Source organism: Malus domestica, chromosome 02, assembly GCF_042453785.1.
Source record: "Malus domestica chromosome 02, GDT2T_hap1".
Taxonomy (NCBI): Eukaryota; Viridiplantae; Streptophyta; class Magnoliopsida; order Rosales; family Rosaceae; genus Malus; species Malus domestica.
In genome coordinates this window covers 21619393-21691481 of record NC_091662.1, presented here as the reverse complement: position 1 = coordinate 21691481, position 72089 = coordinate 21619393, and the positions used below count along the sequence as shown (strand labels likewise).

General features: G+C 36.5%; 2 protein-coding genes and 2 long non-coding RNA genes across 7 annotated transcripts; 1 reads left to right on the top strand and 3 right to left on the bottom strand.

The window, feature by feature from the left end:
• Window positions 1-25309: 25309 nt before the first annotated feature.
• Window positions 25310-30284, bottom strand: LOC139193623 (uncharacterized). Its single transcript, XM_070817033.1, has 4 exons — window positions 30039-30284; window positions 28209-28257; window positions 26204-26562; window positions 25310-26106 (listed from the first exon to the last, which is right to left on the bottom strand). Exons 3-4 carry the CDS (start codon window positions 26558-26560, stop codon window positions 25570-25572), a joined length of 894 nt encoding a protein of 297 aa, XP_070673134.1. The 5' UTR covers window positions 26561-26562; window positions 28209-28257; window positions 30039-30284; the 3' UTR covers window positions 25310-25569.
• Window positions 26707-28118, bottom strand: LOC139193619 (protein ANTAGONIST OF LIKE HETEROCHROMATIN PROTEIN 1-like). Its single transcript, XM_070817027.1, has 3 exons — window positions 27613-28118; window positions 27293-27518; window positions 26707-27198 (listed from the first exon to the last, which is right to left on the bottom strand). Exons 1-3 carry the CDS (start codon window positions 28081-28083, stop codon window positions 26741-26743), a joined length of 1155 nt encoding a protein of 384 aa, XP_070673128.1. The 5' UTR covers window positions 28084-28118; the 3' UTR covers window positions 26707-26740.
• Window positions 30285-48976: 18692 nt separating the features above from the next.
• LOC139190501 (uncharacterized) lies at window positions 48977-53050 on the top strand. 2 transcript variants are annotated; one of them, XR_011574754.1, is made up of 5 exons: window positions 48983-49206; window positions 49294-49410; window positions 49992-50057; window positions 50908-50974; window positions 52475-53050. It is a non-coding gene; the product is annotated as an uncharacterized lncRNA (long non-coding RNA). The 2 variants fall into 2 exon arrangements; XR_011574752.1 differs by lacking the exon at window positions 49294-49410 and having other exon boundaries at window positions 48977-49206.
• A 50-nt stretch (window positions 53051-53100) lies between these two features.
• Window positions 53101-57123, bottom strand: LOC139190499 (uncharacterized). 3 transcript variants are annotated; one of them, XR_011574750.1, is made up of 5 exons: window positions 57005-57123; window positions 56820-56910; window positions 56258-56339; window positions 53305-53431; window positions 53101-53211 (listed from the first exon to the last, which is right to left on the bottom strand). It is a non-coding gene; the product is annotated as an uncharacterized lncRNA (long non-coding RNA). The 3 variants fall into 3 exon arrangements; XR_011574751.1 differs by having other exon boundaries at window positions 56258-56324; XR_011574748.1 differs by lacking the exon at window positions 56258-56339.
• Between the last annotated feature and the right edge of the window lie 14966 nt (window positions 57124-72089).

Genomic DNA, 72089 nt, shown 5'->3' with positions numbered 1-72089 from the left:
AATAGCTCAAACGCATCACGAAGTAACGGTCAACGAAAGTCAATAATCAAGCCTCTAGGGCATTTTAGTCAATTCACATTTTTATAATTAATAAAATCGTAAAAGTTGGGAGGGGTTATCACATAAAATTTTTAGCCCAAAAAATTTAGGTTTTAACCCAGAAATAACTTTACTGCTCCAACTTTTGTGGCAAAAAATTTTAGCCCCCAGATTATTAAAGAATGATTTTAGGCTAAGTTTTTTTAAAATTAGTTTTTAAAAAAATATATATATATATATGTGCACCACCCTAAATTAATTTTATGAACAATTTAACCTAAAAATATTTAAATTTCGATAAGTATTAAAAAATCACTAAATCGACAAAGGAAATGTCCAATTACGACCTCTAATATGATCTTTTGTCATCTTAAAAAAAATGGAAATGGGAAGAAATGGTTTTGGAAGGTGGTAGAAAGAAAAATTGGAAGAATTGTAGGAGAAAAATGAGTTTTGTGTGGATGTTTGAACAAATACATAAGTATTTATAAATTGTTTGGGTGAATTTTGGGTTAAATAATTTTTTTTAATTATTTTAGCCATTGGTTTAAATTTGGGCCGTTAGATTTGATTATATTAGATCTCAACCATTGGATTCAATAAATATATAAATATAAAACTAAAAAAAAATTAAATGTGGACCGTTGGATTAACCAACGACCCATGTAATTGTGGCTACACGATTAGAAGAGAGCTGTTGGGCTCATAATCCAAGGAAACAAGTGGGGAGACAACCCCACGTGGGTGGGCCAGATAGCATAAGCCAGCCTAGCGCATGCAGCTCGTGGCGCGCATCTGGGCCGGCGAGTCCACTTGAATCCCCTTTGTTTGGGCTAAATTTTGGCTGCTATTTGGATTTTTGTTTTTTTTAGATTCTAACACTTGACCCAATTTTAGAATAAGGGTTAGAAACAAATGGAGGGAGGGAGGGAATATAAGTGAAATTTTAGGACTTACTCCAAAGATTGGAGTTGGTCTTAAAGGCTATATATATATATATATGACATTAACGCCATGCTATACATACATACATATATATATGGTGTCACATCCCGGCCCGGGCCCCCACCACATCTCTGGCTCAACTCCACCGTAGTACGATATTGTCCGCTTGGGTCCCGACCATGCCCTCACTGTTTTGTTTCTAGGAACTCACACGAGAACTTCCCAGTGGGTCACCCATCATGGGATTGCTTTCGAGCGAACTCGCTTAACTTCGAAGTTCCAATGGAACCCGAAGCCAGTGAGCTCTCAAAATGCCTCGTGCTAGGTAGAGATGAGAATATACATATAAGGCTTACAAGATCCACTCCCTTGAGCAATGTGGGATGTTACATATGGTGACACACCCCGCCCTGAATGGGACGGGGTGTGTCATATGGGGGATTGGATAAAGAGACAAATATCTTTACAAATATTTTTACACTTCTTTGTAGCCTTTAGATTTTATAGCATCTAAGGGTTATTATTTATTCATTAAATAATATGGATGCTTATGTGGATTTTAACTAATATTAATGATGAAAATTGAAAATTAAAAAACATAAAATCTGAAAAATTAAAAATAAATTTTAAAAACGGAAAAAACCCTAACTAGTTGTAATCGTGAAAACAAACTACCTGCAAACTTTGAGCCAATAACAAAAACAATGAAATCTCTTCTTAATTTGCCGATGGGGTCTGCAATGCTTGGAAGAGATTGTTGCCAAAAGTCTCCCTAATATCTACAGAAAAATCACCATTAGGTAAGCAAAACACAATCTTATATTCTTTATTATTGTTCATATATGTAGGGAGATTAATCAGGTTTTTGTAATTTTTTTTCTTTTCATTTTGTCAGTTCATGAGTTTGATGATTTTTCTACCCATTTGGTGCCCTTGTATCTTTGTTGGCCTATGAATTATGTCAATCTGTTCTAATTCTTGACCAAAACAAGTTCTATAAACTTCATATGCAAACTCCAATCCATCACTCATTTCGTAATTGAGCCGTCTGCTTGTAGCGAATTATTAATATCTAAGAAGAATCACATTGTCTATATTTTTCTATTAAACCTTTAATGTTTCTAGCAATCTTACTTTGGAAATGGGAGCATCAAGCTTTGCACTTTGCAAGGTGAGTGAAATCGGTTCAGAGTAATTGATTAAGGAAAAATGATGTTTGTATTTTATTTTTAAGTAACACGATGATATTATTTTCAGGTTTATTTTTCTAGCCTTAATGGATCCTCAGCTCGATGATGTCGAACTAGCACCAGTTGAAGAAATATCCAGTGACTCAAGCATGAGTATGACTAGTCTCAAGTCATTTAGTGTTGGACACTGAGACAAACACATAGGTGCTCAAAAGGTAATTGAGTACAATGAACAACAATCAAAAAGGAGTTCGAACATACATTGCATGTAAGAACTCTTAAGTTGCAATATGCAAAGTAGTCCTTTGACCTGAGGCATCATAAATGTCTAATGGTTGGGTCCTTGATCTTTGATCATGTTAAAGGCATTCCAGTGTGAGTGTCCACGACATTGTTCTATCTAGTCATGTAGGCATATATTTACAACAAGGGATCTCTAACCGTCCATGGTGGAGGGAGAATACTCTAAGATATGATTCAGGAGTCTTTGGCCAAATATCACTTAGGAAGTTTGATCCAAATCATATTCAATTGAATCATATAGAGAAGTATCACATTGAATAGTAGACATGAAACAAACTATCACTCAAACAATGTGATTAAGAGTATTGTATTAGAGAATGACTGTATTGCATTATAATTCTAACTGGATAGGTTCTCCAACCACTTATACTTAGCTTGGGTAGCCATGACATACTGCTAGGTGTCACTCATGGTTTGTGGAAGCCCTGAAGATTAGCAAACAATAATCTTCATCAAAGGGAGAATTGAAATGTGGTTTCAATTCACAATTGATCATTAAGAGGAACAATCACCCACTACCTCGCTAATTGGAACATAATGGATCGTACACCGAGTAAGGATGAAAGTGAATAAATATATATGAGATGGATAAGCAATTAAATAGTTTAATTGAGAATGGTCAAGATTAATTAATTAGTTAATTAATCTTACAAAAGGTTCATATTGGGCTTTTAAGTTGGTTTTGGGTTTCGGGGCCCAAAAGGGTTTTTGGTCCACAAGGCCCATTGAGTTTAGGTTGTGTGACAACTAAAACTAAATGGAAATTAACCCAAAAGCAAAGTCAAAACCATCCAAAGGTTAATGGTAGCAAACATGGGTTAATTGTAAGTTTGCCACTCACATGAGAGATGGTATAAAGGCAACTTTATAACCATTCTCTCAATAGGGTTTTCTTGAGGCAAAGAAGAGAAACTTTTCTCTCTTTTTCTCCATAGAGGCCGACCACTTAGGGGAAGGATAGCTAGCAATCTTTCTTCCTCTAAGTCATCCATTTCATCTTCACACCTTATCCTTGGTGTGGAGACTTAGAGACACTAAATCTTTGGTGTTCTTGGAGATCTTTTCCTCACATCCTTAAGGAGCAAAGGAGTATCAAAAGGAAGAAAAACACAAGGAAGATCTAAGGATCTAGGAGGTGACTTGAAGGCCCTCCACTTGGGTGAATCCTTTGTGTAAACAAGGATGAGCTTCAAGGGTAATGAATCTCAAAATCCTTTCTTCTCTTTAATATTGTTAAAGAGTCTTGTGGTTCACCATTCACTAGGCTTTGAAAGTCGTGGGTTTTAGAATTGTTTTGAATGCATGTCTACTTTAAAGTGTTATTAGTTTGCTTATGTGTTCAAATGTTCTCACATGTTCTTAGCTAGGACAAAATGTTTCCTTCACCAAACTGAAAGCCTCCAAAGCCCGAAACCGAAATATATGCTTACTATTAGTGACAAATCTGCTACCTGAGATAGGATCAGAAGAAGTAAGGTCATCAGAGGGCCTTCAGTTGTTAGGGTCCATCCCCTCATACAACTTATATTCACCATATAGCCAGCATACGAGTCAGCATCAGCCAAACTAAAAACTATCTTCTTACGTATTTGTTTTTTGTGATTCTCGAGCTCAGCGGTGTTCACGAATTTTACCTGGTCCAATTCTCATTTCACGCAGTTCACTTCAGATGTCACATCATCACGAGCTCTCTTAAATTTTGAGATCTTCTCCTCGTACTTGTGAAGTTTAACACCTGTTGCTAAGGCTAAGGGACTCCATCCTGGCGGATAGTCTATCTAATTTTTTCTTTTGGAGTGTAGGAATTTGTAAAACAACAATAAGGTTAAGGTTTACATGAATGGTAAGAAAAGTCGAGAGTGGGAGAATAGCTTTAGGAAACAACAAGATTCGTAGGAATTAACACGTCATCAAGCATGACCTCAAAATTATCAGCATCGTTAAGATGAGTCAAACCCTCGCCACAGCAGCAACAACACTTGTATTGTCCCATAGACCATCGCCAAAGGTTACAAAACTTTCATCTTTTTTCGTGAACTCAAGTATCCAAGCATGAAAGAAATTGTTAGAACGATTGCCATTAGCCAAGCCAAAGGTAAGAGGAGGTAATTGACATTGCATGGGCACAAAGATATACCAAAGGTATTTGGTGAATCATGCCTAGATTTTTTGGGTTTATCCATCGCAGGTCGTTTTTCTGACCTGCCCATAAACATGGGCACTAGTAGGCAAAGAAGAAGCAATACAACAAAGCTAGACATTGGCAAGTCACAAGGCGGCGAAGCCACAGCGGGAGAATAATCTAAGTTAAAGTCCGCTTCTGTTTGCTCTATCTCGTTGTCTTCCTCTCTTTCGTTTTCTTCTTCTTAGCCTTTTGTTCAGGAGTCAATCCCAAGGAGGGAAGAGTTTGAGGTGTATCAAAGCTTAATATCAAAAGTGAAGAGAGATTTAAGTATGGCGTCAGGAGACAACGATTGTTCGACCAAAAGTGTCAGCAACTTCTCTCGACCTTCATACCTTCCTCATCACGAACCTCTTTAGCTAGCATTACTGGTCTCTTAGGATGATCTGTCCTAGGGCATCCGATAAAGCTGCAAAAAAAGCTTATGATCAGTTATTTCTACATAGTTATGAAAGGATTAACAACGACAGAAAATTTATATAGCAGGTTTGGGACCAAAAGCAAAAGTGATAGATAGTTGAGACAACTCAGGAGTCATTCAATTTCCTGAAACATAAGGGGGCATTTCTTCCATTCTCTAGCTCTTATGGGCTCCAAAGACAAGAATTTCTTGCGGTATCTAGGTTTAAAATTAAAGAAACTAGTCTCTTTTTTAAAAGCGGTCAAGTCGAAAAGATAAAGAAAATCCCTAAAACCTAAAGACACACCTAGCTTCAAACCCAAGGATAGGAAAGTCGACATAACCGAGTATGAGTTCAAATTTAGCTGCATAAGATGAATGTTTATGAAAAATAAGACGAGATGTATCATGGGGTGGAGCAGGAAGCGAATGGCTCCTAAGTGGTCTAGAGATAAAAATGTGGGCCCAAGAGGAATGTCGAAACCTGAATACATATTAGCTTCGACAAGAACTGGACTAAGGAGCATGTCATTCGGTACATGAAATTTGTCACGATTCTTGACGACCTCGAAGTGCGGTGGAATCTTGCCATGATTAGGCTAGTGCGTGTGGCTCGACATGTGAAAAAAGGCGAGGTTTGCGACTAAAATCAAGTTGAGGAAATTGGAAGAGGAACTTGGATCACTTAAAAAATAAGTAGTGTTGGAAGTTTTGAGACTCTTGTCCCACATTGGGGAAAACAAGATTCCCAAGGGCCTTTATATAGATTTAATGTTTTAGTCTAGTAATTACAACATGGACCATTTGGAAATGGATTGAAGGCTTGGGCCTTATGGTTGTGTGAATTAGGCTTGTATAATGTAGCCTAAATACAATTTTTGGATTAAGTTTTTAATTAATTTATTAATTAAAAACATTTTGATTAAAAGACACAGCGCTTAGAAAGAGTTGTGTACCTTCAAATACACTGAACAGGTATTTGAAAGGGTGTGAAACAACCTATATATCTGCAATCACAGTTTCCAAATGGATCATCTCTTCGTGCTCTTTCCTTCTGTACGAATTTTCTAGAGAGTAAACACACAAAAAGCAAATTCGCTAGAGTTCTAGAATCCGGTGCGGATTGTAGAATTAGGTAGTTGAATCCTGGTCGAGCAGATGTTATAGAACCACAAGCACAGGAGTGGGATGGAAATACTGTTTGAATGACATAGCTTTTACGCTAGCCTCTACCTTCTGTAATCAAGTTAGTAACATTAATTTCTGTATTTATTGTGTAATTTTCATTTTGTATAGCAACTATATTTTGGTTAATAAAATATTAGAATTTATGTTATTTTTGTTTATTTCTGAATTGTTCTCCAACAATCTTCTAACAGTATGGAACAATCAGAAACTAAACCTCATTCTGAGAAGCCTGAGAAATTTAAGGGCAGAGATTTCAAAAGATGGCAGCAGAAGATGCTGTTTTATTTGACAACACTGAACTTGGCTAATGTTCTGTGTGAAACTGAGCCTACTGCAAATGGAGAAAATATATTTTATGCAGAAACTTTAACGGCCATTGATGCCTGGAAACATAATGATTTCCTCTGCAAAAACTATATTATCAACGCATTAGATGATTCGTTGTATGATGTCTATGTGGCATTCAAAAAAGCCTGGGAACTTTGGGAATCACTTGAGAAAAAATATAAAACCGAGGATGCGGGTTCAAAGAAATTTGTCGTGGGCAAATTTTTGGACTACAAAATGGTGGATTCCAAGTTTGTTGTCTCTCAAACTAAAGATCTCCAGAAAATCATCCATGACATTCATGTTGAAGGGATGGTAATCAATGAGTCTTTCCAAGTGGCGTCCATTATAGAAAAACTACCACCTTCTTGGAAAGAGTTCAAGAGTTATCTCAAGCACAAATGTAAGGAGATGACCCTTGAGGATCTCATTGTAAGGCTGAGAATTAGGAAGATAACAGAAAGAATAAGAAAGGTCTGGTTTCAAGTATGGAAGCCAAGGCGAATGTTGTTGAAGGAAGTTCATCAAAGCAAAGGCCGAAATTCCAGAAAACTAAGAAGAAGGAAAGCCATTTTATCCCTGGTACGAAAGGCAAAGACTTCAAGAAAATCAAGGGAAGTTGTTGGGTTTGTGGAAAGCAAGGCCATAGGGCTCAAGAATGTCGCCATCGAAGGGATCAAGGTCTTGGAAATCAAGGCAACAACAACCTCGCAAACCTGATTGAAAACAATGTGGATGCACTGGCTGCAATGATTTCTGAAATCAACCTTGTATCTGACCACGCTGATTGGTGGATAGATACCGGTGCAACTCCCCATGTATGTGGTCACAGAAATATGTTCTCTTCGTACCAGAAAATTAAAGGAAACGAGCAGTTGTTTATGGGAAATGCATCCACATCTGTTGTGGCTGGAATAGGGAAGTGTGTTCTGAAATTCACTTCTGGAAAGGAATTAACCCTTCTTAACTGCTGCATATCCCCGATATAAGGAAGAATCTTGTTTCTGGTCCCATCCTTAGTAATAAGGGATTCAAACTAGTTTTTGAGTCCAATAAGTTTGTACTAACTAAAGAGGGAATGTTTGTAGGGAAGGGTTACCTTGCTGATGGATTATTCAAACTAAATGTACTTGCTAATGCTATGAATGAAATAAATAATGCTTCTGCTTATATTGTTGAATCGTCTAATTTATGGCACTCTAGGTTAGGACATGTAAATTTTCGTTCTCTTTTTAGAATGCATAATTTAGGTTTGTTGCCCAAAATTGATTATCTAGATAATGTTAAATGTGAAACTTGTACAGAATCGAAATTTGCAAGTCAAAGCTTTAAATCAGTGCATCAAAAATCCAATGATTTGTTAGATTTAATTCATAGTGACTTGTGTGATTTTAGATCATATCCAACTCGTGGTGGAAAGAACTATTATGTAACATTTATAGATGATTTCAATAAGTATTGTTATGTTTATTTACTTCATAGCAAAGATGAGACCTTGGATATGTTTAAGACATATAAGGCAGAAGTTGAAAATCAACTTAACAAGAAGATTAAGGTCTTAAGGTCCGATAGGGGAGGAGAATATGAGTCTCATGCATTTGTTGAATTTTGTGCCACACATGGCATAATTCATCAAACAACAGCCCCTTATACACCACAACAAAACGGTGTTGCCGAACGGAAAAATAGGACCTTTAAAGACATGATCAATTCCAATAGCTCTGGGCTTCCACACAATATGTGGGGCGAAGCTTTACTTACTACAAATAAAATTTTGAATCGAATTCCACCTAAAACGAGAAAGGAGTCACCATATGAATTATGGAAAGGAAGAACTCCAACGTTTAAATTGCTTAAAGTGTGGGGTTGCCTTGCAAAAGTACAAGATCCATTGCCAAAAAGAACAAAATTAGGGCCTAAAACTATAGATTGTGTTTTTATTGGTTTTGCATCTAATAGTTCAGCTTATAAATTCTTAGTTTTTCATTCCAAAGTAAGTGATATACATGTCAATACTATTACAGAATCTATAAATGCAATATTTTTTTAGGATATTTTTCCATACAAAATAGGCAAGTCTAATTTATTGAACGAGAGATTACATGATGATGTATCTGAGGTTACTAACGAACCTAGAGAACATGATGATGGTTCAACCTTGTCTAGAGTTCAAGAAGAAGAAGAACTTGAACCTAGAAGAAGTAAAAGGTCAAAAATTCAAAAGGACTTTGGGCCTGATTTTGTGACCTTATTAACTGAGACAGAACCTCAATCATTCAAGGAGGCCATGTCCACTCCTGAAGCTCCATTTTGGAAGGATGCAGTCAACAGTGAGATAGATTCCATTATGCAAAATCATACATGGGAATTAGTCGATTTGCCCCCTGGAAATAAGCCAATTGGGTACAAATGGATCTTTTAAGAAGAAATTAAAACCAGATGGTACAATTGACAAATATAAGGCTTGTTTGGTAGCTAAAGGATACCGTCAAAAACATGGTTTGGATTTCTTTGATACATACTCACCTGTAACGAGAATTACTTCAATAAGACTATTGATTGCTATAGCTGCACTCCATAACATGGAAATACATCAAATGGATGTAAAAACTGCGTTCTTAAATGGAGACTTAGATGAGGAAATATATATGGAACAACCCGAGGGGTTTGTAGTTAAAGATAAAGAACACAAAGTGTGTAAACTTGTGAAATCGCTATATGGGCTTAAACAAGCTCCAAAGCAATGGCATGAAAAATTTGACCATGTTATGATCACATACGGTTTTAAGATAAATGAGTGTGATAAGTGTGTCTACACAAAAACTCAAAATAATGCTTGCATTATGTTGTGTTTATATGTAGATGATATGCTTATAATGGGAACTAACAAAGAGATAATAAATTGGACCAAGAAGATATTGAAATCAAATTTCGATATGAAAGATCTTGGACTAGCTGATATGATTCTTGGTGTAAAAATAAAAAGAAACCAAGAAGGATATATTCTTACTCAGTCCCATTATATAGAAGCTACACTTAGGAAATATGGTCATTTGGAAAGTAAAGATGCAATTACTCCTTTTGATGCCAATAGCAAACTTAAGAAAAATAAAGGTTATGTTATATCTCAACGTGAGTACTCACAAGTTATTGGAAGCCTTATATACATTATGAACTGTACAAGGCCTAATATAGCATACTCCGTGAGTAGACTGAGTAGATATACATGCAATCCTGGGCATGATCATTGGGAAGCTTTAATTCGAGTTTTGAGATACTTAAAGCATACAATGAATTATGGATTGCATTATACAAGGTATCCTCCTGTGCTTGAAGGATTTACTGATGCAAATTGGATATCGGATAGTACTGATACGAAATCCACAAGTGGATATGTGTTTACTTTGGGAGGAGCAGCAATATCTTGGAAATCTTCCAAACAAACATGCATAGCCTGATCAACTATGGAATCGGAATTTATAGCTCTCGATATGGCTGAAGGAAAAGTTGAGTGGCTAAGAGATTTTTTGGAAGATGTTCCCATATGGCCTAAACCTGTAACGACAATATGTATACACTGTGATAGTTTAGCTGCACAATATCGAGCTAAAAATACAATGGGAAGTCTAGACAAATTAGACGAAGGCATAATACAATAAAGCAATGGCTCTCTAGTGGTGTAATTTCTATTGACTATGTCAAGTCAAAAGATAATATTGCGGATCCGTTTACTAAAGGCTTATCTAGAGAGCAAGTTAAGCATACATCGAGGGGAATGGGTTTAAGGCCAATAGAGTAAAATGAAACTGCTAAACGGAAACCTAACTTAGTTGATTGGAGATCCCATGGTCTAGGTTCAATAGGCAAACTGGTTTGGCTAGATTCAAGAAGAAACACACTTACATACCCATTCCTATGATGGAAGAAGTGTGGTGACTGATGATGGTATAGGATACATTAGTTTAATGATATTGGTACTTCTAAATCAAGTGGAATAGTAGCAGTCTATTCATAATCAATATCACATATATGAGAGTAAATGTGGGGTCGCATTTATGAGAATTACATGGCTACATTCTCTAAAGCTCTCATGAATCCAGGATTTGTTCAGGACCAAAATGAACACACACGTATGAATTTGCGATGTGTTGGTGTGACATATGTTTTTCTTATTGTCTTTATTTACTGCGGATATGAACAGTTCAAGATTTTATATTCACTGCATCATATAGTAAATCCGATAAGTATATACTAAGGTAGGTTCAAGTCCAAAAGACACATCTCCTGATGTATGTCACATCCATTGTTTACTCTCGTGTCTCAGTTTCTCTAGGACCAAATAGTCGCCTCAAAATGTGGGGTATTGTTGGAAGTTTTGAGACTCTTGTCCCACATTGGGGAAAACAAGATTCCCAAGGGCCTTTATATAGATTTAATGCTTTAGTCTAGTACTTACAACATGGGCCATTTGGAAAAGGATTGAAGGCTTGGGCTTTATGGTTGTGTGAATTAGGCTTGTATAATATAGCCTAAATACAATTAATATTAATTAATCAAGACAAGGGCCTTGGGCCTTGGAATTTAAAATTAATCTGATTCATTAATTTTAATTTTCGGATTAAGTTTTTAATTAATTTATTAATTAAAAACGTTTTGATTAAAAGACATAGCTCTTAGAAAGAGTTGTGTACCTTCAAATACACTGAACATGTATTTGAAAGGGTGTGAAACAACCTATATATTTGCAATCACAGTTTCCAAATGGATCATCTCTTCTTGCTCTTTCCTTCTATACGAATTTTCTAGAGAGTAAACACACAAAAAGCAAATTCGCTAGAGTTCTAGAATCCAGTGCGGATTGTAGAATTAGGTTGTTGAATCCTGGTCGAGCAGACATTATAGAACCATAAGCACATGAGTGGGACGAAAATACTGTTTGAAGGACATAGCTTTTACGCTAGCCTCTACCTTCTGTAATCAAGTTAGTAACATTAATTTCTGTATTTATTGTGTAATTTTCGTTTAGTATAGCAAGTATATTTTGGTTAATAAAATATTACAATTTCTGTTATTTTTGTTTATTTCTGAATTGTTCTTCAACAAGTAGAAGTTTGAAATAGTTGACAGTCCCACGAGAAGAAATTTGAAACAAAAAATTTCCTATAAGCCAAGTGGTCACACCAGTGAAACAAGAAATGACAAGCTTGATAGAGGATTGAGCGGAGGAAGTGATGAAGAAGTGTATGCAACTGTGTAGAAAGGAGAGGTGTAATTTAAGAAGAGAAAGTTTATGCATAAGGAGGCAATAACAAAAGCATGTGAAGTTTGGGCTTTAGCATTCATCTCTATACATGGATGGCGCTTCAATTGGGAGGACAAAGGCTATGGACAACCTGATGGATGGTCATGTAAGACTACATAAAAGATCATTTCCAACTACACACTTCTAGAATTCCACTATCAACAATGCAATTCCAAACACATCTCACAACATGAGTGATGCACAAATGATGTCATTTGCACAAATAATGTCATTTCCTTCTCATATGTATCATATTCTCAATGAATAGCATTACAACAATAATTCCATCATTAATAACAAGTAATTACAACAATAATTCCATCATTAATAACAAGTAAACACCCAAGAGAAGCATTTATCCAATTAACAACAAATCACATTAATCAACCAACAAGATCAATAATAATATCACTTCACGAAATTTTAATAAAGTAAATATCCACAAAAGTCTGCCAAATTTTCCCTATCTACATTCCAAAGCACTGCTCCGAATTATTAGCATAAGAATCCACAACCGTGGTCAATTCCTATTTCCCAAGTAGAAGCAAATCACCAAATGCATACCCCAATCCTAGTAAAACAACTTGGGACTACTCAATCCACACTACTCAAAAGTCATTTGGCTGATTTATAACAGCATGGTCATAATAAAGAAACGTTGAAATAGAAATAGATTTGGAAAACAGTAAAGGTGCCATGCAATAAAATCTAAAACGTCATACATGTAATCGGGGTAACATTATGAATTCTAGACATAAGCTTTAGCCTTGTGGAAAACCAAATGAGGTTCACCAAATACAAATATACATATACTCTGGTTGTTGCATTAAAGTATTAAAGTATACACATGTAAAAGTTACCAACAGGCTTGTTCATTTGACCTAACTAAAACGATATATAATATTCATAACTGCAAATAGCTTGGAACATGAAGACTAATTTTGATTTTGTTCCAATGTATGCTAATTAGGATTTTTACCGTCTACAAAAGTAGGGATAAAAACACTTAAAAATACTTGAGTACAAGGCTGTCGTAGTATAGCAGCTTAAGCAAGGTCGTTTTCCACAGGGATTGAATGAATAATTTGTGTTTAAAACAAACTCTTAATTAATTATTTAAAATAAAGTTTGGAAAATGTTGATTTTGATATTTAAAATAATAAAAACGAATTTAAATAAAAAACAATTAAATAAATCAACTAGAAACCAATTTAAAGAAAATCAATTTGTAAAAGCCCTAGGGTTCCGCCATCACCTTAACAATCCTATGTAGTTCTTCCAATTACTTATGACTTACACGTGCATATTTGAAGGTTAGGTTTTCCTAAAGTATGCTCTACTTGGAACCTCCAACATAAAATGTATATCTAACATGCAACCCATCCGTGGTGTCCAGATTGAATGTAAAGATGCAAGACTCATTAAGTTTTGTGAAATCATTTTGAAAAACCATATAATCCTTAAGATGTGTCGTCCATCTTAAGAAGTTACACATATTAACCACAAGAAGCCAGCGCCAATTTCAGGGACAACCCTCCGCCAAAATTGCATCAAATTACTTTTCTAAATATCCTAATGGTGGCCAATCATCAAGACAATTAGATAGTTTAAATCGGTGATTAATAATTCAAAACATGCATCCATAATATCATAAGCAAATTGAAAAGAAACTACATATTCTTACTAAGGCTCATGGTCTCGCCCTAGCAAACAAAACTAGTTACGAACAATCATAAAACAAAAAATTATTAAGACCATGGATAGAAAACACCTTGAAAATAAACTTGATTTATCGAAAGTTCCAAAGTAATGCATCCCTAAATTTTATGCGTTCTCCCCTCCTCAACCCTAATGGCTAAGAGCCTTATTTATACTGCAACAAAATAAAATCCTACCTATAAAAGGTCTTCTAAAAACTAGGAAACATAATAGAATAAGATAATTAAGAAATAAAAGGTTTCCTATTTAAACTGAAATTTGGACTTCTCAGAAAATCAGACTTTTGACCAACCAAATCAACTCCGATATGGTCCTAAAATGTCTCTTTTTAAAGCTTGAGATATTCCTAACAAATTATCAAAAAGAATCTTCCTCAAAATATGCCATCTTGATCTTCAAAATACCCAAAACATCAAGAAACGTCAATCTGGGAAAGCTGTGCGATGGGCCTTAATTTCATCGCCACATTCAAACGGCTTGATAGAAAAATCTGGAATTTTGACACAATCATCTTGGAAGACTCACGAACATCCTCCAATTGTAATCACTCCAACATTCATCCCTTTGATCACTGTTTGCTCCAGAGGAAGTCGAGTGTCCTACATTGAAACTATATAACAAAGTATCAAAATTCTACCAAAATAACCAATAAATTATAACTAAGAATAGGGTAAAATATATAGTATAATATCACCTCATCATATGCTGTTAGAATTCCTTTGTCCCACATTGGCCAAAAGGCTTGAGAACAAGCCATTTATATATAATACCCCACTCTAACTAATACCGAGGCTTTTTGTATTAAAACCTCACACCTGACAGATTGAGCATGTGGCCAAGTGGGGACAATATCGGTGTTGTTAGAGTGGGCCCATGGCCTGTCTACCCGAAATTTAAGATATGCGTATGTATATAAGGAAAACAAATGAAAATAACTTGAAAACTTTGAGTTTTAACGATAAGGACAAAATAAATGGTAAGGTGAATAGTACCATGATTGACTTTTTAGTGTAAAAATGTGGTTTTTTGTTAAAGTGAACAGTACCGGGAGTTTTTCGTTAAAGTTCCCATGTATATAAGGATAGCTATACATGTTAAAGTTCCCATGTATATAAAGATAGCAATACATAGATAAGTAATCGTTGCCAACTTCAGACATATGCTCTGGAACTATATATACATGGACATGTGCAGATAGTTTGAAAATGTAAAAACCAGCCATTGATTAATGCATAATCGATTGAACGCTTCTTGAAAATGAAAACAGCTTAAATTCATGGACCAAATTCAATTCAATGGGATCTTTTATTCACATTTTTATCTTTCTGATTAGACAGTTCGATATATGCTATGATTTATCACAATAGATACATTTATAGATATATAGGGTACCAACTCTACACAGCAACTTTATTTGATATAGGGATTAAAAAGAAGAGACCAACAACTTATCAAAACATGTTTCCCCGTAGCTAACCAATCCATATAAAACATCCGTTTCAGATTTAAAATCAAAACACACTTTAACAAATTACCTATCTGCATATAGTTTGGTATCTGTATATATCTATATCTATATCTATACACACACACACACAACTAATGTTGAATTAATAACGGTGGCTAATTAATATATGATAAGTATTACAAAATAAACTGCAAGTAATAAGAAAGACTGATACAAAATAGTCATGAAATGAATAAAGAAAGGAAGATGGAAATTGTTACCCATGTTGTAGGTTGATAGGTAAATCAATCAATTTGAAGGACGGGGGAATGAAAAAATAGCACTCTGCTAGGGTTTTGCGGCTGCCACTATGACGGCTGCACCAAATCTCCACTTTGGTCCTTGTTTGCCTATTGTTCCTTGGAGTTTTTTAGGCAGGAATCCCGATGTTGCCACTGAGAAACCCGCTCCTTCCAAGCAATCGTTTGTCCAGTTGCTCAAACAACCTGTGGTTTCTTTATCTCAACTCCCCATTCCATGTGAAAAGGGTGGTTATGTATCAGTAAATATTTCTGAAGATGCTTTTTCCAAGGGCTTGGATCGTTGCAAACAATCTTTGATTGGTCGTGTTCTTTTACCTAAGGGTTCTACACCAATTCAAATGGTTGATCTTAGGAATAAGCTGAGACCATATGGGGTTTTAAGGCTTGGCGTTTAATCCCTTTGGGGAAAGGTTTTTTCTCTCTGTGTTTTGACCACGTTGAGGACATGAGACGAGTTTGGGCAGTTGGTACACTCAATCTTAATCCTGGATTATTTAGAATTTCCCAATGGTCCCCAAATTTCTCACCCTCCAAATAGAAGTCGACCCATGCGCAAGTTTGGATTCATCTATACGATTTGGGATTGGAATATTGAGAACCTCAAACCTTAATGGAAATCACTTGGGGAGTTGGAGTACCTATCCAATTGGACAGGATGACAGCTTCTGTGAATTTTGGTTTGTATGCTAGAATATTAATGGATATTGACATTGTTGGAAATATGCCATGAAAATCAATCTTTGGAAGAAACCTTTCAGGACAATAAATGGATGTATAGATGACTCTTATACATCAAATGGCAAAGATACTATTTAGGACTATCTCGATAAACGATATATGTCCTAAATGGTGAATCCATGGACAATGGATCAATTGAAGAAGTAATCTAATGAAGTTAGACTACAGAGACCTTCTTCACATAACCATCATGTCCAAAAGGTTCCTGGTCATAGGATTGTCGGAGGGATACTAACAATGCATAGACCAGTACATACTATGTCCGCTTCAATTAGAATGATGGAAAGTCTCATCACATTCGTGTAGTGACACTAAAACAAGTATGTATGTGCTCATTAAGGGAATGAGTTCACTGAACACAATCGAACGAGAGTACTTGCATAGAGGTCTACTCACATGTCAAGCAAGTAACTCTAATAGTTGGAATAATGTAAGTAGTCCTTTGACCTGAGGCATCATCGTTGTCTTGTAGTTAAGTACTTGATCTTTGATTATGTGAAAGTCACTCCATCCGCGGGTGTCCACGGCATAGTCGGGGTTAAGCCACTTAGTCATGAAGGCAAGTGAATGCGCAACAAGGAATCTCTAATCCTCGTTAAGAGAGGATGAATACTCTAAGATATGATTCTGGAATCTTCGGCTGAAGTATCGAGCGTTATAAAGGAAAGCGTTCCTATACGACTCAATTGAATCATATAAGAAGGAATAATCACATTAGGGGTTTGACATAATATATCCATACCCTAGTGATGTGATTGAGAGTATTGTTTTAGAGAAGGATCGAATTGCATTGTAATTCCAACTGAATAGGTTCTCCGAACAACTTCTACATTAGCTTGGGTAGCCATGATATATGGTTAGATGTCACTCATGGCTTGTGAGTTCTTCTAGATGATTAAATGTAGTCGTCAAAGAAGAAGGTGAATTAAAAGTAAGTTTTAATTCACTAAGTGATTGGATTAAATATAATCAATTGGATTGGTGCCAATCACCTCACTGCCTTCCTAATTAGAACCTAAAACGATTGTTCACCAATACACTCTTGTAGTGAGTAACTAATGGATGATGAAAATAATTAATTGGATTAATTAAGTGTTGTGATTAATTAGAAAGTCTAAAGAAATCATAAAAACGATATAAGATCGTTTTGGGGTTAAAGAAACGTTCGGGTTTAATTGGGCCCATTGGGCCTAAACCCATTGGGTTTTTATTCAAGCATTGGATGACTTGAAATAAATAAAAGCCCAAAGCCCAAACAACACAAAGGGGGCCGACCAAAGGAGGGAGAGAAAGGTCAAATGTTGACTTGTTTCTTTTTGGCTATAAAAGGAACTTTATAGCAAATGTTTCATTAGGGTTCTTTTTTGAAGTGTTAAAAGAACAAAAGAGAAAAAGAAAAATATCTCTCTAACACTCAAAGGGCAGGCCACCATAGGGGGATTTAGCTAATCATCTTTTCACCCCTTTGGTAATTCCTTCATCCTTCTCACTACAGTAGTGGGTGAGGATCTTTAGAGGTTTTCAATTTTGGAAACTTGAAGAGAACCTAGGAGCACTCATTCTAAACAAAGTGGAGGAGGCAAGGAAGGAGGCTAGGCTCAAGGAGTTCAAGGAGCAAAGGGCTTGGAGGTGGTCCATCCTTGGTCTAAGATCTAGATCAAGAGGTATAAAACTACTCCTACACTTTGTTCTTCACTAAAATGTTTTGATGCATCTTATATAAACCTATGCATCTTGAAGGGGATTTGCATGACTATAGCTTTGATATTATGTGATAACATGCTTCCGTTGCTTTCGTATATAAATTTTGAATTGTATATGCATGCTAGTCACTAGAAATCCCACATGAATCTCATAGAAATCCCTTTAAGTGGTATCAGAGCCAAAGGTTTATGTATGATGTGTCCTTTTGGATTTTATGCTTATGGGTTTTAATATAATGTATGACATATTATTTCTTCATTCAAAGTATGTTTATCTTTTGTTTTTCAAATGTTAAAAAATGTGAATCAAGAGTTGAAAAAGATATGCATGCAAAAATGTGTTTTGGATGCATGAATGAAGATTGAGTTTTGAACAAAATTTGGGGTTTTGTTCCATAGGGGAGGGCACGGTTTTGGGGGTGGTTTTGGCTTGTATTTGTGTTTTATTGTAAACCACTCACACATCCTTTTTAAAGCTAGAAAGAAGAGATCTTGTCACTTTTGATTTTGGGTTTGAAAAATCACCAAGAATGTACAAATCTTGAAATAGTGTTCATGGTTTTGTTCTTGGTGTTCATGGTTTTGGTTTTGGTGAAAATGGTTTTGTTTTGTGTTCTTACTTCATTATTTGGTTTTAAATGGTATACTTACCATCCATAGCCTTCCCAAAAATTTAATAAATCCTAGACTTGACTAGGTGAATTTCCATCACTTTTTCTTAAAGTCCTTAAAGCCTAAGTCAAGTGACAAGTAAAATTTGGATTTTTTCTACATTATGTTGATTTAATGCTTTGTGTAAGAAACCTCCCATCCCCATTATGTGGCCGGCCTCCCTAGTGGATTTATCCACTTGTGGGGCTATTTTGTAATTTGAAAAGTTGATATTTACTTTCAAGTATTTACGGTTTGACCCCTAACTTTTTGTATTTGCATTTAGGCCCCTACTAACTAGAAAGTTAAAATATTTGATTTTAATTTTGTTAGTTGTTTAAACTCATATTAATATTATGCCCATATGCACTAAATCTAAATGTTTATGTTGCATTCCATATGATTATTTAATGTGATTAAGTAGTTAGAAAAATGGGTGACTATGGACTTATGCCTTAAACGATAATTGAGCTATGAGATAAGGCGCTAAACTCAAATTGTTTGAACCTTGGGAATGTGTTTTAATTACTGTTTCAATTGGACCTTGTCACGTTGGACATTAATCTATCTCTCCCTCTTAGTATATGTAATTTGTAGGAATTTGAACAAATCGGTTTGTAATTCTTATTACTTCTTAATCTCTTTTAGTTAGTTGATTCCCTCTAGTGCTAGACTAGAGTTTCTTTAACTATTGGTAAGGAGACATAACTAAAAGAGGGTTTTTGACATGAGATTAAAGATTAAATGGGTCCAATGCCCTAATTAGCAATGAATGATCGTCTTTCATTTCTAATGGCTCAATGAAAATGTTTTAATTGGATTGAAAAGCACGTAATTAAATTGACACAACCTCCCCGAGTTCTTATTCAACAATGTTGGCTCGTTGTTGCAATAACCTAATAAGTCCATGGTCATCCAAGAGCCTAAGATAACTATAAAGTCCAAATTCAAAGGAATGGAAAAACCGTAGTAGTAGTAGTTACTTCCAATATTTGAAAAGTTTGTTTTTTGATATTGATTTGTTTTTCTTAAAACAAATAGTGGGAGTATCATACACTACTAACTATAATGAATACAATTAGTAGTTATATATATCTCCAATATTTTGAAAAATGTTTTGATATTGATTTGTTTTATGAAAATGAATAGTGGGGATATCATATGCTACTAATTTCATTAACTTTGGACTAGTAGTTATAATAGGACACAATTTATTTGAATGTGATTAAATAAATAAAATTGATGAGACCTTAAAATCCCTCAACCAACATACAATATTAAGTTGAAAGCGTAAGAGTGCTTTGAACACTTTTTCGTGGCCTTCCACCGTGGTAGGCTCCAATCGTTTATGACTTGTACACCGCCTTCACCCTATCATGGGGGAGTGCAAAGTGCATGCTTATACTCAGGAGGAGTTTATTTAAAACATTTGATGAGGTTAAGGTAGGCAACGAGTGTGGCCAACATCGTATCATCGTGAGGTCATACTTGAACCCCTATCTAAACCGGCATGGTGGGACAAAACTTAACTAAGAGAAATGGTGCCAACATCATATCATTGTGAGGCATTGTTCTCTAGAGGCCAAAAAGATGGGTAATCACAAGAGGTTGTTGTGAATGGGTAGTAATACCCTCTCATTATTATTTTTGCTAGCCGACATCGTATCATCGTGAGGTGGGCTTGGTAATAGTGAGCCTCCCATAACCCACTAGGAGCTTTCATTGAAATCTCCCGGATTCCATCTTGAGGGATGTGGAATTTGCCAAAAATGGTGGGTGGTGTCATTCGGTTTAAAGACCCGAATTGTTTGACTTAATCAACAATCAAACTAATTATTTTATTGTTTATGTATTTAGATATGGTTGGAAGCACACTCGCGAAAATACTCGACAAACGTTGCCTAGAGGGGTACAATTTCCCATCATGGTATCGTAATGTCAAGATTCTCCTAACATTGGAGAAGATTGTTTACATGCTAGACAAGGCCCCACCTCACATACCTCTCGGCCCCGAGGCCACTGAGGATGAACGTGCTAAGTATGACAAGCACATTGAGGATGATACACAAGCCAAGTGCTATCTGTTGGTTTCCATGAATGAGGAGCTACAGAGACAGCACGAGGGTATGGACAGTGCATCTTCCATCATACTCCATCTTACGGAGTTATATGGTGAAGGGACGCGCAACCGTCGCTTTAGCACTGTCAGTGAACTTGTGAAGACCAAGATGGTCAAGGGGGCTCCAGTGCATCAACATGTACTGAAGATGATAGGACTCATTGAACAATTGGAGAACCTAGGTACTCCACTTGACGGGGAATTGGCCCAGGACTTCATATTGGCTTCTCTTTCTGATTCATTCTCGCAGTTCGTAATGAACTACAATATGAATAAGATGGATAGTACTATCTATGAGTTACTAAACATGTTAGTAATTGCCAAGAAGACTATGAAGAAAGAGAACGTTGTAGAGACTGCTGCAGTATCTTACAACAAGCCATCATCTTCCAAGGCCAAGCCGCAAGGCAAAGGCAAAGGGAAGGAGAAGAAGTCTCCCACTCCTAAGCCGTAAGGAGGAGTGAGGAAAAAGAAGGCAAAGAAGCCCAAGGGGACTTGCCACCACTGTGGAAAGGAGGGGCATTGGAAGAGGAATTGTAGGTTATACCTTGCAACTCTTAAGGACAAGCCACAAGGTATGGTTTATGTTCTTATTGTCAATTCTAATTGTTAGATCTTCTAAAATTTATATTTGATATAAAGGGCTAATTACTTGTATAATTGAATATAGGTGGAGGAGCCAAGTAGAAGAGGAACAAGCAAAGAAAAGTGTGGAGAAGGGTTCGGCCACCATGTTTTTGCTTACTACTTAGGAAGTTTGTTAGGCATTTAAAGATAGTCATTAAACTTTCTTATTTTGTTAAGAACTTATTAAGTGGCTTCATATGATGGAAGACCACTATTAGTGCCTAAATGTATGAAGGTATTTAATTAGTCTCTAAATGTATAGAGCTAATTCTTTTTGTAAACATTATGAATGTTTGAATTATCATATTAATGTAATGTGATGAATGCCTTCTAATATATTATTTCCTTAAAGTAGTGTTATGAATTGAATATTGTCTTGTTGTATCCTAGTTGAGATACAAGATTTATATCACTTATTGTAATGTGATAACCAAACTTTAGACTTATCAATTATGGATAGATCTCACATGTAGGACATAGAAGGATACAATGAATCTTTAGATTTGGTTCCAATTGTCTACCTATGAGTTCTATAAGAATTCACAAAGATCTAGAGATTCCTTTCTTGAAGAAAAGGAAGGTCACATTATAATGATATAAGTAATAAGAAAAACGTTTCTTATATGGTTATCACTTAAACCACAATAATCAAGATCACTCTTGATTCAATTAGTAGTTTTGAACAACTAATTGAGCATTCTTTAAATTGTTTTAAAATGTCAATTGTGTTAGTGATTAAACCAAGAAAGAAGTGTCTAAATCTATAAAATGTTTAAAGACTTCAGTCACTTAATAACGAGACATTAACTTAGTGAAGATTGAAACAAACGAGCTTGAAAGGTTTTAAAGCTATTACACAATGTCCTCTACCCGTATACTCCACGTTTATACATTTTGAATGTATGAAGTGATTTCTCATTAAAGTCATGAGAAATAGTGGGAGGTGTGAAAATGGATATAAACTCAAATATGATTGGTTTATAGTTGTCTAAAGAATAATAGTACTTGACTATTATTAAGAGTTTGTAATTTTAATTGTTAAAGAACTCAAGCTCTTCAAACGTTAAAATTCTATGTTGTGTAACATTCTAAAGAATAGTCTTTGAATGTTGGTTTCGTCAACCTAACATAAAATGGTTATATGTTGGGAGTTGTCCATCATTCTCTTTTATGAGAACAAGCTAATAACAAAGCCCATGGACAAATTTGATGAAACAAAAGGGAATAGTTTCAAAATGAGTCACAACATATAGTTTAACAACAAGACAATCCAAATTCAACATCTTATGTAACTATAACGCTCTATGTAGTTTTGATAAAGAATTATATCAACCACCTGGAAGGAATGGTTGAGTTTCTATATCCTTAGTAGGAGCCATGTTTCCACTAAAGACTTGGATAATTCTTATATGACTACATTAAGGGTGCGTTTGTTGCGCCGGACTGTCTCGGACTGGACTAGCTGCCGGGACTAAGCTGGACTGGCTTAGACTGGACTAAGCTGGACTAACTTAGTGAAGCGTTTGGTGCAGTTTCGGACTAAGAAGCAGGATAAGAAAAACAGTACTGTTCACCAGATTTGTGTTTTCTTAGACTAGGACTACAAATTTTTGCCATTGTGTAATAGAGTAATGCTACAAATCTCATGATATGGGTTAATTGGAGCATATTTTTACCATGTATATTATGAATCTTAAAAAAAATTGACAATTGTTTTGTTTCTATTACCTGCTAATAGAATTGGGTTTAATTTGCAAATGTAGCTTGATTTAAACTCTATCACCCAACAGAAGAAAAATAATAGTGGCCAATACATGCAACTTCAACAAATACAAGTACATAAGATCTCCATAATTTAGAAAATCCTAGTTAACATTAGTTAACATTAGCCAAAATACACACTGCACACACACACACACACTGCATACATACTCATACACACACTGCACACACACACACACTGCATACATACCGCATACACACACACACACACACACACACACTGCATACACACACACACACTGCATACACACTCACACACACACTGCATACACACACACACTGCACACACACTGCACACTGCATACATACTGCATACATACACACACACACACTGCACACACACACACACACTGCATACACACACACACTGCACACACACTCACACTCACACACACTCACACTCACACTTACACTCACACTCACACACACTCACACTCACACTTACACTCACACTCACACACTGCACACAGTCACACACACACACACACGGGGACAGAGTGCAACACACTCTTACCCTCACACACACACACTCTGTTTTTATACTCACACACACACACACACACTGCACACACACTCACACTCACACACACTCACACTCACACTTACACTCACACTCACACACACTCACACTCACACTTACACTCACACTCACACACTGCACACAGTCACACACACACACACACGGGGACAGAGTGCAACACACTCTTACCCTCACACACATACACTCTGTTTTTATACTCACACACACACACACACACACACACACACACTGCATACATACTCACACACACACACTGCACGCACACACACTGCATACATACACACACTGCATACATACACACACACACACACACACACTGCACACACACACACTGCATACATACACACACACACACACATTGCATACACACACACACACACATTGCACACACACACACACTACATACATACACACACACACACACTGCATACATACACACACACACACACACATTGCATACACACACACACACACATTGCACACACACACACACATTGCACACACACACACACACTACATACATACACACACACACACTGCATACATACACACACACACACACATTGCATACACACACACTGCATACATACACACACACACACACATTGCATACACACACACTGCATACATACACACACACACACACATTGCATACACACACACACACATTGCATACATACACACACACACACACTGCATACATACATACACACACACACTGCATACATACACACACACACTGCATACATACACACACACACACACATTACTGCAAATTCAAAAGAACCAGAGTAAGAGTGAGAGACAGAGAGAGAGAGGGTTACTTTGACTGGGATCGAACAGGGGAGGAGGAGGGGCGATTTGGTTGGAGTGTTCCTGAGAGGTCGCCTGAGAAGAAGGTGGAGGAGCAGGGCGAGCAGGATCTGCAATTTGACCCTAAAAATCAAAACTCTAATTTGTTCAACTATAGAGGTATATTATTGAAAATTTCTCAAACCCAAAACAATTAAATCAAATAAAGCTTAGTAATATCACGATCTGCAAAACAAATTGAAGAAATAAATCGAAGATTCGAAGTTTACCAGGCAAGAAGAGCAGATAAGGGCGAGCAAGATGCAGATGAAGGCAAGCAAGACGCAGAGATGAGGGTGAAGACGACGAGGATGAGGGAGCAAGGCAAGCAGGGAGCGATGGCGACAACTCTCTCTCTCGCAGGATGAGCGAGGTTTTCTCTCGCGGAAGGTCTTGCGAGTCCGGCCGAATTTGGGGTTCTCGGCTAAGAACTCCTAGCGAACCCCTTAATCCGAGCGAGTCCCATTTAATCCCATTAAACCTAATCCTGGTGCAGAACAAACAAGGGACTACAATCTAGTCCAATCCAGTCCCCCCTAATCCGGTCAAACAAACGGGTCCTAAGGGTGGGTTTGTTGCGCCGGACTGTCTCGGACTGGACTAGCTGCCGGGACTAAGCTGGACTGACTTGGACTGGACTAAGCTGGACTAACTTAGTGAAGCGTTTGGTGCAGTCTCGGACTAAGAAGCAGGATAAGAAAAACAGTATTGTTCACCAGATTTGTGTTTGCTTAGATTAGGACTACAAATTTTTGCCATTGTGTAATAGAGTAATGCTACAAATCTCATGATATTGGTTAATTGGAGCATATTTTTACCATGTATATTATGAATCTTAAAAAAAATTGACAATTGTTTTGTTTCTATTACCTGCTAATAGAATTGGGTTTAATTTGCAAATGTAGCTTGATTTAAACTCTATCACCCAACAGAAGAAAAATAATAGTGGCCAATACATGCAACTTCAACAAATACAAGTACATAAGATCTCCATAATTTAGAAAATCCTAGTTAACATTAGTTAACATTAGCCAAAATAGATCTCCATAATTTACAAAATGGCTAGTTAACATAAGCCAAAATACTAGTGCAAAGCTAAGTTATAAGTCATAACATAAGATTGTATGATTAATAAAATACATCCATGTTAACGTTAATAAAATACATCCATGTTAACATTAGCCAAAATCCTCATCCACTTGCGTTGTCGCTTAAAAGCCTTTGGACGAACACTTTCTTGAGTTCCGGTTTGATTGCCCTGAACACTCCCACATTTTTTTGTTTATCCAAAATAAGAGACAATGCATCAATTTGATCCATAGGAGAGAGACCCATTGCTTCAAGTTCATTAGCTATGTCATTATGATCTGCAGTACCTTGAACTAAAGCTTCAGTTACCATTTGCATCCTCTTCCCACTTTCAACATAAAAATCTTTCAGTCCACTGATAATTGCCTCGGTTCCATCACTTGAACTTCCCACAGCTATTTTCCTCTTTCTTTGGCTATTTTCAGATGGGGTGCTTTGTTGGCTTTGTTGGTTCATTGAAGAAACAAAATTATCACCTCCAATATCACTTTCACCAACATGATCATGACTTTGTTCCTCCACCATTTGAGCAGGGGTTTCGGCTACATTACCCGTAGCCCGATCTTTTCCAAATATATATGCAAATCTATCAAACAGTGGAAAAGGTTTGCTTCTCCATCCATCGGCTTCTTTATTTCTCTAAGATTATATCAAAATAGCAAAACTAAAATTTAGCATGCGTAACAAATATAGCAGCAAGAATATAACTAATGCATAAATAAAATAGGATATGAACCTGCACATAAGTTTGCCATGCGTCATCACTGTCAACTTCAACGCACTTTTTGACATCATTCCATGCAAATCCACTTGTGTTTATCATGTCAATGACCATACTATATGTTTTTTTCCATTTCTTCAACTTGGACTCAATATGTGGATTTGCCTTTATATTTGAATGAGGACATAAAACATTGACAGCTTTTGCTATTTCAACCAAAGTACCTTGTTTGAAAGCACCGGTGTCACACCGTTGCTTCCGAGCAACAAAATCCTCAAGAACTCCTAGTAATACTTCTTCCTCAAATGCTTCCCATTTACGCCTTCTTCCTTTTGGCTCTTGAGTAGCATTCAAAAAATTTTCGTTATCCATACCTAAACAAAAAATATTTTAATGAAGGAAAATACCATACAAATAATCAATTTGCATAATATCCAATCAACTTGCATAATATCCAATTAATTTGCATACCATCCAATCATTGTGCTAATATCTAACAAATGCATGATAAAAAGGAATACTAAAATAAAATGTTATCATTAACACATATAGCTAGTTCGGTTGCTGGTTCCTAATTGCTCTCCACTCATTATACATTTCCTGAGCCATATCATTCCTCATTGCAGTCCACTGGTCCGATGTTTGAACACTACCAACATATTCACCTTCTTCTGTATTTTGTCCATCTTCTATTATTGGCAAATTCTCCATTGGATCTACAGACATCTCTTGCCTAATAAGATTGTGTAGTAGGCAACAAGCGGTAATTATTCGACCTTGTGTCCTTATCGGATAGAAAGATGGACTCCTTAGTATCGACCACCTTCCTTTTAGCAAGCCAAAACAGCGTTCAATTACATTCCTTGCCTTAGAATGCTTCATGTTAAAATATTCTTCCTTATTAGAAGGTGTTCGTCCCTCCCATTCAGATAAATGATAAGGTATTCCTCTATAGGGTGCAAGGAATCCTTCACCATTTGTATAACCACCATCTACAAGGTAATAACAACCTAATGAAAAAAAAAACAGACCTTATTAGTGTTTTGTAGTTGACAAACAAAACTAAACCTAACTTACAAAGTTGAGACTAAGTAATAGTCTTACCCGCTGGTACCTTAAAACCATTAGGCCTACTAATTGCATCATGTAGCACTCTAGAGTCTGATGCGGAACCCTCCCACCCCGGAAACACATATATGAACTGCATATCTCCTGAACACACACCTAACACATTAGTTGCGACTCGACCCTTTCTTGTTCGGTATCTTGGTTTGTCAATTTCAGGTACATGCACATCAATGTGTGTTCCATCCAATGCTCCCAAGCAATTCTTAAAAATAAAAAATAAAAAAGTTTTTGTTAATTTATACAAAGGGAATGAAAAGTTAAAGCTTAGGGAAAATGAAAAAAAATTCTCATCATACCTTAAAACATCGCCACCTAGGATCTGTAGAATCAATAGGCACAGGCTGGGGGACTTTTAGTAGGATACCTTGTAATCGCAAAATTCCTTGCAATACGCTATTGAAATACCTACTTATAGTCTCTCCCGACCTATAAAATCTACCGCCAACACTACGATTCTTAGTATGATGTGCTAATATTTGTAAAGTCATACACACCTGTTCCTCTACAGACACCAAACCATCAGTTTTTACCCTCCCATCTTGACGAAGTAAGTCGCATAATATGCCAAAAGTCCTTCTATCCATTCTCAATTCGTTGACACATTCAGTATCAGTATTCCCTATTATACCATTCAGATAATACAAACTAATCTCTCGTCTAATAAGTGAACGGTTAGTCAATGTGGGTCGTTCAACATGTCTCTGTTTGCCACGTAGCATCATCACCACAAGAATCGTACAAATACAAATTGTCTCCAAATAAGACATCTCTAATAATAAGATCAATAAAAGCTTCCTTCGATCCATATCTATCCAAACAAAAAAAAAAACAATAGTATGAGGATTGCTATCATTCCTAGGCATTGCATGTGAAGAGGGAAATTAAAGGACACCTGTAATGCAGTAGCCTTAGCCTTAGCCTTCTGTTTATGCTCCTCTTCTCTGCAACAAACAACCACAAAAAATTGCAATTCAGCATCAACCCCACACCATACAAAACATTCACATTGTAATATCATGGTTATAAACCAAGTACATACACACACACTCATGGACAAATGTGCAAAATACACATACATACTCACACTCACACTCACACTAACACACACACACGGACATACACACTCTCACACACTGACATAGACTCACACACACCCTGCATACATACATACACACACACACACACACTGCACACACACACACACTGCATACATACACACACACACACACACACTGCACACACACACACACACTGCATACACACTCACACACACACACACTGCACACACACACACACACTGCATACACACACACACTGCACACACAGTCACACTCACACACAGTCACACTTACACTCACACACACACACTGCATACACACACACACTGCACATACACTCACACTCACACACACTCACACTTACACTCACACTCACACTTACACTCACACTCACACACTGCACACAGTCACACACACACACACACTGCACACACACACACACACACTGCATACACACACACTGCACACACACTGCACACTGCATACATACTGCATACATACACACACACACTGCATACATACATACACACACACTGCACACACACACACTGCATACATACTCATACTCATACACACACTGCACACACTGCATACATACATACTGCATACATATACACACACTGCACACACACACACTGCATACATACACTGCACACACACACACTGCATACATACTCATACACACACTGCACACACACACACACTGCATACATACCGCATACATACACACACACACACACTGCATACACACACACACACTGCATACACACTCACACACACACTGCATACACACACACACTGCACACACACTGCACACACACTGCACACTGCATACATACTGCATACATACACACACACACACTGCACACACACACACACTGTATACACACACACACTGCACACACACTCACACTCACACACACTCACACTCACACTTACACTCACACTCACACACACTCACACTCACACTTACACTCACACTCACACATTGCACACAGTCACACACACACACACACACGGGGACAGAGTGCAACACACTCTTACCCTCACACACACACACTCTGTTTTTATACTCACACACACACACACACACACACACACACACTGCATACATACTCACACACACACACTGCACACACACACACTGCATACATACACACATACACACACACACACTGCACACACACACACACACTGCACACACACACACTGCATACATACACACATTGCATACATACACACACACACATACATTGCATACACACACACACACACATTGCACACACACACACACTACATACATACACACACACACACACACTGCATACATACACACACACACACACATTGCATACACACACACACACACACATTGCACACACACACACACACTACATACATACACACACACACACTGCATACATACACACACACACACACATTGCATACACACACACTGCATACATACACACACACACACACACATTGCATACACACACACACACATTGCATACATACACACACACACACACTGCATACATACATACACACACACACTGCATACATACACACACACACACTGCATACATACACACACACACACACATTACTGCAAATTCAAAAGAACCAGAGTAAGAGTGAGAGACAGAGAGAGAGAGGGTTACTTTGACTGGGATCGAACAGGGGAGGAGGAGGGGCGATTTGGTTGGAGTGTTCCTGAGAGGTCGCCTGAGAAAAAGGTGGAGGAGCAGGGCGAGCAGGATCTGCAATTTGACCCTAAAAATCAAAACTCTAATTTGTTCAACTACAGAGGTATATTATTGAAAATTTCTCAAACCCAAAACAATTAAATCAAATAAAGCTTAGTAATATCACGATCTGCAAAACAAATTGAAGAAATAAATCGAAGATTCGAAGTTTACCAGGCAAGAAGAGCAGATAAGGGCGAGCAAGATGCAGATGAAGGCAAGCAAGACGCAGAGATGAGGGTGAAGACGACGAGGATGAGGGAGCAAGGCAAGCAGGGAGCGATGGCGACAACTCTCTCTCTCGCAGGATGAGCGAGGTTTTCTCTCGCGGAAGGTCTTGCGAGTCCGGCCGAATTTGGGGTTCTCGGCTAAGAACTCCTAGCGAACCCCTTAATCCGAGCGAGTCCCATTTAATCCCATTAAACCTAATCCTGGTGCAGAACAAACAAGGGACTACAATCTAGTCCAATCCAGTCCCCCCTAATCCGGTCAAACAAACGGGTCCTAAAGGTCTTAGTATGACTAAAACTTGTAGTATGGTGTATGACACCATATAATTTAAATGAATAGACTTGACAAAGCAAGTCACACATTTCAAAAGGAATTACTTGAGAAGGAATTCTTTTGTGTATGATTCGTTTAAATAACTTGTGTTAGCTAGAGTTGTTGATAGTCTCAAAATAGTTGAGACATCATCAATAAGCTAATGGATCTTAATGATTGTCAATAGATCCAAGAAAAGTTAGTGGGAGCAATATGCATTCAAATCAAGAAAATATAATTGTTAAGTTTTTGAATGAATGCTAAGTTACAACAAGGCCAGTGGGAGTGATGTCATAATTTGAGCAACAAGATATGAATAAAGTCTATTTGATAAACTTGATAGAACATAGATGTTACTCGAAAATTGACAAAACATGACACGATCAATTTTGAAGTATAGACTTGAAATTGGACTTATTGATATAGCAAGGCTATCTCAAGGATGTTATTTGGGGAGATTAAACCTCAAATGTTGAAGATTTAAGAAAGCATTTTCCTATATGATAGAAAAATCACTTTCGTAACCCTTATAATGAATGTGTCACAAAATCACAAAAGGGACACATGTATGGACTTGTGAGTAGATATCCAAAAGTGAAGAACCACAGGGGTTGTCACTTTAAGATATTACTATATCCTAGGATCAGAACCAAAGCAACTGATAAAGTATTATTGCCTTTAAGAAAGGAACATCAGAGTAGGACTCTGGAAGCGTGCATTCACTTAGGTTATTAACCAAAGTGAAAATAACCAATTTTAACAAATGGAACTTCATAATGGATAAAGTACTAATCATATGAATGTATTGTAAGTATTGTACTACAATGGTCTCAAGGTTGGAGCAAAGTTTGTATAAAGTATACAAACGAAATATATGACGATATATTGTTTTAGAAACTGCTTCAAAAGGTGTTTTGAATGGAAGGGGTTCTTTTAGAACCAATGATTGAATCCAAACCATAAGGTCGTTAGTAGGACACTACGACGTAATGGGGCGATAGCTCAAGCCATGGAATCAAGGTCTCATCAAAGTATTCGAACACAAGAAAGAGACATCATCAAATGTTTTGGAAACATTTGATAAGTGAATCCCTTTTAAATAAAAAGGATTAATACATAACCAAGTTAACCTACGAGCATAAGCTCTCTCAACTAGCATGTATAAGATACACTAGTGATTGACTTTAGTGCAAGTGGGAGATTGTTGGAAATATGCCCTGAAAGTCAATCTTTGGAAGAAACCTTTCAGGACAATAAATGGATGTATAGATGACTCTTATACATCAAATGGCAAAGATACTATTTAGGACTATCTCTATAAACGATATATGTCCTAAATGGTGAATCCATGGACAATGGATCGATTGAAGAAGTAATCTAATGAAGTTAGACTACAGAAACCTTCTTCACATAACCATCATGTCCAAAAGGTTCTTGGTCATAGGATTGTCGGAGGGATACTGACAATGCATAGACCGGTACATACTATGTCCGCTTCAATTAGAAGGATGGAAAATCTCATCCCATTCGTGTAATGACACTAAGACAAGTATGTGGGTGCTCATTAAGGGAATGAGTTCACTGAACACAATCGAACGAGAGTACTTGCATGGAGGTCTACTCACATGTCAAGCAAGTAACTCTAATAGTTGGAATAATCTAAGTAGTCCTTTGACCTGAGGCATCATCGTTGTCTTGTGGTTAAGTACTTGATCTTTGATTATGTCAAAGTCACTCCATCCGCGGGTGTCCACGGCATAGTCGGGGTTAAGCCACTTAGTCATGAAGGCAAGTGAATGCGCAACAAGGAATCTCTAATCCTTGTTAAGAGATGATGAATACTCTAAGATATGATTCTGGAATCTTCGGCCGAAGTATCGAGCGTTATAAAGGAAAGCGTTCCTATACGACTCAATTGAATCATATAAGAAGGAATAATCACATTAGGGGTTTGACATAATATATCCATACCCTAGTGATGTGATTGAGAGTATTATTTTAGAGAAGGATCGAATTGCATTGTAATTCCAACTGAATAGGTTCTCTGAACAACTTCTACATTAGCTTGGGTAGCCATGATATATGGTTAGATGTCACTCATGGCTTGTGAGTTCTTCTAGATGATTAAATGTAGTCGTCAAAGAAGAAGGTGAATTAAAAGTAAGTTTTAATTCACTAAGTGATTGGATTAAATATAATCAATTGGATTGGTGCCAATCACCTCACTGCCTTGCTAATTAGAATCTAAAACGATTGTTCACCAATACACTCTTGTTGTGTGAGTAACTAATGGATGATGAAAATAATTAATTGGATTAATTAAGTGTTGTGATTAATTAGAAAGTCTAAAGAAATCATAAAAGCGATATAAGATCGTTTTGGGCTTAAAGAAACGTTCGGGTTTAATTGGGCCCATTGGGCTTTTATTCAAGCATTGGATGACTTGAAATAAATAAAAGCCCAAAGCCCAAACAACACAAAGGGGGCCGACCAAAGGAGGGAGAGAAAGGTCAAATGTTGACTTGTTTCTTTTTGGCTATAAAAGTAACTTTATAGCAAATGTTTCATTAGGGTTTTTTTTTTAAGTGTTAAAAGAACAAAAGAGAAAAAGAAAAATATCTCTCTAACACTCAAAGGGCCGGCCACCATAGGGGGATTTAGCTAATCATCTTTTCACCGCTTTGGTAATTCCTTCATCCTTCTCACTACACTAGTGGGTGAGGATCTTTAGAGGTTTTCAATTTTGGAAACTTGAAGAGAACCTAGGAGCACTCATTCTAAACAAAGTGGAGGAGGCAAGGAAGGAGGCTAGGCTCAAGGAGTTCAAGGAGCAAAGGGCTTGGAGGTGGTCCATCCTTGGTCTAAGATCTAGATCAAGAGGTATAAAACTACTCCTAGACTTTGTTCTTCACTAAAATGTTTTGATGCATCTTATATAAACCTATGCATCTTGAAGGGGATTTGCATGACTATAGCTTTGATATTATGTGATAACATACTTCCGTTGCTTTCGTATATAAATTTTGAATTGTATATGCATGCTAGTCACTAGAAATCCCACATGAATCTCATAGAAATCCCTTCAGACATTTCTAAAAAGCCTCCCATTTCACTTATGGTTGAACGTGATAGTGGAGAGGTTTTATTCGTGGAAATAATATATGAATAGCTTCCTGATTTTTGCTCTGTTTGTGGAAATATTGGGCATCTGCCCGCTACTTGTCGTGTTGCTGCAAGGGATATTAAGCATGGGCATGTGGTTGAGAAGGAAGGTGCAAGATCACGAATAGTGAAGCGCAATGAGAACAATCAGGATAACATTCAAGTTAAAACTAATATCCGCAATCAACCGGAAGGTAAGGTTTGTGTTAGTAATGTGTCCAACTCGAGTGTGAGAGGTTTGGATGATGGTGATGTTTTGCCCATACATGTTGTGGATGGTTTAGAAAATAATAGGACAACCTCTACATATGTTTCAAAAACTCCTAGTTCTCATGAACATGTGGTTAGTCAATTGGCTAAGGCTGGTTTGGTTAGTAAGAACTCCCTCTCTAGTGGGAGAGGTTTGGATGATGTTTCTCCCTCACATTTTGTGGAAGGTTTAGTTAATGATAATGATACAACTTGTGACTATGTTTCTGATACTCCGATGGATACTCCGATGGATACTCCCTTTATAGGTGTTCAATTAAACTCTTCTCTTGTGCTCTCTAAGAGATGTAATACTAATGACTCAGTTCAAGTTGTTTCTCGGGTTCATGAGGCTAGTCCTCCTTCTTTGTCTCCTTAAGTTCACTCTGAAATTCAAAAGGTTAATGATTGGTACACTATGGTGGAGGAAGATGCTCTTCAAAATAATGTTGCAAGTAAAGAAAACAATGATTTAAATGATGCAAATAATGTTTCTGAGGATGACATGATTTTAGTTCTCTCAAAATCTCAAAAGAGAATATTACAAAAAAAACAACAGGAATCTGGTTATCATACCTACGAGCGTGAGAATATTCAAACTCGTGCTAGGGTTGTTGCTATGGCTCTCCGTGATCCATGAAGACCATTTATTGGAATATTTGGGGCTTAGCAAATCGCCCCACTAGATGAGCTTTACAGAGCCTTATCAGAAAACATTCTCCTGATTTTCTTTGTTTTGCAGAACCTATGACTTCTACAATGAAAATTCGTCCATTTTTTTGGAAATCTATTGGTATGCATTTTCTGGGAGTAAATGATAGAGATCAGAGATTGCCTAATATTTGGGTTTTTCACACAGATAATGTTTTATCTCCTATGGTTTTATCTACTTCAAGTCAACATATTACTATTCAATTTTTAGTAGCTGGCACTACCCATTGTATTATTTTTGTTTATGCTACTACAACAGTGGTGGAACGTCGACCACTTTGGCTTTCTATTGCTCAAGTTTGTGCCAGCTTTTCAGGTCCTTCACTTATTTTGGGTGATTTTAATGCGATTCTTGGCGCGCATGAGAAAATGAGGGGTATTTTGCCTTGTCGAATAGAATGTGAGGAGTTTCAAGCTATGGTGGATACATGTGGTTTGGTTCCGATTGATGTTAAGGGTTCCCCTTTCACTTGGACTAATGGACGTGGCATATCATCTCATATTGAAATGCTATTAGATTGGTGCTTTTGTTCTACTACATGGCTGGATGCCTGGCCTATCACCAATTGCTCCATGTTGGTTCGTCATTCTTCAGATCATAATCCTCTTCTAGTTTCTTTTCAAAAATTTGCAGCACAAGGTCCTACTCCTTTTCGCTTTCATCGCATGTGGTTAGATCATCCTGATTTTATTAATTTGGTTAAAAATTCATGGCAGTCTATTCAAGTTTATGGTTGTCCTATGTTTATTCTTCAACAAAAACTCAAGTTGCTAAAGCCTATTCTAAGACATTGGAATGTTGATGTTTTTGGAAATGTCAATGTTGTCGTGGACAATGCTAGAGAGGTTTTAGAAAAAATTCAGTTAGAAATCTCCACAGAGGGTTTTACTGATGAATGTCATAGGGTTGATTTACAAGCTCATTCTACTTTGTCTCATGCGCTGCTAGTTCAAGAAAAGTTTTGGCAGGATAAAACACGATCTAAATGGCTATGAGATGGAGACCGTAATACCGAGTTATTTTCATACTTTGGTAAAAATTCGCAAGACTCATAATTTTATTTCTTCTTTGCGTATTGATTCGGAATTGGTTAAGGATGTTGAGATTTTGCGCGATCATGTAGTGGAGCATTTTTTTAATGCTTTTCATGATGATGGTCTTGCTATTGACACAGGTTTGGTTGCTCGTCTTATTCCTCCTTTGGTTACTACACCTGAAAATGATACTTTATTGGCTATTCCCACATTGGAGGATTAAACAAACTGTATTTTCTATGAATTCGGATAGTGCTCAGGTCCAGATGGTTTTGGTGGTTATTTTTTCCATGCTTGCTGGGATTTCGTTGGATTTGATGTTTCTGTGGCTGTCCAAGATTTCTTCACTATTGTACCCAATTTGAATTCTAGTTTTGTGGCTCTAATTCCTAAAGTTCAAGAGGCAGATTCTATCTCTCAATTTCGGCTGATAGCCATGGCTAATTTTATATTTAAAGTCATTACAAAGATTCTTGCAGATAGGCTTGCTCTTGTGGTTACTCGAATTATTTTGCCGAATCAATACACATTTCTTAAAGGCAGGCATATTTCAGATTGCATTTTGTTGGCCTCAAAGTGTGTTAATTTATTGGACAATAAATGTTTTGGGGGTAATGTCGCTATTAAGTTTGATGTTGCTAAAGCTTTTGATACTCTCAATTGGGACTTTCTAGATCGGGTGCTTAGAGCTTTTGGTTTCCATGATACTTTTGTTCAATGGGTTCATGTAATCCTTTCCTCAGCCCGACTATCTATATTCAATGGTTCACTTGTTGGATTTTTTGGATGTGGTAGGGGTGTTCGTCAGGGGAATCCTCTATCCCCTCTCCTTTTTTGTCTTGCTGAAGAGGTTTTTAGTCGAGGTCTAGTAGATCTTGTAAATTCTGGAAAGGTTAAACCCATCTCTTCCCCTCGGGGAGTGACTACTCCTTCTCATGTTCTTTATGCGGATGACATAATGGTTTTTGCAAAGCTGACAAGCGCAGCCTTATGAAACTTATGATTTTATTGAAGAATATGGTGTGAATTCTGGTCAATGTATTAGTAAAGTTAAATCTCGTATTTATATTGGGAAATCGGCTTCTATGTGTCGTTTGCGTATTTTATCCTGGCTCAATGTCTTTGGAGGTGAGCTTCCATTTACTTATTTGGGGGCTCCTATTTTTAAAGGCAAACCTAAGAGGGCATATTTTCAGGCATTAGCAGATAGAATACGTTCTCGTCTTTCTCAATGGCAAGGTCACTCTCTCTCAATGGCTGGTCGAGTTACTTTGGTCAAGTCAGTTGTGGTAAGCGTGTTGTCTCATACTTTCTCAGTTTATTCTTGGCCACCTTCGGTATTAAATTAGGTTCATAGTTGGACTCGAAATTTCATTTGGATAAGTTGTGTTGATTCTTGTGGATTTTCTATTGTGGCATGGAAAAAATGTTGTGTTCCTTTAAATGAAGGAGGTCTTGGCATTCGTAATTTTTCAACTTTAAATAAGGCTTTTTTGTTGAAAAAGTTTTGGGATATTTTGATTACCTCATCTATGGCTTCACGGGTTTTTCAAGGTCGGTTTTTTAATTGTCTTGGACAGCTGTGTTCTACATACAAGTGTTCCTCCATTTGGCCTGGTTTACGCCATCTTTATTCATATATTTTTCATGGATCAAAATGGGTTATAGGTAATGGTCAAAATATTAATTTTTGGCATGCTAGATGGTTAGATTTTCCAATAGTTGATAGGCTTGGTATTCCACCAGATTTATGCAAGGCTTTTCGAGCTAAAGTTTCTGATTTTATTGTGGATGGTTGTTGGATTCCCCCACCTACTTTACATTCATGGCTAGCACCCATTTGGGCTGATATTTCTTCCATTGGGCTTCCTTCAAAGGATGGGATTGATGACAAAATGGTTTGGTTGTCTGCTTCAAATGGTGACCTTTCTTTATCTTTGGCTTATGATTTTAAGCGTAATAAACAACCAGTGGTTCAATGGGATCGATGGGTTTGGCAATCTTGCTTTCGCCCTCGTAATTCGATTACATTGTGGAAGTATTTACATAGGAAGATGTTAACTAACGATCTCTTGCAGCGAAGAGGTTTTGATATAGCATCAATGTGCTCTCTTTGTTGTGAAGGTATAGAAACTACTTCACATATTTTCTTTGAGTGCTCTTTTGCATGTCAAATTTGGTTTACTGTTTTGGAATTATTCAGAGTTTAATACTTATTTCAAGATATTTTTAGCTTTTTCCATTATCCTTTACAACAAGCTTTTGGTACCCAAGTGCAACTACTTTGGTGGGGTATGATTGGAGTTGGTTTTTATTCTATTTGGCATGCTTGCAACACTGTTCGTTTTCATGAGGAGGTTGTTTCTATCAATTACGTTGTAAGGTCTATCAAATGTCAACTCCTTAAAATTGATTCTCTCAATTCCGGCTGTATGAAGAATTATGTGGAAAAGCTTTACATTCTTCATTCTATTGGTGTTCGTGGACGTCCTACTAAGGCTCCAAAAATTATTGAGGTGTTGTGGCACCCGCCTCCTCAGTCTTGGATCAAAGTGAATACTGATGGTGCTGCAAGAGGTTCCCCTGGTGTGGCTGCATTTGGTGGTATCTTTCGGGATTTTATAGGTACTTTTCTTGGTTCTTATGCAGGTTCAATAGGCTTGGCATCTTCTTTGGATGCCGAACTACGCGCTGTTATTCATGATGTATTTTTAGCTTGGGATAAAGGTTGGCATTCCTTATGGATTGAATGTGACTCCTCACTAGTTATTCATCTTCTTTCTTCATCCTCACCTTCCTTGACATCTATCCCTTTGAGGCTTTTGGTCAGTTGGCATATCTGTCGAGTTTTACTATCCTTCATGCAGGTTCAGATTTCTCATATTTTTAGAGAGGGTAATCAAGTTGCTGATTGTTTGGCCAATTATGGTGTTGATCACCCCGGTGGCCATTGGTGGGATTCGTGCCCTCCTTGTGCTGCAGGTGCTTATTCTCACAACCTTTTTAAGCTTCCTTACTATAGTTTTTGCTGAAAGAGATTTTGAATTGTTGTTAGGAATTCTTTATTGGTCTGGGTTTGGCCTCATGTCCCTCCTGACATATTGTATTTTTCTTGTTTATCAATAAATTCTCCTCAAAGTCTCTTCCCATGATAGCAATGTTGGAGTCAAGTCCTATATCAGATCAATTCACTCCACCTGAGTCAAGGCCTCATCTCTTCTAACCTAATATAGTTGAAACACTGACTTCACCAGTTCTTCCTAGTCCTTGCCAGGATAAGAAACCAAAACTAAGAACACACCCTATTACTCGAAGTCATAGAGGATAATTAACGGAAAACGGAACGGAGGAGCTCTGCTATAAATTGTTCCGGCAATATACAGTCTCTTGACGAAGAATAAAGAGATATTGTCTATACCCAAATAAAAATTGATGTTTTCATAAGGAAGCCATCAAAGGCGATAAACCTCTATTTCCTTGTGAATCATATCATGAAACAGCGCAGTCATGAGGGCGCGAGGCGCCTACACTACTACAAAAGGGTGTTATAGTGTCGGTGGGTGGTGTCGCTTTAATCTAACATAGTGGCGGATTAGGCAGTTGCGACACTAACTGAACATGACGTTGGATTTACTGTCGCTTATAAGCGTCATAAAATGTTTATGTTGCTTTTAAACCGACGTAAACATACATTTTAATAATTTTTAAATACTAGTGTCGCTTTTAAGCGACATAAAGTATTTTTTAAATACTGGTGTCGCTTTTAAACCGACGTAAACATACATTTTAATAATTTTTAATTACTAGTGTCGCTTTTAAGCGACATGAAGCATTTTTTAAATACTGGTGTCGCTTTTAAGCAACATAAGTTATATATATATATATATATATATATATATTAAATTATATATATACATACTAAATTAAATTTTATATCCCTAAAAAAAAAATATATATATATATATATATTAAATTATATATATACATACTAAATTAAATTTTATATCCCTAAAAACTATAATAATTATATATATATATATATATATATATATTAAATTAAATTTTAAAAATTGGTGATCATTGGATTTGCTTAAATATACACACGATTCAATTTCTTAAGTGTTATACATACAAAATAAATAAATTTAAATATACTTAATATATATATATATATACACACACCATTGAACTTGATTGGATACGAATTCTATGAAACTAATTTCGACAGTTATAAACGAAAAATCACGATTTAACGGTTATTTTAACTCCGATTTTAATGATTTTTTACAGCTACACTCCTTGACCCTATATCAATACAATGAATGAATTCGATCTTCAATTTAAAATATTTACACGAGTGGATACCACAAAAATTTATGTTATACTTACTGAAAGTATAAATAAACTTTAACTGTTAGTCAATCTATTGTTTTGATGGGATACGAATTCTCTGAAACTAATTTCAACGATCCCAACCGTCAAACTTGTTTGTCTATGCTTCGAGATCACATCAGCAAAAAATCACAAAAAACAAACATTCAGCGACCAAGTAATGGGACAAAGCTTTTCGACGGTTATGAACGAAAAATCACGATTTAACGGTTATTTTAACTTCGATTTTGATGATTCTTTACAGCTACACTCCTTGACCCTATATGAATACAATGAATGAATTCGATCTTCAATTTAAAACATTTACACAAGTGGATACCACAAAATCTTATGTTATACTTAATGAAAGTATAAATAAACTCTGAAGTGTTAGTCAATCTATTGTTTTGATGGGATACGAACTCTCCGAAACAAATTTCAACGATCCCAACGGTCAAACTTGTTTGTATATGATTCGAGATCACATCAGCAAAAAATCACAAAACACAAACATTCACAGATCAAGTAACGGGACAAAGCTTTTCGACGGTTATAAATGAAAAATCACGATTTAACGGTTATTTTAACTCCGATTTTGATGATTTTTTACAACTACACTCCTTGACCCTATATGAATACAATGAATGAATTTGATCTTCAATTTAAAATATTTATACAAGTGGATACCACAAAATCTTATGTTATACTTAATGAAAGTATAAATAAACTCTAAGTGTTAGTCAATCTATTGTTTTGATGGGATACGAATTCTCCGAAACAAATTTCAACGATCCCAACCGTCAAACTTGTTTGTATATGCTTCGAGATCACATCAGCAAAAAATCACAAAAAACAAACATTCAGAGATCAAGTAACGGGACAAAGCTTTTCGACGGTTATAAACGAAAAATCACGATTTAACGGCTATTTTAACTCCGATTTTGATGATTTTTTACAGCTACACTCCTTGACCCTATATGAATACAATGAATGAATTCAATTTTCAATTTAAAATATTTACACAAGTGCATACCACAAAATCTTATGTTATACTTAATGAAAGTATAAATAAACTCTAGTGTTAGTCAATCTATTGTTTTGATGGGATACGAATTCTCCGAAACAAATTTCAACGATCCCAACCGTCAAACTTGTTTGTATATGATTCGAGATCACATCAGCAAAAAATCACAAAAAACAAACATTCAGAGATCAAGTAACGGGAAAAAGCTTTTCGACGATTATAAACGAAAAATCACGATTTATCGGTTATTTTAACTCCGATTTTGATGATTTTTTACAGCTACACTCCTTGACCCTATATGAATACAATGAATGAATTCGATCTTCAATTTAAAATATTTACACAAGTAGATATCACAAAATCTTATGTTATACTTAATGAAAGTATAAATAAACTCTAAGTGTTAGTCAATCTATTGTTTTGATGGGATACGACTTCTCCGAAACAAATTTCAACGATCCCAACCGTCAAACTTGTTTGTATATGTTTCGAGATCACATCAACAAAAAATCACAAAATACAAACATTCAGAGATCAAGTAACGGGACAAAGCTTTTCGACGGTTATGAACGAAAAATCACGATTTAACGGTTATTTTAACTCCGATTTTGATGATTTTTTATAGCTACACTCCTTGACCCTATATGAATACAATGAATGAATTCGATCTTCAATTTAGAATATTTACACAAGTGGATACCACAAAATCTTATGTTATACTTAATGAAAGTTTTAGTAAACTCTAAGTGTTAGTCAATATATTGTTTTGATAGGATACGAATTCTTCGAAACAAATTTCAACGATTCCAACCATCAAACTTGTTTGTATATGCTTTGAGATCACATCAGCAAAAAATCACAAAAAACAAACATTCAGAGATCAAGTAACGGGACGAAGCTTTTCGACGGTTATAAACGAAAAATCACGATTTAACGGTTATTTTAACTCCGATTTTGATGATTTTTTACAGCTACACTCCTTGACCCTATATGAATACAATGAATGAACAATTTAAAATATTTACACAAGTGGATACCATAAAATCTTATGTTATACTTAATGAAAGTATAAATAAACTCCAAGTGTTAGTCAATTTATTGTTTTGATGGGATACAAATTCTCCGAAACAAATTTCAAAGATCCTAACCGTCAAACTTGTTTGCATATGCTTTGAGATCACATCAGCAAAAAATCACAAAAAACAAACATTCAGAGATCAAGTAACGGGACAAAGCTTTTCGACGGTTATAAACGAAAAATCACGATTTAACGGTTATTTTCACTCCGATTTGGATGATTTTTTACAGCTACACTCCTTGACCATATATGAATACATTGAATGAACTCAATCTTCAATTTAAAATATTTGTAATAGATTAGTAGTGTATGAATTTTCTTTTATTAGGCTCTTATTTTCGAGTGTAGATGTAGTACTTAAACGACAAATGCGTTTTAACAATCACATTATTTATTTATTGTTTTGCATTTTAATTATAACATGTTTATAGTTATTCTGTCAATTTTTATTTTCATACTTATTACAGATGATCGAATTCTTGGATGATCGAATTCTTGATAATGAAATTTTTTAACTATAACATGTTTATAGTTATTATGCCATACCTAACTTGGATGATCCAATTCTTGATAATGAAAATTTCCATACAAGGGTTGGCGTGGAAGAGACTCTTTTTCTTGAATCATTACCGTTGCCTACCGAGTTCGTTAATCATGCCAATGCTGACGACGAGCTAACAGATGATGATAGGGAATAAATATATTAATTATTTTATATATTAATTAGACGATGTTTCAATTCGTGTATGTAAATATCTTATCATAAAATTATATTTCTGTTTTTTATTAAGAATTATATATAAGTTATATTTTATTTATTAAAATATTATATAAGAGAAAATAACTGATTATATTTTAACTTTGGTTTAAATTTGGGCGGGAATTTTCCCGGTTTGTTTTGCACGGGGAAACGGGTTGGACGAGGTCTTGCAGACTGTGTCAGAGTTGGCGTCGGTTTTAACCGACACAAACTCTCATTATCTTGACACAAAGATTCCTTATTTCGACGCTACACAAATTTATCAAGCTAACGTCGGTTTTATCCGATGCAACCCTGTCAGTCAAAAATATGTCAGACCTTTTAGTCAAAAGCATGTTAGGCTGCGTGTAGTCAGAACTAGTGTCGGTTTGAACCGACGTAAAGTCATTTTTTATCAATTTGTCAGACATTGCGTCAGTTTTGACCAACGTAAGGTTTTCATATTTCAACACAACTTGTAGCTACTGTTGGTATTAACCGATGCTATGTTTATCAGTATTTAAGCCTCGTCTTTCCCAGGACTTTTGCGCTTCCATCTCTCTTATATTTCTCCTCTGGTTTACTCCTTCTCCTTCTCCCATTTCAACGTTACTCTTTCCTCCATTTCAGCCATACCCCTTCTCATTCCACTAACTTTTGCTATGGATAATTCTAGTGAAGATCATTGTTCTAAGGAACTTCATTTGGAAGAGGAGGTGTTTGAAGCTGGTTCTTTTTTTACTTATTATTAATTTCAGTTTTTGTTTAGTGTTTAAACTAATATTATTCTTAAATTGAAATTTTACATTTGTTTCCTGTTTTTTAGTTGTTGTTTTTTTTGTATTAATAAGGTAAATCTCAATAGAGGTGCACAACCACCCTCCTCCTGAAGTGAATCCTACAGAGTGGGCTGAGTTGGTGGAATACTGGGATGGATAAAAAGCAAAGGTAATCATTACATGTTTATTTCGTTATGACTTTAAATTTCTCTAATAAATTTATATTTTTGTTCAGGAGGTTGCTGAAAAAAGTAAGATTAATCGGCAATTTAAAACAATGAACCATACTACCGGCACAAGATCTTTTGCAAGAGTGGCAAGAATTTGAATGTATTGTCCATTTTGAAGAATTGTATCTAATTTTAAATAAATGTGGTGGATGAGTTTTTGTAAATTATATGGAATGTTAGATGTAAAACATTTGTATATTATGGCACTATTTTTCTTTTGAATTATTTTTATTATTGTTTGTTTTGGCCTATAATTGAAATTTATTATTTCGATTATATAATTTTTTTGAGTTATAATTATTTGAGAACGAATACAGAAACAGATTTCGATTTTTTTATATTATTATTATCAAAGGTGGTGTCGCTTTAAACCGTCACTAGTTTGCATATTTTATTTATTTAATTGTTATCTAACGTCGCTTTAAACCGACGTTAAAATCAGCGTTGCTTTAAACCGACGTTGCTTAGTGGTGGATTAAGCGAACAAACCGACACTAAAGCTTTTTAGTGATGGTAGCAATGGCGTCGCTATTCTAATCCGACATTGCAGTGTTTTATGTCGGATTTTTGCCAAATTTCCGACAGAAATCGGGTTTCTTGTCGATTTTTGGTCCGCCGGTGATAGCCTATACTGTAGTAGTGCTATGATACACGCAGAATATTCTCTTCTCTGATCTCTCTCTCTTGATCTCTCTTTTGGTCTTTCTTTCTGTTTTCGTTTCTTTCTTTCGAAGGGACTAGATATATCTATAGATGCTTCAGTCGGTTGGAATTCTTCCTCCTTATCTCATAGCTAAGACCAATAAGAATGCTATTCAAGAATCCCAAAATGTTAACTTATACCGACTAGATATTTGAAGATAGCTAATAACACATTGATTAATAATTCAATAATGAATAATAATCAAATGAAAACAGTTAAAGAAATTTATAATTAATAATTATTATGGGAACTTTAACGAAAAGCACCTGGTACTGTTCACTTTAACGAAAAACCACATTTTTACACTAAAAAGTCAATCATGGTACTATTCATTTTATCCTTTATTTTGTCCTTATCATTAAAACTCAAAGTTTTCAAGCCCTTTTAATTAGTTTTCCTTTATTATATTATATATGTCCTTTTATTGATTAAAGTGCAATCATTGTGCTACCAAAGGCAAATTATATCAATCGGAAGATGGACCTTTTTAGGTAAAATCATTGTTCTAATTGGGAGAATCCTAAAGAATATCCAGAAGTACATATTGCATCATCTTTAGGAGTGTGATTACTTGCGGGTCATGCTAATTCTTAGATTATAAAAACTTCATACATATAGAGGATATGGTTGATTCCATACCGGATCAAATCATAGGTCTTGTAGAACAAGCATGGTCATTCTTAGCGAAGTCGCTCAGACTTCGGTCACTGCCCCGAAACAAGATGATGGTGACACTAATGCTCCGTTAATTCAATTATGCTCAAAGTTGTTGAGTCCTTAACCGGACTTCTGAGGTAACTGTATTCTAATCCACTTACTCCAACCCTAAAAAATCATGGGATCTAACTAAGTAAAAAAAAAAAAAACATAGAAATTAGGATACCAAATTCGAATCTCGTGGATGGCAAATTCGGTACCAAATTAGGTTATCCATTATGTGGTTTAACCGAACTTCCCTTCTTCTTAGTGTAAAAATATCTATGTATTCATAAATAAAAAAAATTGTCAAACGTAGGAAAGTAGAATTTCTATCTTGAATTTATGAGTTCTAGTCAAATCCGAGTTCTTTTAACGCATTCAAACAATGTCAAAGTTAATAAAATTGTCTCCTTTCTTTGGAAAGGTTCTTCCAAAAAAAAAAAAAACACTTAAAACTTTCAGACCTCGTTTGGCATGCCGTATAAAGGACCGGATAGTATTAATAGGACGGTATCAGCTGTTTGGTGTTCCAACGTACTAATTAAGCACCGGATAAACAAAACCGGTCCCACGACTTTAATCCCCTCACACCCGCTAATTTATACACTCCAATACCTCCGTATAATTTAGTCGGGTCTCTCTTTCTCCAACCTCTCTGTTCCTGTGCATCGCCAAATCCTCATCCAAGTTTCCTTCTCTCCCTTTCTTCCTCCCCACCTCCGATCAACATCAAGCACATACAAACAGAAAATCAGGAGGTGGCGTATTAAACCCAGGCCATGGCGTCCCTATTCAGACATCCATGATGGTGGATCGAACTAGAATCGAAGAGATGTTATCTGGGTTTTTTGGCCTGATGGAGGAGGTTGAATTCCAAAAAAAATCACCTCATATCTCTGTGTTTCAAATTTGAAATTTAACCCGAAAGATAGAGCTGCACTGAGTCACTTGTAAAACAATTTTCTGCTTGTTGAGCGAGCAAGTACCGAGTCTGTAATTTGGAGGCTGATCTCTGCAAATTTGAGGTTTTAATTGGTTTTTGAAGGAAATTGAAGGTGATTATGGTGGTGACAAATCAATGCGCGATGAGCAATTTATTTTTCCAAATAAGGTTGTGCTCTAATTTGAGTCTTTTTCATTTGATTCTTATCGTGAAGATGAGATTTGAAAAGCATGTGGATTAGGTTTTGCTCTAATTTGGGGCTTTTTCATTTGCCTCTTATCGTGAAGATAGGATTTAAAAGCATGGATTTCTAGATAATTACATTGAATTTATATAATTAGGTACCTAGTATATAATCTGTATCTGTAAAATTGGATAGAAGGATCAATTTCATCATTACACTCATCAATCGCCATCCTTACATACAATCAGTAGTTTTTTTTTTTTTTTTTTGCTCAATACCAAATAAAGTATAAATAATACGGTCATTAGTCTGATATTCACCAAGCGCCCGACTAATTTAGTTAGTACTATTCGATGACTATTTATCATATTTGAATGAAATAGTCAGTACAGTCTGAGCTGCCAAACGAGATCTCATAGGATTAATAAAAATGTTGATTGAATACATTCAGAATTTAATAAAATCTAAATGTTTGTAAAAGTTCGAACTCCAAATTTTTTATTAACTTTTTTAAAAGCTCAATTGAAAGAAAATATTTGTGTGGAGCTTAGCTTACTACTTGATTTTGTCGAGTGGTACTTCACCATCACTCTAAACTTGCCATTTGTTAAACATTAAATATAATTTCTATTTAAAAGTTTCAAAATTGTACTAAAAAAACAAAGTTTCAAAATATTAGAAAATTTAAATATTTAAAAATACTATTTAAAACTAAAAGATGAACAGTGCCATTGCCACTTGGTACTATGATCTAGTGGTATTCCTCTTCACTTGTAAGTGAGAGGTCTTAGGTAATTCTCGTCAAAGACGAATTTGAACCACGTTATTTCTAACCCATTGTAAGGTTAAGCCTGCACCACATTATTGATAGCCCATTGTAAAGTTAAGCCCGATAGCTTCTCCTTAATGTAGTGTAGATAATTTCGTTTGTTAAAAAAAAAAATTAATTAAAAAAATAAAAAAAAAAAAAACTAAAAGATGAACAAACTCCCACCCCAGTCCATCCACCCCTTCCTAGTCATCGGAATCCCTCAACTAAAGATCGGATGCATAATTGAATTTTCTTTTTATTCCTAACTTTACTTGGCCCCTCCGCTCGCTAAAGGAGGGGGAGAATTTAGCCTTACAATGGGTTAGCAATAATGTTGTTCAAACTGTTGGCGAGAATTGAACCTAAGACCTTTCACTTACAAGTGAAGAGAAATATCACTTGGTCATAGTACTAAGTGGGCACTACCCCATAGTTCTTAAAATCTCACGCCAAAATTTCCTATAATCTAGCATCTTGATTACTCTCTCCCCCTTTGGAGATAATTGTAAATAAAACATAGTTACATGCAATTTCTTTTCACAATGCTTCTTGCAATTTACAAATGATTATCTACGATTTAATATAATTTTTTTTTAAAACGGTTTAAAATATTTTTAAATCCCACAAAATCAAACGTACCAATATAATTTTTTATACCAATACATTAAGAGTAAATAGGACTGGCAACAGTATAAACGTACCAATAAATAATATGTATAAAATTGAAGGTACCGAAACTCAAAATAATGTACCAAATCAAACGTACCAAAACCACAAATAAACGTATCAATCGATGTTTTTTACAAATTCAAATGCACCCAACGATAATATACACATAATATGTTGTACCTAATAATAGTTTGTGAACAACTATAAGTAAAAAAAAAAAAGCAAAGTAAAATAGTCTGACAAGAAAATATGAAAAAATTACTATGGATCACCAACGATTTGGAAAAAAAAATCATTAAAAACCAAAACCATTTGGAAAAACAGATGATATTTAACGTTTGTAGGACAAAAAAATTATTTTGATCGAAAACTATAATTGAAAAAAGAGATAATAGCGTTCATAACTAATATGTGACGATCCGTCCCTACTTTTCACTGAAATTTCTTTTTCATTGATGTGTTTTGACGGTTTTACCCTTTTAGGGAAAGTTGTAATCTGACGTGGACGTGGTTTTCGACTTTTCTTTCTTTTTCCTGGTTTCGTACTTAAGTAGTACTCGTCATTACGAATGCATGAGCGCGAGTTAGATCCGAATCGGATCTGTAACAAAGGAGTTACGCTCCGTTAAAGTATGTTAACTACGAGTATTTTTGTACATATACAGACAAATTAACAGTGTTGGAAACACTGTAAGAAATCAGATTTTGTACATTAAAAATTGTACAAAATCTGAAATTCAAAATCCAATCCTCCCCTTGATTGGTGGATCCGTGTCCCCTTCTTTCACAACCATCCACCAATCAATACCCTATTTTCCTCCCCTTCATTCCTTTCCCCAATTTCCCACCACACCAATCAAATTGTTTCCTTTCAACTGGCACCCAATCAGATTTCACCACTCCCATTTTCTGCTCACCCAATGAGTCTCTCTCTTCTCTTCCTTTTCTCTCTGTAACCCGAGACCTCTCTCTCCTTCTCTGCAACATACACACATACACACATGCACATTCTCCAGTAGCCTCACCATCCTCGAGACCCTTCCATCTCAAAACCAGACCTCGCAGAGGTCCCTCATTCTTTCTCTTTCCCTACACCGTGGAACCACCATTGTTTTCGAAGCTATTCCTGCGAGTTCTCGCCGTTCACGGCTTAGGTACGCCTCGAGAAATCCTAAGAACCTTCATTTCATTCCTATAGGTTGATATTAATCTCGTGTACATATTTTGAACGAACATTTTAGCACAGAAAGCTTGAGGGGGGGGGAGATTGCTCAGTTTTCCAGCTAAGGAACCGTGACCATTTGGTCACTTTTAGCTCATTTTTCGGTCAACTTCGACCACGACTAGACTCCTAATAGGTATAGACTTGTTCTCTATATTCCTAACTTCAAAATGGCCTTTGAATCACTGAGTTTGGTTAACTATCGAGTTAGAAATCAACTCTGAAAGTTGGGAAGAAATTCTCAAATTTCTAGAGAAGTTTGACCGTGGCCATTTGACCACTTTCAGACCCAATTTATGGACAACACGGACCACAAATGAACTTTCAATAGGTGTAGATAAGTGCACTACGTTCCTAGCTTCAAATTGGTTTTTGTAGCATTAAATTTGGTTGAGAATCAAGCTCGATATGAGCTCGGGAAGTTGGATCTCCTACCTGCAGAACGCAAGAGCTCGTGAAAAAGGCGAGTACTTTTGTACTTACGGTGTGTGGGCACGCGTGGGTAGCTCCCCTATGCTCGGTGCGTGGCTACCTGTGCAACCACTTATGGTGGCGCGTTACGGTGCGTCTGGCCTTTGGCCGGCATGTTGGGTCCGTGATGTCGAGTAGATTGTTTTCGTATATTTAAACCTTGTGTTTTAGCAAACTACTAAGGTTTTATTTAAGTTTCCATTTATATGTTATTAAACTAAGTTAATTAGTAATTTCACATATAAGGGAAACGTACCCCAAGGACGTATGGGGTCAAGCAAGGCTCGGAGGCTTCGTTTCGACTGTGCAATTGTAAGTGTGTCATTTCTTTTTATAAGTATATGCATACTTGCTAGTTTACAGTTATACTTTGAAAATAATTTACTACACATGCCGTGCTTAGACTAAAATTACATGAAGTAGCAAAATGTAGGAATTTAGGAAATTATTCTGAACCCTATAGGTTCATAGGTATGTCGTGAGATACCATGATTATATTTTACAGCTATGATTAATTAATGTTACAAGAACTATTGTGCTGTTGTGAAATGCTAAAATAATACTATGGGATGCGCAGGTAAGTTACTTTGTTGACTAGAATTATTGAATTGTTATGGCATGATTATATTTATGTTATCAGCTCATCATTGCTACACCCCGGTGTTAGTACTAGCCCTAGGGCCAGGGCCAGTCCTTCATGTGTATGTTCATATCCACACCGTTCGCTCGCCTTGGATCCAAGTAGGTGCTAGTCATGTCGTACATATTTCACTTGGCAATTCCGACTCGTTTGTGACCGCGCTTCGGCGCCAGCCTTCACATGATCGTAGTATTATAGTGCATTGATTACACCCAGTCCTATTCGTTTAAGAAATTATTTGTACGAACTCGTCTTTCAGTATAGGTTGATGAGCATTTGTTATGATGTATTTACTATTTTGAGATTATGTGATTGCGGTCACCTTGTGCTTACCTTGATAGATGTACTTTATTGATTTTTTTGAGACTTTGCAGGTTATAGTAAGTATTTTCTTATTACATGTAGTACATATATTTTTGGAAAATATACTTGGTTTTACGATGAGGGGTTATAATGTTTTTGAAAAGGTTTTTACAAAACATTATTTTCTGACTCACTCAACTTTCTTTTTCGCCCTTCCAGGTTTAGCAGCCGTGCTTACGTGTAAACGAGGATTATGGCAAATCTCAGGAGATGGTTATCTTCAGTGGTATAACCCTCATCCTATTTACTATATTGTCTTATACTTTGACTAGGTACTTTTAGATTTAAATTTATTCACATTCTTTTTCTATTACACTACACTTTATGGCTTCGTCAACCTATAGGTGTAGGCTAGCACAACTCGATTAGGAGTCCAAATGGACATTCCGGGGTCGGGATGTGTCAAATATCTCACTAAATAAGGGAAAAAAAATTACCCCATCAAACAACTCAGAGGATAAATTTAGAAATTAATAATTAACATTTTATTTTTCAAAAATACAAAATCACATGTAATTTAAATTAACAGAAAATGCTGAAGTGTCTATTAGTCAAAGCACTTTAATCAAATCTTGAAAAGACATAAATGTTTAGTCTAAAAGATATAAAAAAAAAATTGTAAGGGATTCTAATTTTGGGTTGATTTAATGAATAGGTTGGGTTTGTGAGGACGGAAGGAGGGGGAGAGGGATGAGGTGAGTTTGAGATAATAAATCTTTTGTTTTACTTTTCTGTTTTAGTTTATGGAGTAATTTTTTTTTTAAGTTTTAGATTAAAATTAATAAAGAGAATGTTATATTAATAGTGGGTAATGGTCAGAATTTTTTATTCTGGACTCAGGATCGAGTTTTTCTTTACCCTATTATTCATCTTATCCCGGACAATAATCGTGATAATATTAATTGGAATCTAAGGGTAAGTGAGTTTATAGATAATCACTGCTGGGATAGTGCCAAGCTTAACCAAATTGTGAGTTATGAGATTGTTAAGAAGATTTGTAATATTGTTCTTCCTCAGGAGGAGTCGAAGAATAGACTTGTGTGGGGTTTCTCTAACTGTGGGCATTTTATAATTAAATCTGCTAGTTGGATACAAACAGATGATCAACAGCCTGATACTAGACGAGATCTTATTAAGAGAATGTGGAAGTTAAATATTCCACCAAAGGTGAAAATGTTTGCTTGGATGTTCATTCACGAGAGACTCCAAACGAAGGGGCACTTAAGTAAGTTCATTAAAGATATAGATTACACTCTTTGTAATAATGGGGAGGAGTCTCAGACTCATCTTTTCTTTGAGTGCAACTATGCTAAGTTAGTACGGAGTTTATGCAATGTAAGTCTGCCTACTAACACTAATAACGGTTTTAATGACGTTATAGATTGGATGAAAACTTTGTGTCATGTTGATAAAGATGATTTATGTGATCTTAGTAAAGTTTTTCGTTTTTGCTGGCAAATTTGGAATGACAAAAATAATAAACATTTTAGGGATATTAATCCCTCACAAGTGAGATCTATGGCGACTGCCACTTCCTTAGGGAAGTCTTACTTTCAAGCCAATGCAAAATTGGATAGCAAAAATATTAGTGACAATTCAATAAATATTAAATGGCACCCTCCGGATCACAATTTTGTTAAATTAAATTTTGATGGGTCGGTCTGTCAGCAAAAGGCAGCAGCAGGATTTGTTGTGAGAAATGATATGGAGCAGATTTTGGGTGCAGGCTCCTTCAACATGGACGGGGCTACTATTTCAGAGGTGGAGAGGCTTTGAAGGAAGGTTTGGCTTTTGCGACTAGAAAGGGTTTTCATAGTGATTCAGGCAATCCTTGGTCATTGGGATGTTCCACGGAACCTTCTTACAGTGGTCGAAGAAATCACAAGACGGGCCAAAAAGTTCTTTGCTATCAAGTGGAACCATATTTTTAGGAAAGCAAACTTTGTGGCGGATGCTTTTGCCAAGTATGGGTTAGGTATTCCATCGAATCATATTTGGGAATATGTAATTCCCCAATTTACTTCTTTTACCTTAAATTTTGATTGTATCGGTACTGGCTATATTCGTGGTTTCTCTTTTTAATGAAGTTTGATTATCCAAAAAAAAAAAACAAAAGAATGTTATATTAATTTGGTTTAACACATGGCAAGTTCTTAGAGATGGGGGAGTGTCATTGGACTTTGCTGAGTGACACTCCACCATCACTTAAAACTTGTCATGTGTTAAACCAAATTAATTAACATTTTGGCCAAATTGGATTAATGGTACCCATGTTGATAGAGTATTCGGATGATAGACCCTTTGGTAAAAAAAATTAGGATTTAAACTTTTGTGGTGAAGATTATTAGCAAATTCAACCCAAAAGAAAGATTTTTGTTAAATCTCAATTAAATGTAGGGATAAAAATATCAAACCACACTTTTCTTTCTGTTAGCCTCCTTCTCTCTTCTCTCTCCAAGCTTTCTGACAAAACAAGAACGGAGTTAGACTCACTGTAATGATTACCATATGATAAGGGAAAAAGAAGCGATGAGTATGTTTGGAAATTGTACTTACTCTAAACGTGCCATTCTAATCCGAGCATTCCACGGGAGTTTCTTCTTGAATTCATCATCTATGTGCAGAGCATCATGCAGTAAACCATCGCTGCGATACTCATTCATGAGAAGACTTTGACCATGCCCTGCACAGTAACCCATAAGCATTCAGGCGAAAGCCAATTGAGCATTCAAACGAGGAATGTACCAAAATTTCCATTAAGTATTCAAACGAAGAATTTCATGGTGGAATTTAGGATTATTTTATTATTTGAATTTGGGCTTAGCCTGTTAGTATTAGGGTTTCGTTTTTTTGCTTATTAGGGTTAGGTTAGTTCTCTATATATATGATGTTTTGTAGCTTGTAGAATAACAAGTCATTCACAATGTAGTCTCTTAGGGTTTTGTAGCCGTTTCGGCATTCTCAGTTTGTTTAATAATATTCTTATTATTTTATTAGTCTTGTTCATTGTGCACTCTGATATTTAACTTGGTATCAGAGCAGGTTCAATCCTTCAGGATTTAATCTGCTTGGTCGGGTTGGTATTCAGTTTGTCAGTATATCCTGCCTCGCCGTTTGCTTGTCTTGTGCCATCCCACCGCCTGTAGTCCAACCTAGAATCCGATATGTTGCTGCAAGCCTGCACAGACCCCATTCTTGCTCGTCGTTTTTGCACCACTCTACAAGCGTGGAAATCAGAACCTCCTCTGCACCCTTGTACTCACGATCTCGACCCGCACCAGACTGTTACTTGCAATCCACCCACACTTCATTGCCTGCCTGAACCTTCAGCTGCATCATCACCCAGCCACCAATTTTCGTACCAGGTTTGCCCCCGTCATCCATATGTGAACCATTCCGCAATAGGCCATTGTTGCACCACTCGTCTGCCGTAACCACCATCTCGTACCACCAGCCACTAGTCTATCGCCATTCTATCCAACGCCATCTTCATACCCGCATCACTAACCATCTGACATTCCCACATCGAACTCACGGCCGACCATCAGGTTTGATGTGCTTGTTTTGCAGGTATGAAGAAGACCACATAAGGAAGGAGACCTTCGCAAAGAGAACAAAGAAAAAGAAAAAGAAAAGGAAAAAGGAAATAAAAAAGAACGGAGCTTGCTTGCTTGCCTTGTCGTGCCCGCCTAACGAAGCTTGCCTTGTCATGTTTGCCTAACAGAGCTTGCCTTGTCGTATCCACCTAACGGAGCTTGTCTTGTCTTGTCCTCCTAACGGAGCTTACATCCGCATCTGCTTGTTGGCAAACTCATGACGTGTACCGCCATGAGTTTGACGGGGGGTGTTGGAATTTAGGATTATTTTGTTATTTAAATTTGGGCTTGGGCCATTAGTATTAGGGTTTCGTTTTCTTGCTTATTAGGGTTATGTTAGTTCTCTATATATATATGATGTTTTGTAGCTCGTAGAATAACAAATCATTCACAATGTAGTCTCTTAGGGTTTTGTAGCTGTTTCAGCATTCTCAGTTTGTTTAATAATATTCTTATTATTTTGTTAGTTTTGTTCGTTGTGCACTCTGATATTCAACTTTTCAGACTTCAAGCATTATAATTTAACTCTAACAAAGCAATAACAGAAGAGATTTAAAAGCCAATTAAGCAAAAGCTTACTTGCAAATCCAATGATTTCAAAAATTTACGCTTATCAGCATGCCAAATTAGACCGATGCTGCAGAGTCATTGGAGCACCAGATTAAGCTCAACTTTTTGAGCTTGGAGAATCTGTGGCCGATAGCAGTCATAGCGCTAACACACCCCGACCGAGATCAAGGCATGCTGGCCGTCACGTGAGAATGACGTAGCCATGTGCACAGTGCGGAAGCGATAATGATAAGAATTATACGAATTATTGAAAACCAAATTACTAGAGTGCACTACTAAACAAAAAGTGATAGGAGTTAGTTACAACAGTAAACACTCCTAATCAGAGCATAAAGTCTAGGTGCAGTCCAGTAGGACAAGTACTAGTTATACAGTACTAGGAATGTCATACTATTATTTAGATAAGTCAGAACTACCGACGTCTTCAAGCCACCAATAGCAAGCTTACTTAAAACTTGGAAAGGCGCAAAACTGAAAACGTGAGTGGGCAAAAACAATTGTTTTACAAAATCATTTCATTTATCAACATATCTAACCCCTCGCTGTAAAACATGTATAATTTTCCTAGAATCAAGATATAAGCATATATATATATATATATATATATATATATATATATATATATATATCTGAAATCATAACAATTCAATTCATGCTTCACATAATCATATTCATATGTATGCCATGCCAAAATATAACAAAGTAAACAATTTAGGTAAGAATGATTTCATAGAAATATGATATGTTAGCCGGAAACCCTGTGGTAGTTTGTATGGTTGAATTCATAGCTTAAAAGTCAATCTAGCCGGAGTCACTACAATGACCTATACGACAATATACTGCACATAAGTCGGAACCACTAAAAAGGGGTCTGTACGTCAAGATCAGGTGTAATATAATTATGCTCAATTCTATTCTCTCATAATAGTCGGACGATAAATCGCTAGTCACCAACGAGTCGGAACCATAAATAAGGTCTGTACGACAAGACTGTGCACTTATGTTGGATCCAATATGAGCATATAGTGCGAGAGGTGACGTAAATAAACAGGCCTGTACTTCATATCTCTAGCTAAATCACAATCACCCAAGGTGTAGTTTTATGAGCTCAACAATATTCAATCACATATCACATCATCGATGATTCACATAATCAAACATAACTTACTTGAACTTACCTGTGCCTCCACAACACCACATTTATATATATATGCAACCACGAAATGCATATTCAGAATATAAAAGCATTTGGCATATTATTTCAAAGCATACTTTCCTTAAAAATGCATTTCTGGGAAATATATCAAGTATATAAATATATACTGAAAACAAAACCCACTCACTGGTATGTCGATGGGTCGTAACCCCCGAGTCGCCCGTGGATACGCTCGTCCTCGGGATAAGTCTCACCTATGTGCGAATTAACTATAAAAACGTTATTTTAAAGCACATAGGCAAAACTAGCTAATAACTTCTCATACATTGCTCAATTTTGGTATTTGAATATACCAACGTAACCTACACAACCTCACGAACATCGTGATATTTTTAAAATAATTTTTCTGTGGCTTACGCGCCCTCACGCGCCAGGAAGGCATGACCTCACGCGCAGGCGCACTGACGGATCCCCTAACTGCCGTTAGGGAATATTCCGTTAAAAATGACTGACGGCGTCATCATATTCTGTCCAAACTAACGGAATATGCCGTCATCTTCTCCGGCGAGTCGCCGGTCACCAGAAAACTGGGTAAAACTTTAAAACGTCTATTCTCGCTCGTTTCTTAAACATTTTTCATGAAATTTGTACCAACATGAAGCTAAGGACATCCACAATCACGTTATAACAATTTTAAGACCTAAAAACTGTTATATTTTTCCTAGGGAAAGCTCGATAGTTTAGCTTACCTAGAATAGCTTCGATCTCGGCCCTCCAACGTCCATTTCCTTCAACGAGGTACCCCGAGACTCGTGAGGACCTCCTTAAGCTTCCTGTGAGCTTGAAATTTCCAAAAACACAAGATTTAACATTTGCATGAACAGTACCCCAAATCGGGGTTATGGTTTCGACGTGAAGACAAAGCTTTCCTTACCTGAAAATGATCTAGATGTGTTCCTGAGCTTGCAAGGAACACGATGGTACCTTCAACGTCCTCAATCTACGAAGCTTGAATGGGTTTTGGTGTTTGTCCGTACATAATGCCGAGAGGAAGAGAGAGAGTACGGGAGTGAGAGAGGAGATGATGTGGATGTGTGTGTGGTCTAGGATTGGTCAACAACCCAAAATACACAATTACTTAATCCTAATTGGTCCCAAACAATTAGGATTTTAGAATAGTGATCCATAAACAACACTTAAACCACATCACACAATTTAACGTCCATGGGTATTTCCGTCATTTCACACCATCAAGAATAAAATAATATACATCTCCGGGACGGGCTGTGACAAGCGGAGTCCAATAAGATGTTCAAATTAAGCACATCGTCGTCAAAGCCAATGGCAAAATGTAGCCTCATCGACGAAAGTTTAGGCGCTCGAGGGCGAGCCAACACTTGCAGATGAGAGAGCAGGCATTGCGGCCGTGCTTGGAGTTGAGCCACCGGAAGACCTTGAATATCAGCTTGTCTAATAGAAAGAAAGAGTTTGGTTGGACATTTTTATCCTTACATTTAATTGATATTTTTGCTAATAATCTTCACCACAAGAGTTTAAATCTTAATTTTCTGAACTCAAGGGCAATCTTCTAAACACACTATCACCATAGTGACCGTTAATCCAATTTGGCCTAACATTTTCTTTATTGAGTTTTTCCTAAAATTTGAAAAATAATAAATTACTACATAAACTAAAATTGAAAAATAAAACAAAAGATTTATTATCTCAATGATCAACCCTTGCCAAAAAAATACATAAACTTTTCAATAGAAATTATATTTAATGTTTAACAAATGGTAAGTTTTGAATTATGGTGGAGTGTCACTCGGCAAAATCCAGTAGTAAGTTAAGCCCTACAAAAATTTTTCTCACTAGCCAAGTGGCAGGTTGAGACATAATGCCTAGATAGGGGCCTAGATAAATTTAAATAAATTTATTATAATAAATATAAATAAATGTTTATTTATACTTAATAAAAACTATACTTGTATTGGAATTTTACCCTTTACTATTTTAATTAAGTTTTTAGGTTTAACATATAAAATACAAAAAATGTCGAATGAGTAATACATCTTTTTAGTAATTAAAATGCTAAAGGGCCCCCACATCTTACATTTTCCAAGCAAATTACCGATTGGACAACAATTAAAAAAAGAAAAAGCAAAAAGACAGTTGGTCACATGAAAAAGTGTACATCATCACCCTTTATCATTTTCTCTGCAAGACTGCAATATGATTCTTCTCTCTCTCTCTCTCTCTCTCTCTCTCTCTCTCTCTCTCTCTCTCTCTCTTCTTTGTCTCTAAAACATCCACCGCCTCCTAACATCATTCCATTTTCGACGGTCATCCACCGCCTTTTCATACCACCTCCTCTTCTATGCAACGGTCATCCACTACATCCTCACACTGCTCCATCTGCCTCATTCGCACCCACTAATCCCCCCACCAACCAGTCACTCTTCCACCTGAGCCTTGCGACATTTTTTTTAAAACAGAAATGCCCAGTGCCCGATTAACCCGCCAGGCACCCGCTTAGTGACTGACTAAACCACCAAACGCCCGCCCAGCACCCGTCTAGCTCCCCTAATCGTCCGCCTAATAGCCTCGCTAATTTTGTAAACGATTTGGGATTAATCTTGGCATTGCTCTGTTAAGAACAATGATGATGAAATGTGGGTGATGAAAAAAAAAATTAAAAAAAAAAAATCAATTTGTTCGAAGCTTGGGAGAGGTTTCAATCAATGTTGCGGAATGTTTGGCACTTAGGGACGCACTCTGGATGACAAGGTGTAGGGGACTCCAGAAGATCATGGTGGAAGGGGACTCAAAGCTTATTCTTGAAGCGGTTCAAGGGACCAATGGTGTTTCCCGGAGAGTGAGAAAGATCATTGATGATATTAAGCTTATAGCGAAATATTTTGATTTTATCACCTGGGACCACGTGTATCGAGAAGTAAACTTTGTGGCTGACGCAGTTACGGATGTAGCCTTCCAATTTGGAAACCTTCACATTTGGGATAGATCGTTACCGCCCGCTGCTTCTAGTTCTTTGTCTTTTTACCCTTTAATGTTTGCTCTTTTCCATAAAAAAAAAAAAGAAATGTTTATTAATAAGTAACTAGCATATGCCCACACACTTTGTGTGTTGAACACTTTTTGGTTTTTGAAATGAGAAGGAGAGAGAGAGGGAGAGAAAGAGACAACATGGAAAGAGGATGAGTTTTTGTTTTTATTTTTATTTTTTAAATTAGAAATTTGTTACGAACACATATAGGTGATGCCTTAAAAAAATGTTAAATTTAGTTTGTGCAAAATTACTTCATTGTCCATAATTTTATTCTGTGATAGAAGACAAAAATGTCTTTTCATTATCTTTTAATTGGCAAAGAAGGTTTTCATTAATATGAACTAGATACAGTATAGACACTATGTGTGTGATTTAAAAATTTAAAAAGAACTAAATTGAATTTATGTAATATAAATGACTGGATTTGGAAGTTAGAGGTGGGAAAAAGTAGACGTGGGTGCAAATGAGAGAGAGAGAGAGAGAGAGAGAGAGAGAGAGTGTGTGTGAGTGAGCTTAGGTATTGATAGGATGACATGACTGTGAGATTCAGAAAAAAAAAAAAACAACAAAAACTTGTTTATGCGAAATTATTATAATGTCCATTTTGTTGTAAGTCTAATTTACTGAAGTATAATAAAGACAAAGAGATTGGGGTGTGGCAACAATAGAGAGAAAGAGAGATGTGTAATTGTTAGGTGTGTGTCATCTCACACCATTGTGCCTTTATTTATAGTAGTAGGGAAGGTAAATTCCTTACCCTAATAAGATTACAACTCTAATAGGATAATATATAGTCTAAGAGATATGGTAGAATCCCATAAGGATATCCCAGATATGATAGGATTTACACGATCACATTCCTAATCTAATAGGACTGCAACACTCCCCATTGAGTGTGTAAATACTCAAACAAATGGCGCATCGGGTCTTCAGCGATGAAGTAAGTACAATTGATGAAGTCGTCGGCATAATGAGCGAATGCGAGTCTCAAAACATTGGAAGAATGTATAAAGGTAAAACTCACAAAACCTCGCCATGGTAAAACCCAAGGTGGGATAAAAATCGATAGACTAAAGTTGCATTAAGTCAAAACTAAATGTATTCTGAATGCAAATAGAATAACTAACAAGGGTATAACCAGCCCAAGATGGGTGCCTTGTCAAAATCTAGTTAGGTAGCAAAAACCTGGTGGGAAAAATGCTTGACAATAGAACTACAAGCATTGCATATGAATAGTTAGGCATACCAATTCCTCGGACAAGCTGCTGGAAGGTTGACTTCGGCAGTGACGTCGTGTAGAGGTCAACAAGGTTTTTTAGGATCGTCTTGCATGACTTCAATCTCTTGATGCTTTACTGATGTGATGTAGACTCAATATGTCTTGGAATTGACTTCGTGGATGTATAATGTCCTGGTCGGGTTGATACATGCGGCATAGTCTTCATGGATCGTTGTCGGGACTCAAACATGGATAAAAACACCAAGTAATTCGAATATGATCAACAAGAGCTCTCAACCATGTCTCACATGTGGCATAGTAAAGTAAGGTGAGTCTTGGAATGGTTCGAGGATTCCCAACCAAGGTCATAACGTGAATGTCCAAGATATTGCAATATCCCTAATGGTAAACACATATCCATTTGGAGATGTGCCTTGTGCGGTTTTGATAAGTAACTTGCGTCATCATAACAAAAAAGGCAAGCATCATTCTGAGGATCAAAGGGGTCAGATTTGCTCGGGATGCGTTGGGATTAGCCCAAATCCATAGTACCTTCAGGGTAACGGAAATACGTCTTTAATAGTAATTTAGTGGCTGCGTGTAGGAGCGGTGCTGCATCTTTACTAATAGATCAACAACGAATGAGATGTCATGTCTAATGTAATGAGCTAAGTACAACAAAGCGCAAAGTTGAACTCAGATATGGAACTTCGGGTCTCATTTGAATATAGCGTTGGAAGATCATAGATATACTCAAAAGGTAACACCTTCGGGGTGTAGTTTGACTGATAGACTAAAGTACTGTCAGAACACCACTTGAACTTCAGGTCAAGGCATAAACGAGTTTTCTAAGATCTTTCGTCTCAAATTCCATCTTCATGTGTTAGGCAATTTTCTCAAGCTCTTCCAAGTCTTAGTGAGATTCATGTCATTGACATAAACTGTAACTTTAGCAATTCGGAATAAGACTTTATATTTAACATGCAAGGGCGTAATTCTAATCCATGACTGATCAAATAATAACTTAGACGGGTATACTACATCCGCCATATTGCTTTAATACTTAAGTGAAGGCATTCAAACGAGTTGAGAGGGTGTTCCATGGTTTGGAACTATTTGAACAGTCCATTTAATTCTTCAAGAACTTACATGTAAATCTCTGTATAATATCCTCATGGAGAAACACTAACCCTATTTCATAATGTTGTAGTTAATAACAAGGCGTATGAGAGAAACCTTGTGTAGAAACTATGGGTTACCTTAGGCAGTGTAGAAACTACGGGTCCAAACACACTTTGGTAAGGAATTTAACCTGGATGTAATTTCGATTGTCCAATCAGTTCTACGTTGTCATTAATCAACGCAACACGGTTTGTTATTGTCACTTTTCATTTATGTTGATAGCTACCATATATGTGAAAACATCATCGATGATAATCTCATTCCAATTCCCTTATCTCAACCAAACTAGTATACTAGACCAAGAGCTTTAAGTCACAGAAGTAACCCGAATTAATCTCATAAGATGGAAATGATCCGAGACAGCGATCGAGTATGAATTCATTGTGTGTTGTCTTATTCCTTTTCTAGGAAAGTGAATCCTATTAACTGAGTGATTTGTCATGCTTCAGGCTGAGATAGATTGATTGGCTATCCGTCAGTGTACCAAACAGTCCAACAGGGGCGGCTAAATCGTCCACTAGGGGCGGCTAAATCATCCACTAAGGGCGGCACATCCTTCAGGGATGTTAACTCGACGTCCATTTAAGTACTTCTATCCTTGTAGGCATCTTTGCAGTTGGTATATGATCTTGTCACTTTAGCTAGACCAGAGGAATGTGTCTGGAGCAACTTTTTGAAAGCTAGAATACATCGCACTTGCTTATCATATTTGTGTGGTACGAGGATCGAGATGAGACATAGTAGGCAACGTCCACGGAAATTTGTGTCGTTTTATAGGAATGTTGATGTTCTTATCTCCCCTTAATGGTAGGAAGACTGTCTCATTGACATGACAATTTGCAAATGAGCGGTAAGGAGATCACATGCAAGGGCTTTAAAGAGCTAGTGTGAAGGAGAATCATAAACAATAAAGATTCACATCATTCTTTTGAGGACCCATGTTGGTAAATTGCGGCGGCGCAACTTGGCACATGGAATACACACCTAAATGAGTAAATAAAAAATGTTAGGTTAATAACCAGTAACCAACTGTAACGTTGAAATGGTTGGGTGACAATGGGCCTCAAGACAGATCAACATATATTCGTACAAGATTGCATAGCCTCAGGTAGAACCAAAAGCTTGATGCATTTACCAAGGTTCGGGCGATCAATTGAATTGCGCTTTATGATCACTATGCAAAGCTGTTTTAGGGTGAACATGGGAATTCGATGTTCAATTATAAACCCTAGAGACATACAGTACTTTATTGAAAACCGTCGATATAAACTTTCCGACATTATCGAGTTTATGGGATAAGCAGGGTGATGAACCTTTAAAATCAGCCAGGAGGTTTAGCAGCAATGTGTGTGGACAAACATGTGACCAGTTTGTCCATTCATCAACCAAAACCATAAGTATTGATATGGTCTGCATTTTGGTTGGATTTGTCCATATATATTCCCATGAATCCACTGTGAAAGGAGGGTTGGTTCGTATCTTTGCTAGGGATGATATAGAAATCAAATTTCCCAATGAGCAGGCTTGGTAAAGTGAGCTTGTAAGCACGTGATCCTTACTTCGGGTAAGAAGATGCATCGTAGCATCATTGTTTGACCAAAGAGTCCCAAATGGTTGTGCCAAAGCAAGTAAATTGCTCGAATCACCTGGCTATAGGTCGACCATATGGCGTGTTCCTAGTTTGTGAGGCACCCCAAAATATAGCTTCGAGCTTTGTATTTTGGAGGTGGTGCAAAGATATTTCACTCTATTTTCTTCAGCGGTTTCATTCATGATCATTGTCATCTCGAATATCTTTAAAACTCAACAACATTCTTCCAGAACGGGGAGAATATAAGGTTTTTTAAATGGTAAGTGAGTATCGTCCATACAACGAGGATCGTGCCAATCCTCTTAATCAGGTTGGATAGACCTAAATTTGTTGCTACATATATGATTTAGGTATAAACTTAGTGTGCATATTATCTCATTCATCTAGACAACTAACTTTCCCACATTCGTACCTAATCACGTATTTAATTGAATTTGGTCACATGTATTAAGAAAGAAACATGATTCAATTAACTCATATTCGAGGACAATATCGATAAGATGATCCATAACTATAACAACCACCAAACTTGAACCAAGAACATAAAAAAAATGTTCTCAAAGTAAACCAGAGTTACTAAGGGGATTTGGCCAACATGGTCATTCATGTCAAAATTTTGCTCTTCCAATAGTGTTTGGTGGAGCAAAATTAATCTCACATATTGACTACTAGAATGGTACTCTTCAACGACATTGGTAGAGGCACGAACATGTGCATAACCAATGATCTATTCCATCAAGACGGAAGTAGATTCTGCAGGGTTGAGGTTAGGGAACAATGTCCCTTGTTCTTGAAGTTTTAGGTCTTAGGTGTCAAGGATTATGCTTCGGGCATGTGCCACATGTTGACAGACCTTGATTCTACCATAGGTTGTAAAAACAAACTTGAAATTGGATTGTGAGAGAGACAGACCCAAAATTGGATTCAGTAAGCTTTAGTCGAAGCTGGAGGGGTCTGTTCGGTAGGCTTTTACCAAAGCAAAGCAATACCATTTGGTGCCACTTTGCTAAAGAGGAGTATACCCTTTGGTACATCCCTGTCGAAGCAGGGCACCACTATTTATTAAACTCCAACCAAAGCTGAGTCTATACCGTTTTCTCACATTTATGGTAGTAATCAGATCCGAAAATTTGGTAAAGTTATGCTCTCTGTACTGTTGCTTCAGGAACAAGTTAGAAACATAGAAGGACGAGAAAAATATTCTTCAGTCAAAATTCGATCTGATTTATAAACTTCAGAATTGTACTTATTGAAGGAAAAATTTGTGAAAACTAGTTCATTTGAGCAACATCTATGCATGCAATTAACAATTAAAAGGCAGAATCATGCTTGTATGCACTTAAAAACAAAACTTTACCCATGAAATTCAAGGCCTAGTAATTATGGTGAACCAAGACTCAACTCAAGAACAAAGTGAGTTGAGAAATTTTATACCTTCGTTGAATCCTATTTGCATAAGCAAAGGCTAATCACCCAAGAGAGAGGGCCTTCATTCCTTACTTCTTAGCTCCATGGATTTCTTGGAGGATGATGGATGAATAGATTCTCCAAGTTCCCAAGAAAGGGAACCTCTAAGTTTCCACACCAAGAAGGGACTTGAAGAAGAGATGAGTGACCTTGGGGAATCATTCATACCAGTAAGTCCCCTCCAAGGGGGTCGGCCTCCTAGAGAGAAAATGAGAGCTTTTGTTATCTCAAATTTCCTCAAGAGAGAACCCTAATGACTTTTGGCTATAAAGTCATTTATATAGTCACTTCAATTAAGTGACAAAAGGAACAAAAACCTAGCATTCATAATATGGCGGGGCTTTGGGCTGTTTGGGCCCTTTTTAATCTTTAGTCATTAAGTTGTCATACAACTTAAGTTAATGGGCTTGACGGTTCTAAGCCTAATGGGCCTTAAGGTCCAATAATTACTCAAAAGCTAAAACAAACTTATTCGTTTGGTTAATTAACATATTAATTAATCCTAGCCATAAATATTTAAATCATTTAATTATCCTTACTCATCTCCGTTGTTTCTTCAATCTCTACCTTACACGATGTATGATCCATTAGGTTCTTTTTAGCGAGGCAGTGGGCGATTAGAACTCTTCAAATCGATTGTGAATTGAAACATACTTTCAATTCCCTTTAGTGATTATACACCTTTAGGGCTTCCACATACCATGAGTGACACCTAGTAGTATGCCATGGCTATCCAAGCTAATCATAAGAGGTGGAGAACCTATTCAGTTTAGGATTACAATGCAATACGGTCTTTCTCTAATACAAAACTCCTAACCACATTGTTTGGTTTGATAGTTTATTCATGTCTACTATCCAATGTGATTCTTTTACTTATATGATTACCTTTAATGTGATTTGGAATGACTTCCTAAATCTCATTCATACTCTGGCCAAAGATTCTTAATCATATCATAGAGTATTCTCCCTCAAACGGTTTGAAGGTTAGAGATTCCTTGTTGTGCTTTCACTTGCCTCCATGGCTAAGTGGCTTAACCCCAACTATGTCGTGGACACCCTTTGACGGATTGACTTTGATATAGTCAAAGAACAAGGACCTAACCACAAGACAACTATGATGCCTCAGGTTAAAGAACTACTTTGCATTATCCCAACCATGAGTTCTCATGTGACATAAGTATGAGAACTCCTCATTGATCACGTCCAGTGGACTCATTCTTTATTGAGCACCTACATGCTTGTCTTGGTGTCAATCACACCAATGACTCGAGACCAGTCACTCTTTCTAAAAGAAAATATAGCACGTACTGATCTTAACGAACTGTCAATGCCAAATTGTCAATCCTATGATCATGAACAATTAGGATATGTATACAAAAGAGAATGCTTCCATGAATTAACTTCTTTAGATCACATTCTCCTAATTACATATTCCTTGGCCTTATTGTTTAAGCATATAACATTTATATGAAATGGCTTTAAACAATAATTTTTGCCCTTTATATTAAACTAGATTAGTTTAACATGTGAAATGTCCATAAAGTATCATCATATGATTGGCTTTTAGGGCACATTTTCAACACTTATTCATAGACGAAATCATGGTTGGCTTCAGGCAATGTCTTTCATGATTAGACAGTCAGTATAAACGAGCCAAAAAGTCATGAAATCTTCGTCTGGTAGGTACTTTCATTTGTAATGCTTCAGGCATAAGTCTTTAAGCGAAGATAATGGCAGAGGCTTATTAAGCTCTTTTATGCCACTGTTGGCTTCAATGGTTTCTCAGCTTCTTAATAGTAAAGTGGAGATTCACATCTTGTACCCACATAAAGTAGTTTTTGTCAAGAAACGTCCAAATCGGTGAAATCCAACTTGTTACCGTTCGACAATCCACTGAATTAAGGGAACAAGATTATGATTAGTGTTATGGAAAATAAAATATCCATAAGCATTGGGTTCTAAGATGTGGTTTCAGGAAAACTATGGGTTTTCATGGGTCTTCATTGTGTTATGAAAACTTCGGGTTTCAAAGGTGATAAGTGTAGACATTAAATAGAGTGTGAGTGTGCGCCATGTCAACTGCCATGTCAGCTAAATATAGTTGAGAATTGTTGGTAGTTAGCTGAGTTGTTAAAAGTTAGTTAGAGGTGAGTTGAGTGTAAAATGCTATATATAGCATATCTTGTAAACATTTTCATTCATGAAAAAGTAATCTGAAAAGTCTCATCCATTTCTTTCATTTCTCTCTTTCTCTCTTTCTCTCTCTTTCTCTGTTTCTCTCTCTCTCTCTCTTTCACTTTCTCTGCTTATCTTCATATACAGTTCTTCCTTTTCCTTCAGCTTATTCAGAGTAGTTAATATGGTATCAAGAGTCAGCGATTTTGCTGACGGCGTGATTTTCTAGGGTTTATCGACGTTTTGGGTGGCTGAAGTTTAAGTCGGTGCATCTGGATTTCTTGAAGTTTAAGTTGGTGCATTTGGATTTCTCACCATTGTTGTGGCTGGATTGTGCGGATCAGGTCATATGTTTCAATTTCTTGCAATTGTATGATTCTTTGATTTTGTGAAGTAGTGGATTGGTTTGTTTGAGGCACGAAGCCATTTCTGTGAATTTCTTTGATGAGTTGTTGAAATTTGAGGGCATGAAGCCATTTCTATATGTTTCTATGAAGAGTTCTGTAAAGATTAGTTGATTGAAATTTGTGGGCACGAAGCCATTTTTGTGAATTTCTTTGAAGAGTTGTTGAAATTTTGAGGGCACGAAGCCATTTCTCTGTGTTTCTGTGAAGTGTAGTTCAATTTCTGTAGACGTTGTTAGTTGTAATTTAGAGTTTTTCTTGATAATCAGTGATTCTTGCAGTATTGGGAAGATATTAGTTTCTTGATAAAACTATAAATCTTGCAAATAGCAATGGCATCTTCGTTTGTTAAAATTGAAGGGCTTTTGGGAATGTTGACAATTAAGTTGAATGACAAGAATTCTTCTAAATGGGTGTTCCAGTTTAAATCTGTTCTAAAAGGATATAAGTTGTTTGATCATTTTGATGGGTCGACTAAGTGTCTAACAAAATTTGTGATTAACACTGATTATGAGGTTACAAATGAAATTTCTGATGAGTATAAAGAATGGGAAGCAGTTAATCTTGCTCTCTTAAGTTTGTTGATTGCTACGTTATCTGATGAGTCTATTGAGAATGTTTTGGGATCTAGGACTACTCATAAGGCTTAGACTAATATTCAAAATAGGTATGCTTCCATTTCTAAAGCAAGGGTGAATACGCTAAAGACTGAATTTCAGATTATGCAGAAGGGTGGTGACTCTATAGATCAATATTTGTCTAAGCTTATAAGTATTAAAGAACAGTTAATTGCTGCGGGAAAATTTGTATGATTTCATTGTTGCTGCTCTGTTGGGTTTGTAAAGGGAATATTATGTGATTAGGACAATGCACTTTACAAGAGACACTACTATGTCCTTAAGGGAATTTAGAAAGCAGCTATTATATGCAGAAATGGAGGTTGGTTCTGTGGTGAATGGCTTGTCTCATAATTTTTCTGGAATGTATGTGCAAGGGAATGTAGTCTCTACTTCACAATCTACAAAGGCTTATGGGTTTTCAAGTACTTCTGATGAGGTTGCATATAGTACTGGAATGATTCTTACACGGATTCCAAATGGAGTACCAATCTTTGAAGTGCCAAGTAAGGGAGAATCATCATCTAATCATGTTATGCATGCACCACCACCAATGCATAATGTTATGCATCCACCACCACTAATGCATGATATGCATCCACCACCACCAATGCCATTTTCTTCAAATCCCCAAACAGTGTATCCATCACCATTTCTTGGTAATCAGTTTCCTATTGTGCAACCTCAACCTCAATTGTACCCTGATTTCTCTAATACATATGGTTTTGTTGGGAATACTAATGTACAGAGGCAGTATCCTAATTCCAATACTAGTACAAGACCTTTCTATGATTCAAAAACAAATGGTAATGGTAACTTTAGATCATCAAACTATGGTGGCAATCGTGGGAATTCATCTGGTGGAAGATAAAATGGTGGAAATTGGCAATCATGGTCTGGAAACATTGAAACTAGGCCAAATATAGTTCCTGAATGTCAGATATGTTCCAAGAGGAGGCATACTGTTCCAAATTGCTAGACGAAGTCTACCAATCTGAGTTCAAGTGGATCAATTCTTGACTGTCAAATATGCGGCAAGCGAGGACATAGTGCATTAGATTGTCACCACAGAAACAATTTTGCCTATCAAGGTTTTGCACATGCACCTACATTGACTGCTATGCAATCTCAACCTCTAGCCAACTTTCTTTCCAATGATTCTTGAATCATTGACACTGGAGCATCACACCACATGACAGCAAACCTGAATTCTTTGCAGCAAGTTTCTACATATGAAGGCAATGGCAAAATCACAATAGGCAATGGTGAAGGTTTGCCAATAAAGCATATTGGTTCTACATGTTTAAAGACATTACCTTATTCACTAATTTTGACAAATGTGTTACATGTTCCAACCATTGTTGTTAGCCTATTAGCTGTCAAACAAATGTGTAAAGACAATTATTATTGGTTCATATGTGATGATACTAACTTCTTTGTGTAGGACAAGGTAACCAAGGCTATAATATACCACGGAAGGAGTATTGATGATGAGTTGTTTAAGATTCTGATCAAGATCTTTTCAAAGAGTTTAGCTTCTCCAGTTCAAAAGTTAGCTACTTTGCTTGGTCAGAAGGTTAAGTCAACTGTGTGGCATCAAAGACTAGGTCATTCTAGTAATGAAGTTCTATCTCTTATGTTGCAGCAATCAAATATAGTTAGTGTTTCTGATGATAAACAACATGTATGTTCCTATTGTATATATGGGAAAATGTCTAGACAACCTTTCTTAGAGAGGAAAGAACAATGTAGTTTTCCATTTCAGAAGGTACATTCAAATCTCTGGGGTCCTTCACCAACTAAGTCTTTAGAAGGTTTTGGATACTATTTTAGTTTTGTTGATGAGTTTGCAAGACATGTATGGATTTTTCCCTTGATCAATAAATAAGAAGTGTTTGGTATTTTGCAGAATTTCTATAACTTTGTTTATACTCAGTTTGATGTTAGAATCAAATGTTTGCAAACTGATGGGGGTGGATATTTTAGTAGTAAACAATTTGATGCTTTTCTTCAAACTAAGGGAATTCTTCATATGATTTCATGTCCATAAACACCTCAGCAGAATGGAATTGCTGAAAGGAAGCATAAACATATCCTAGAAACACCTATAACTTTGATGACAACTGCCCAATTAGCTCAAAACCTATGGTTTCATGCTTGTGCTCATTTTGTGTTTTTAATAAATAGGATGCCATGTAAGATTTGGGAATGACGTATCCTTATCAGATATTATTTGGGGTCAATCCATAACTACAAGGACTGAAAATATTTGGCACTACTGTATATCCTTATATCAAGCCTTATAATGTTAACAAGCCGCAACCAAGGTGTTGGAAATGTGCCCTAAAACCAATCATATGATGATACTTTACGGACATTTCACATGTTAAACTAATCTAGTTTAATATAAAGGGTAAAGATTATTATTTTAAGCTGTCTCATATAAATGTTATATGCTTAAAACGATAAGTCTAAGGAATATGTAATTGGTAGAATGTGATCTAAAGAAGTTAGATTCATGAGACCATTCTCTTTCATATACATATCCTAAACGTTCATGATCATAGGATTGCCAATTAGGCAATGACGGTCCGTTAAGATCAGTATGTGCTATGTATTCTCTTAAGGAGAGTGACTGGTCTCGAGTCATTGGTGTGACTGACACCAAGACAAGCATGCAAGTGCTCAATAGAGAATGAGTCCATTGAACACGATCAACAAAGAGTTCTCATATTCATGTCACATGAGAACTCATGGTTAGGATAATGCAAAGTAGTCCTTTGACCTAAGGCATCATAGTTGTCTTGTGGTTAGGTCCTTGATCTTTGACTATGTCAAAGTCACTCCATTAGAGGGTGTCCACGACATAGTTGGGGTTAAGCCACTTAGCCATGGAGGCAAGTGAATGCGCAACAAGGGATCTCTAACCTATAAACCGTTTGAAGGAGACAACTCTATGATATGATTAAGGATCTCTGGCCAGAGTATGAATGAGATTTAGGAAGTTGTTTCAAATCACATTCAAGTTAGTCATATAAGTAAGAGAATCACATTGGATAGTAGACATGAATAAATTATCAAACCAAACAATGTGGTCAAAAGTATTGTATTAGAGAAAGACCATATTGCATTGTAATCCTAAACTGAATAGGTTCTCCACCTCTTCTGATTAGCTTGGGTAGCCATGATATACTGCTAGGTGTCACTCATGGTTTGTGGAAGCCCTAAAGGTGTGTAATCACTAAAGGGAGAATTGAAAGTAAGTTTCAATTCACAATCGATTTGAAGAGTTCTAATTGCCCACTACCTCGTTAAAAGGAACCTAATGGATCATACATCGTGTAAGATAGAGATTAAAGAAATAACGGAGATGAGTAAGGATAATTAAATGGTTTAATTATTTATGGCTAGGATTAATTAATATGTTAATTAATCAAACAAATAAGTTCGTTATAGACCTCGGGTTAGTTTTGGGCCGCAAGGCCTAATAGGATTTGAATGTCAAGCCCATTAACTCAAGTTGTATGACAACTTGAATACACAAAGGGCTTGAAAGCCCAATAAACCTTTAAGGCCGGCCACATTAGAGGATGAAGGGTTTTGGTTCTTTTGTCACTTAATTGAATGCACTATATAAAGAACTTTATAACATTTCATCATAAGGATTTCTTTTGGAGAAAAGATGAGAACACAATGCTCTCCTTTTCTCTCTAAGAGGCCGGCCACGCTAGAGGAAATTAACTAGCAATCTTACTTCCTCTAGGTTACTCATCTCTTCATCAGTGCTCTCCTAGGTGTGGAGACTTAGAGGTTCTCTATTTTGGGAACTTGGAGAATCCATTCTACCATCCTCATCCAAGAAATCCATGGAGCTAAGAAGTAAGGAATGAAGGCCCTATCTCTTGGGTGATTAGCCTTTGCTTATGCAAAGATGAATCAACAAAGGTATAAAATTTCTCAACTCACTTTGTTTTGAGTTGAGTCTTGGTTCACCATAACTACTAGGCTTTGAATTTCATGGGTAAATTTTTATTTTTGAGTGCATACAAACATGATTCCACCTTTATTTCTTAATTGCATGCATAGATATTGCTCAAATGAACTTGTTTTCGCAAATATTTCCTTCACAAGGGCATCATTATGTGTTTTTGTTAGTTATGCACTAGGATATAAAGGTGTTATATGCTATCATTTACAAACTCAGAAAATGTTGATACCAAGACAGGTGGTCCATGATGAGATTGTGTTTCCCTGCAAGATTAGTACTAGTCTTTCACAGTGTCAAATTCAGGATAAT

Coding starts and splice junctions, on each gene's coding strand:
- LOC139193623 (XM_070817033.1), bottom strand. CDS start 26,560: ATGGATAACGAAAATTTTTTGAATGCTACTCAAGAGCCAAAAGGAAGA. Junction 26,107..26,203: donor CATGGCAAACTTATGTGCAG/GTTCATATCCTA, acceptor ATATAATCTTAG/AGAAATAAAGAAGCCGATGG.
- LOC139193619 (XM_070817027.1), bottom strand. CDS start 28,083: ATGTCTTATTTGGAGACAATTTGTATTTGTACGATTCTTGTGGTGATG. Junction 27,519..27,612: donor CTAGGTGGCGATGTTTTAAG/GTATGATGAGAA, acceptor TTTATTTTTAAG/AATTGCTTGGGAGCATTGGA. Junction 27,199..27,292: donor TGGTTTTAAGGTACCAGCGG/GTAAGACTATTA, acceptor TTTTTTCATTAG/GTTGTTATTACCTTGTAGAT.